At 35.5% G+C, this 72,089-nt stretch overlaps 3 protein-coding genes, 2 long non-coding RNA genes and 1 other non-coding gene across 8 annotated transcripts; 2 read left to right on the top strand and 4 right to left on the bottom strand.

Annotated features, from left to right (window-relative positions):
- Nucleotides 1-14,230: 14,230 nt before the first annotated feature.
- LOC114916657 (uncharacterized) lies at nucleotides 14,231-19,385 on the bottom strand. 2 transcript variants are annotated; one of them, XR_014429825.1, is made up of 5 exons: nucleotides 17,827-19,385; nucleotides 17,381-17,530; nucleotides 16,188-16,459; nucleotides 15,729-16,103; nucleotides 14,231-15,472 (listed from the first exon to the last, which is right to left on the bottom strand). It is a non-coding gene; the product is annotated as an uncharacterized LOC114916657 (long non-coding RNA). The 2 variants fall into 2 exon arrangements; XR_014429824.1 differs by having other exon boundaries at nucleotides 14,234-16,103; nucleotides 17,827-18,663.
- Nucleotides 19,386-28,045: 8,660 nt separating this feature from the next.
- On the top strand, nucleotides 28,046-28,117 carry TRNAD-GUC (transfer RNA aspartic acid (anticodon GUC)). The gene has a single exon. It is a non-coding gene; the product is annotated as a tRNA-Asp (tRNA).
- Nucleotides 28,118-28,170: 53 nt separating this feature from the next.
- Nucleotides 28,171-32,145, top strand: PEX10 (peroxin 10). 2 transcript variants are annotated; one of them, XM_020383650.3, is made up of 11 exons: nucleotides 28,171-28,439; nucleotides 28,538-28,569; nucleotides 28,661-28,750; nucleotides 29,165-29,259; nucleotides 29,384-29,585; nucleotides 29,885-29,954; nucleotides 30,039-30,117; nucleotides 30,544-30,677; nucleotides 30,813-30,904; nucleotides 31,705-31,796; nucleotides 31,876-32,145. In XM_020383650.3, exons 1-11 carry the CDS (start codon nucleotides 28,244-28,246, stop codon nucleotides 31,976-31,978), a joined length of 1,185 nt encoding a protein of 394 aa, XP_020239239.1. In that variant the 5' UTR covers nucleotides 28,171-28,243; the 3' UTR covers nucleotides 31,979-32,145. The 2 variants fall into 2 exon arrangements, with proteins under 2 accessions (XP_020239239.1, XP_020239233.1); XM_020383644.3 differs by having other exon boundaries at nucleotides 28,172-28,439; nucleotides 31,702-31,796.
- Nucleotides 32,146-33,396: 1,251 nt separating this feature from the next.
- Nucleotides 33,397-34,360, bottom strand: LOC145952125 (uncharacterized). Its single transcript, XM_083064355.1, has 4 exons — nucleotides 34,287-34,360; nucleotides 33,902-34,189; nucleotides 33,790-33,841; nucleotides 33,397-33,681 (listed from the first exon to the last, which is right to left on the bottom strand). Exons 1-4 carry the CDS (start codon nucleotides 34,358-34,360, stop codon nucleotides 33,397-33,399), a joined length of 699 nt encoding a protein of 232 aa, XP_082920481.1.
- Nucleotides 34,361-34,513: 153 nt separating this feature from the next.
- Nucleotides 34,514-36,103, bottom strand: LOC114915167 (uncharacterized). Its single transcript, XM_083064354.1, has 3 exons — nucleotides 35,884-36,103; nucleotides 35,605-35,769; nucleotides 34,514-35,544 (listed from the first exon to the last, which is right to left on the bottom strand). The coding sequence occupies exons 1-3, from the start codon at nucleotides 36,101-36,103 to the stop codon at nucleotides 34,514-34,516; spliced, it is 1,416 nt and encodes a 471-aa protein (XP_082920480.1).
- Nucleotides 36,104-55,409: 19,306 nt separating this feature from the next.
- LOC114915750 (uncharacterized) lies at nucleotides 55,410-56,989 on the bottom strand. Its single transcript, XR_014429794.1, has 2 exons — nucleotides 56,523-56,989; nucleotides 55,410-56,409 (listed from the first exon to the last, which is right to left on the bottom strand). It is a non-coding gene; the product is annotated as an uncharacterized LOC114915750 (long non-coding RNA).
- Between the last annotated feature and the right edge of the window lie 15,100 nt (nucleotides 56,990-72,089).

Genomic DNA, 72,089 nt, shown 5'->3' with positions numbered 1-72,089 from the left:
CTGACAGTAACAGATGTTCGAGATCGAAAAAAAAAATTGTTTCGAGTAAAAAAATGATATGCTTGAAGAAGTAGAGAAGTTATCGAAGATTTCTTAGGGTTACACCGAGGTGGTTATTAAAGTGCGGATCAAGGAAATAAAACACGTGGGAAGAACGGTTAGAGGAAGTTACTTTCTAAGCCACGTATTTTACGTAGTGGATAGTGGTTACGAGCCCACGACACATGCATACGAAAGATAACTACTCTCGAGAGTCTCTATAAATAGAAGAAGCATAGCCTTTCACAAAGGTCGGAAAACTCATACTTGAACTGAACTCTCAAGCACTCACCGCCTGCGCATATGGCTTTCGTGCAAGGAATCGTTTTTGGGTATGACTACTTCTCGACCACTTTTCTTTTCTCTTTTTAGGATTAGGATTAGTGTAGTCTTCTTTGTTTCCTTTAATCACGTAGTTTTAGATTGCTGGTAGTGTAATACTTGAACATTATGCAAAGTGAACCATGATCTGTGTTGCAAATATATCCATTGTTCATTCTGTTCATCTGAGTATTTATGTACATGAAAATTATTACTTGTTAATTATTGATGAATACTTGGAAACAATTAATCATTGAAGCTTTCTGCTCCATCTCTCGTTCTGCATTTCATTTTGTAAAAACACGTCAAATACCTAAATTGAAACACTTCTCGTGTGCTAGTTCGAATAAAAAGAATCTGTAAATCTAATTCCACCGTAAACACTCATATATGGATCAGTTTTTTTAAAAAACTAAACCGAACCGATCCACTTTGTAAAATGGATCGGATAACTGAACCGGTTTTATATAGTGGTTCGGTTCGGATTTTTTTTCAAAATGAATCAGATTTTTCAATATGAATCAGATCGGTTATGGATCAGTTCGGATCAATTTGAATTTTTTGCACACCCCTATTCACAAGGAAAAATGGGTGGTGAAAACTTTTATTTCGATTCCATAGAACATGCATGTATCATAGCATTTTTCGTTGTTCAACAACCAAAATTTTGGCATAATATTTCCTGAACCTTTGACATTCCAAAGAGAAAAAACATTTATAAAATAATCAACAAAACAACCACCACATTAATATACACAAGTCACAGGAAAAAAAACAATAAGAGGTTAATTAAAACCACCACCAATCAATATAATCTCATAGTTTTCACTATTCTTGGCGATACACAAGTGCAATTCCTACCTATTAGTCTCCCTAAGGGTCTGATTACTAGGGAAGAAAGATATATATAAAAAAAAATATAGTGAAAATAAATAGGTAAGTAAAAATATGTAATAAATAAAATAAAAATATAATTAATTGATTTAAGAAAAAACAGGAGAAAATATTTTATATATATATATATAAATATATATTTATAGACAAATATTAGGTATTAAAATATTATGTTAGTTGACTCTAGGAGAGTTTGAATCCACACACCTTATCACTCTATAACTCTTATGTAACGTTTGGTTGTGGAACAGGATAAAACAAAACGGAATGGAATGAAACAGAACAATAATATATTTATAATGTGTTTGGTAAAAACAAAATAAAACGGAACATGTGTTCTATTCTACGTTTGGTGCTGGTTGAACAGAACATAACATTATGTTTAATTACATATATATCCCTATCCCGTTTAATGTTTGGCTGAATATAAAAAAATAAATATAACAGAATAGAATATTTTTCACATTTGCTATTTTATGACTATTGTTATATAAAAAAATTTTACTTGTAAAGTTTCAAATAATGACATTGTTCTCATGTTCAAAAATAAAATAAAACATCAAGTTTCAATATCGTAGGAAATAAAACAAAGTACCATAAATAAAAATAAAACCTTGTAGTGTTGTATGCTTCAAACCATAAGCACCCTATGAACAAATTTTGCTCGATCCTCTCCTTGCATCTAGAAATAGTCTTGTAAGTGTAGGACATTTTGCAATCCTAATAGTTGCTTCAATTCAACTAGCACAAGTTAAGTTCAACTTTTTAAGTTCACCCGAAACCAATTCATGTTCATGTTGGGGATGTGCAAAGCTTTGAGCCACCATTGTATGTTATAACAACATTGATTTGATTTAAATGGGTCCAACATTCTCTTTATTAACAAACGATAGTAATTTAAATGATCAGTAATTTATATGATGCAAATAGCAAAGAAAAAAATTCCAATGATGCAAATAGCACAACAAAAGAGAACAAAAAACCTGCTTTGTCCTTGTATGTAGTGGGAGCAACAAACAGTGCAAGGGAAAAAGAGCAGCAAACAATGCCGGACGAAAAATGATTACGATAAGGGTTTTGTTTTTTAGTTGGGTGTATGGTAAAAGAGTTATAAAGATAAGGAGTGATAATTTTGTGATTAAAAAATATTTAATAAAATTTCTTGTCTCATTCCAATTGGTTCCACCTTTTTTTAGGAAACAAAAGTGTTCCACTATTTTAATCATGTGTCCTGTTCTATTCTCCCTTTTAATTTCATTAAACAGGAAACATAACTTATATATCCCATCTTGTCCCATTCTAACATATAGGAAAAAATACTATATATATATATATATATATATATATATATATATTTTATTATAGACAAATATTAGGTATTAAAATATTATATTAGTTGACTCCACACCACCTTATCACTCTACCTCTTAAGCTCCTCCCCCAAATCATCTTATAACTCTAAAATAATACGATGTGTTTGATAAGTTGAAAAGAAAAAAATAAAAAATAAAGTATATAAAAATAGAGAAGATAAAAATAAATAAAAAGAAAAAAAATAAGAAAAAAAATAAGAAAAAAATAATTAATTTTTTCATTTTAAATAATTTTAGTTTAGAAAGACAAAATATATATTATAACAAGATACAAGAGCAAAAGCACAAGATGTGCAATTTCCTCTCTTTAGATCCAACAACCAAAATCATAATAAATTAAAGAACCCGACCCTTCAAATGGTTACATTCATATCAATGGCCATTATGCCTATATCGCCACGCCCAACACACAAATACCACTACGTTTTTACATCCCTAAAACATTCGGGCAAAGTGATGGAACAAGCTCCATTCTTAGGTGGGTAAACTTCTAATTTGGTCTTTAGAAAATGGGATATGTGACTAATAAATTTTTTTAAAAAATTTATGACATTAAGTGTAACGACCCGCCATGGTCTCTACACTTAGTGGAATCGCACTACTACTAGTAAACTAAGAGAAATATTAAGTTGGATAACTCATACATACAGGTATAGATAAGAATAAAAATAACTAAATTTCATAAATACAAAATAGAACGCCATATATGTACATTCATCCCAAAAATAATATTCCCTAGTGCCGGTCAAGCACAAACAAAATCGTTACCCAAAATGATAACTCTAACACAAGGATCAAACTCCCCGTCTCGCAACGGTCACCTCAACTCCAAGCTAGCCCTGACCTGCTCCCATACCAAGTATGATCATTGCAGTCCCACCACATGGAATCAGAAGGGTAAGCTAGAGTTCAAAACCAATCATACAAGTACAGAATAAAATCTATACTACACATCATCCAACTATCAATAATGTTCATAGAGTTAAACCACACACTTTATCCAATACTACTCATGCATAAAATACAATCCACAAATCATGAAGTCAAACACCACACTTCATCATATTAATAATCATGCAATAAATGCATCTCATGACAGATATCAATGCATATCAATCATCTAATGTGTCATCACGCATACACCTAGGAGATCTCCCTAACAATAGAGCTGTATAAGTGACATCCCATCCTACCGAAACCACCCCAACCATTTTCACGCCCAATGCGCCCGCTCGGCCACAGCTAAACAGGATATAATCCTCACTCGGGTTTTACTCGGATGATGTTACTTACACAATTGGAAGTCCAGATCCACCGTCAGGTATAACACAGCTGGGTACAGGCTTACCACGACCTTGGCATGCATAACCAAGTCAATTGTGGAGTTCGCCCACCGACTATCCGCAAGGATCCACGCACCTTCCCGAGTAACTGGTTAAGGGAATAACCCTCAACCTCATACCCCGCTCCAACACTAGCTAAGGACTTAGAGGAGACTCACCCAACCCAGTGGCCTACCTGAGCACCACTCTCCCAAATCCAGTGGTCTCCCTAAGCACCACTCTCATATATTAGTGGCTTATCCAAGCACCACTCTCAAGAGACTCTATGTGAGTTCTTCTAGTTCAAAAATATTTTTCCTCTTCTCAAGTCCTAGGCTAGACTCATGCCATAAGGCATCACATGTAATTATGCATCATACATCATACATGTTCTGCCCACCATTATGATCAATAATCATACACATGTCATAAGACATCACATGCAATAATGCATCATACATCATACATGGTCTACCCACCATTATGATCAATAATCATACACATATGAACATATACTCATGCCATATCATATTCAAACATTCATACGTATCATCACAAAACATACATATGAATCACACCTCACCATATATCATATATCATACATACATGATCTAAAACTTCAACTTTAAACATGAATTAGCATCATTTCATTCATAAACATATTCACGCCCGGTGCAGCCTGAGCTCGCCTAGCCTAATACTAACCTGAGAGTCCTAAAACTCATCCACACCCGGCACTTTCAACTCACGCTCGGTGTCCTTGAGACAGAGACTCCTAAGAGTCTCCACGCCTGACGCAACCAAATCACGCCTGACCCAACATCCAACCCGAGAGCCCTAAGCTCTTCCACGCCTGGTGCGCTCAACCTGCGCCTAGCCTAATCCCACTCAGAGAGTTCAAAAACTCTCACCCAACCACATGCAAACACAAAAACACAATGCATAGGCTCCATACGACTCAAAATAAACTTAAATCTCACATGCATCCAACCTAAGCATCAAAATCATCAAAATCCTCTTTTTTCTCAAAACCCTAAAAATGAGATTTTCTTCAATCCATCTATGGATTCTCAACATTCATGCATCAATTGAGTTTCTAAACTCACATGCAACCTAAACAATAAACATTCTAACTTCCCTCACCTGAAGATTGGCTCAAAATAGTCAATAACTGAAAAGAAGTAGAATTCTCTTCCGAAGCTCAACCCGGAACTTCAATCCTCCCAAAGCAAGCTTTCTAGTCTAAATTTCAAGAAAAGACAGAAGACATTAGTGCTCTATAGGAGAAAAAGAATCATACAAAGAAATTTAGGAGAGAAAAGAGCTCACAAACCCAGAGTCCTTCTCTCTAAAACTTCACTTTATCCTCAAGTGGAAACCCCTATTTATAGAAGTTCCGGAGTGGCCAGAACGGCCTGTTCCGAATCCAGAACAGCCCATTCTGCACCCCTTCCCCATGTGCAAAAATCACATGCAGAATGGCCCGTTCTGAAATCAGAACGGCCCATTCTCGGACTCATCTAGAACGGCCTGTTTTGGGGTTTAGAACGGCCCGTTCTCCCTCCAGAACGGCCCGTTCTCAACTACAATTTTCAAGTCAATTTAGTAGTATGGAACGGCCCGTTCCAGTTTGGGAACGACCCGTTCTGGGCTACTAAATCACCCATATTGGGCTTTTGGGCCTTCTGAAACAACTTACTACGTTACATTAAGATCCCTAAATTTTAATTTTGCTATGCATGTTAGTGATTCTATTATACCTGGTTTCTAATTCTATTTGTTTTTTTCAATAATCAACAGTTCAGTATTAGATTAATATCTATTCTCTCTTCCAATTGACATGCAATAGTTACAAATTAAGTAGATTTATATAAACACGTTGCAATATCTTTAGAGTGGAGAGATGTGTATGTGTAGAAACCCTCAATGCACAATAGTGATAGACAAGTGAAAAACCAATGAAAAATCCAATTACACAAAATCCTACAAAATCCAACAACAACCTTCCATTTTAATCAAATCACCCATGACTAGAATATTTAAACATGAAAAAATGTTTAGTGTTGATTGAAAAGTACCAAAATCTTATAGGTTGATCCATATTAGATGATTATTGTCAAGTGGGTCACCAATTTATTTAGCTCACGTTGACTTTAATAAAAAAAAAACCCAAAATGCTAATTATATTAGCATTAATTGTAGTGACTCTTAGTATGTGAGATCAACCTTTTAGAAGAAGGAAAATTCAGAGAGAAGTGTGTGCATCTATGTCCTTTGTGTCTCTTCGTAAAATAGAGAGAAGAGAAAAAATTCCATGAGAAAGAATGGAGCAATCAAATTTGGAGAAGAAATATCTAGTACATTTCTATGTATTTTCTTTCTTTTCTATTGTTGGTTAGATACTCATTTGAAAGTTTTCTTCTATTGTTATCCACCATATTGGTTGTGAGTTATTTTCAGTGATCTTTGATGGTTTCAGAAAGACTTGTGGTGTACCCATTAATTATTAGTAGAATTTTTACTAGACTAGGTGCGGTGAATGTTTATTTCACATTAAGGATTTTCTTATGTTAAAATTTGGTGTTAGTTGATTTATACTTTTCGATTTTGTGCATCTTGCAAAAATTATCTTATTACTTTCAGAGCCTATTATTATTTATACAGGAAAAAAGGAGATTGAGTTTTACTTATGCTTAATTATTATTATTTGTTATCTTTCCCAACAATTATAAGAGAGAATAACCAACTAAGAGAGAGAATAGATGTCAATTTTACACTTAATTACTAATTGTTTAAGAAATTAATAGTCAATAACTGAATATAACCATAGAATTAACTTGCATAATAAAGTTAAAATTTAGTTTCCCAAATGTTAATTTTTTTTTAAAACCTATCGATTACCTCTATCATTTTTCAATGACCAAATTGGAGGTTTACTTTGTGTAAAACACAAAACATTCTAGCAATACAAGCAATTTTAATTGATTATGAAAAACACTAAAACTTTAAAAAAAATTCAACTTGTTAAAATAATAACTTACAGAAGGAAAAAAAATTCTTGCTATGTATTTTTTCTAACTCACCAAATTAAAGATTAATCTCAATCGTAATATTGTGATTATTATTAGACAGTTTTCCATGTTATATAAATAATTCTCATGAATCATGATGTATGAGTGTAGGTACCTAACAACTATAGCAACTTATTAGATTTACTTTCTCTTCCATCCTACTTTTACTTATTTTTCTTTTTTTCCCCTTATTTCTCCTCGTATTATTTATTACATCTAGTACCTTTTTTGTTTTCCGTTACTTTTTTTTTTTCTTTTTCTAAATCTCTCTTGACTTCTTTTCGTTAAAATAGGATTTACTTTAAGCATTTGTTTTGTCAAATTGCCTCACTCTAATAAGTGCAGCTCAAACGATTGAAACGAGAAAGATCTACGTATTAACTTTTTAAAATATATACATATTTGGTAGACACTTTTTGGGACAAAATCTAAACGTGAAGATACATATAGAACAAGAGAGAAATAATAAATATGATAAAAACAAATAGACAGAAAAAGTGTCAAATGTATAATGATAATAATATAATATTGCAATGTCTATAATCCATAATTTTTTTTAACTTATCAATTGTACGCACATAAAAATGCAAAAAAAAAATCAACTTAAATTGACGTGAATGTGAGATACTCATTTCATTTATCTAAGTTGTTGAAGTTCAAATCATAACCATTGAAAATACAGAAAACTCTGGTTGGAATGAAATGTCTAGAATCAACCTATTCAATACCTGTCAAACATATGAAGAGGTAAGTCTTTGTATTAGCCATAGATATTTCATGGCATGAAAAAAAATATAAAAGTGAAAAACGAATTCAGTGAAAAAACTGCCAGAGAAGAGCATTCATATTATAAACAAAAAGTAATTTGTTTTTCATGTGCGGTATACAAGTGAGTTGTTGCATTACTTCCATGCAAAAAAGCGAAAATTTCTTCATAAACGTAATCCCACGACGATATATATAAATAGCAACTTGTATTTGATGACCATCGTAATCAAATAAAGAGGATATGAGAATCCGAGGACAATGTCACAGTACACCACCTTAAAAGCAGGAAAAAATGCAAGGTAGAAACACATCAAGATTTGGATAACATTAGTTTATATGAGTAAAGATATAAAAGTACAAATATTTTATTGATAAGCTAGACAACGACTTAGTTGATCACAGCTTAGGATAGAAAATAAAAAGTTGGGCCATTAACTTTTCTTTTATGGCAAAAGTTTGGGCCATTAGTGAAAGCGATGTGTAAAAAAGGTCTTTAGAACTTGGGCAGTTCCCAATATAATTATTGACTTAATTCAAACCATAAGAGATTTTCGACCCCACATAACTAATGCCAAAGAAATGATGGTGTTTCAAAGTTACTTGAACATGGTGGCGTCTTGGAGTTAATTTGCGATTGAGTGATAAATTGAGTTATTAGTTTTATCACTTATAATAATAATGTTATTCGAATATGATTATGTATAGGAAAAGATACATTAATATAAAAAAAAATGTTGTCAAAAGGGGATGTTTATGAAAATAAAAAACTTTAATTGAAATTTTTTTAGTTAATCTTCTTTCTTCCAGAAGAAAGAGGCAAGACAGAGGGCTTCTACGCATATGGCAAGCAGCCGACAATTTTGATATGAAATAAAAGCTGTAATATGGAAATAATAAAATTTTAAAATATGAAATCTTTGACCTTTAATTTTTTAAAATTAATAAAATTGATTTTATGTTTGAGAAAGATATTATTAAATGATTTATTTTATTGTTTAAATAAATAAGCTCTTTTAATATTTTTAAACTAATTCTAAAAAGATGTCATTTTAAAAATATAAAAATATAAGCATTAAGATAGTTTTGATGAATATAACTTTTGTTTGTAACATTGTGAATTTTAAAAATTATTGTTGATCTTATTTTATTATTTTATTACGTGTTGTTATGATTAATTTATGTTTGGTGTTGAGAAACTATAGAATTCATGAATTTTTTTTAATGAGTTTTTAGGTAATTGAGGATTTTTCTCTGGATAGAAGCACAATTTGATTTTGAGTGGAGGTAGTATATAAGATTTATGTTTAAAATTGAGTTTCATAAATTTAGTTCTTAAAAAAACTTAGAAATATAATAGAGAGAGAAACTTTGAAGCTCTAATCATTTTCTTCTACTTTTCAGGCCTCCCTAGTGCATAGAGATAATAGTTGGTTGTTGATTCGAAGCACGTGGTTGAAAATCAAAGTTTTGGAGAGTCTTACGAAGTGGAGCCGCCTTCTTCTTCCTCTTTTGCTTCGAGTTGAGATAAGAGAAACTAGAACTGAAATATTTATTGAGTTGGTTATTGTATGTTGTTGAATTACATCTAAATTGTTAAGTGTGTTGCTAAATTTCTTACATGTTGGATGTTTTTGGGTCTCTTGAACATGTGGGAAGATTTAGATGATTGTTGATTAAATCTTGGTTGCATGTTGTTGGTTTTGTTGGAAATGTGTTAAGAATGATGAGTATATACAAAATCTTGTGTTGCATGTTGTGGATTTTCTTGAATTTTAGGTGCAATGAGCCAATTTGAGTATATACAAAATCTTGTGTTGCATGTAGGATCAAGTCACTTGGACTACTCACGTGTTTTGTAAGAGATCTTCTAGTTGAAATATGTGACAACGTATATAATTGTTGTGTTGGTTGAGTTGTATTGTTCATATGCGATGTTGACTTATTACAAGATGTGTTGTTATCTTGCAAATTGAGGTGTGATATTATGTTGTTCAAGTTGAACACATGTTATATTGTGTTCAAAGTTGTAGGTTGATATTGTGTCATAGTATGTTGGGTTGTTATGTTGATAGTATAATTGTTTTTACTTTTATACTGATTATGTTGATTCTTTGAATTCTAGGTTACCCTTGCATGTTTCCATATGATTAGACTACGATAATCATACTTGATTTGGAAGCATAACAGGAATAGGTTATTGATGGAACTTATTTTGATGTTGACAGATGATATCCATGAACTGAATGTATGATGATATTAGGTAGTAGTTATATATATATATATATATATATATATATATATATATATATATATATATATATATATTATGACTAGTATATCCATGAACTGAATGTATGATGATATTAGGTAGTAGTTATATATATTATGACTAGTATGTGAGACCCGCAACTCTTTTTCTCTTCTCAGTTCCCCATCCACTCTCATTTCCTTTTCATTCTCACTATCTCTTTCCCACTCTCATTGCTCAAGTGGTAGATTCTCATTCCCCTGGTTGTTGTAGGTGCTGACTAGAAGCTAGCTAGTGCGCCGGGTGGACTTCTCTCTTCTCCGTTGATCTTCTTCTTCTCCTTCTCTTCCCGGAAGCTCGGAAATTCTTCTCCTCCGAGGTAAGTGAAGCTATATTCTTGCTGATTGTTTGGAAGAGAGTTTAGAAACTCAAAAGCTGTTTGTTTCTTGGAGAATGAGGTTCGGATTTGAGTGTTGCTTGTTTTCGGGGTTTTGGGAAAATGGTGAAAATTTGGAGTTTTTAGATGTTGATGGTTGCATGTTGATAAAGTAATGATTTTTGAGTTGTTTGATGATAATGTGGTTCATTGAATGGATTGCATGTGCTTTAGCGGGTTGATTTTGCAGGTTTTGGGGGAAATTTTCGAAGTTTGAGGGTTGTTGTGTGATAGTGCGCCGGGCATAGTTATTGGCACCGGACGTGTGTTCATCAGAGAGTTCCATTGATCAAGCACACCGGGCGCAAGGCAAGTTGCATCGAGCGAGCTTGGGAATGGAAGCCCCTGGATGGCTCACGCCGAGCATGGAAGAACCGCACTGGGCGTGATATCAGATAGTGACTTAACATTTTGGGGTACTGGCATGGCGCCAGGCATGATTCGATCTCGCCGGGCATTGAGACTCCATGGGAGTCTTTGCCAGGGGTGGCGCCAGGCACAATTAGTACGCCGGGCGTGAGACCTTGGCGAGGTCTCTACCTTACTCACGCCGAGCGCGGGTTTAGTACGCTGGGCTTGTGAGACTCATGAGAGTCTGTACCTTCTATTTCGCTGGGCGCAATTGGTATTGCGTCGGGCGCGTAAGAGCTTTGGAGCTCTCTGGTTGGTCTAGGTCGGACGCAATCTTATTGTGCCGGGCGCGAAGGTGTTTTGTTTATATAATTATGCTGATTAATGTTGTTAATGTCGTATGATGTTTAAGCTATATGATGTAACGTTGAGTTGTGCTGTATGATGCTTATGTTGATTTATGTTGTTGAGCCGAGCTGAGTTGTATGTTGTCTAAGTTGTTAATGCTATTATGTTGTGTTGTGCTGAATGTTGATCTTGAGTTGTTGTAGGCCGTAAGGCTGAGCTGTTGTAGGCCGTAAGATTGAGCTGTTGTAGGCCGTAAGGCTTAGCTGTTAAATCACTAAGAATAGAGGAGATCTCCTAGATGAAATGCGTGACAACGCATAAGCTGTTTGATGTTGATTTTGCTAACATGTAGATGTATGCTGTTATGTGTTGTGTGTCAACATTGTTGAATTTGATGAAGTGCTGATAAGTTGAAGCTGTTTATAACTCCTATATATATATATATATGATGATTCTTTTCATTAGCTTACCCTTGTCTGTTTTCATGTGGATTGGATTGCAATGATCATACTGTGTATGAGAGCAGAGCAGGGATAGGCTGGAGTATAGTAGTAGGTCTGCAGTTGGCAGATGAGCGGATGTTTTTGTTGTTTTTAGCTACCTAGTGTAGTTAGGCTGATGTTTTTTGTATATTGACTTGTTGAGCCCCATGTTAGACCTATGTGTATATATGTTTTTATTTATATGCATACTCTATTCTGTGTGATGTTATTGTTGTGCGACGGCTAGGCGGGTCGTTACATAGTATATCCATGAACTGAATGTATTTATTTTCGTTGCTAGTTGTAAATTCTGTAAAGTGTACAAAATATGGTAAGTCCTTACATTGTTAATAAAAATTAAATAGATAGCATAAATAGAATAATATAATATATTGTTAATATTTTTTTATCACTAAGAATTATAATGATGATAATAAAATTTGCACTTAAAATCTTACATATATTATTTCAAATTTCATCACTAAGCAGAGTATAATGATTAATTATTAACATTTGATTTATTGATAATATATATTAATTTTCTATAACAATATAATTTTTTTTATGAATATAACATTTTTTAGGGCATAAAGAATTTAATTAAAACCAATTAAATTTGATTACTTTAATTCTTTTTTTTTAGTTTAGCTAAATCAAACCAACAAAATTTGATTATATTTATTTTTAATACTTTTTTATATATATTCTTTTCTACCATACCATTATTATTATAGGAAAAATTTGATCATTTTGAATTTATGCATTTTGATATAATGAAAATGATGTTGCCTTTGTAAACTAGGAATAAGATAAAATAAATATATTGCTAGTACCTTTTTCATTAAATCAATATCGAAAAGAATTGCTTTATCATTCCTTCTTCTCAACCAAATAACAAACGAATTACTTTTTCTCTATCAAAATCTTTCTCCTCCCCTCTTCTCAACCAAACAAAATTTTTACCTCTCCTCTTCCTTTATCATTCCTTTTATTAAAATCCCTCTCCATTAAAATATAACAAAACTAACTTATTTTCACTTTTACATAATTATATAGATAGATGATAAATAAAATTTTCAAAAGTAAAATGTGAACCCTAGTCACCGCTATAATATTATTATTTTGTCCCTTAATTTTTAAAATAATTTATTTCTCATGTTTTTTATTTAATTTTTATTTTTTTCTCTACTTGTTCATAAATTTGTTTCTTTTTTATTTTTAAATTTTCATACTCTCTAAATAATTATTTAAAATCATTCATACCTTCTAATTATTAACTACTTATACATATTTAATTTTGAATTTTAATTTTTTTTTAAACTAAAGCACGGATTATTTATTTTATACTTATGATGATTCATAATAATAATGAGGGGTAAAAGTATTTTATTTGAGTGCTTTGTGTTAGTTCTGTCATTATCGGGAAAACCATAATAGCATACATAATTTGTGGTTTGAAAAAGCAGAATGCAAAACAGGAATTCTAGCTAATGCGCACAAAAAGCAAACAAGAGTGACAACTTACAAGATATACTATTGCAAATAAGTTTCTTTTCCTATCAATGTTGGGATCATATTAAAATGTAAATGAGTTTCTAAAATTTAAACAATCCGCAAAAATAAAAAATAAAAAACTGGCATACAAGATGGATCTCGTTTGAAAACTCTACAGTTTTTGTGATTTTTTTTCATAAATTTGTTTAGTTATTTGATTTAATTTATTTTTAACTCATTATGCTTAAATATACTTATTATGCATTTGAAATGTATACTAATTATTATAGATAACAAATTGGACAAAAATTTTAAGTTATCAAAATTATATAGAGATTTGAGTTATAATTGTTTAATTTAATTTCGATACTAAACTAATAATTGAAATAAATTTAAAATTATTTAGATGTACAATCAAAATAGTAACGAAGAATTTAAATTTATATAATGAGAACGGTCATAAATTGATTTCATTACTAGCTATATCTTCTTGTAAATCATTTTAAATTTTTTTTCAATATTAAAAATTATATAGTTAATTTAACACTCCACAATTATATTTAAACCGTAATTCTTTAGAAAATAAATTCTAGGTTATTTAAGAAAAATCTCAATTCCTTAATAATTTTTGTTAAACAACTCACATTAAGGTTGGGGACAAAAATTGACTGATAAGACTTATCTTATTCCTAATAATAATTGTTATCAATATTTTACCTAAATAATAATTTTAAAAAGGTTTTTCGACCTCAATTAAAATTATAAAATTATGATGGCAAGGTTGATCAAGTCACAACAAATATTAATTATAAAGTAAAATGATTTATTAAATAAAGACTTTTTATATAATGAAAATAGAGATTTACATGAGTATACTAGTTATCACATTCCAACAATAGAGACTTAACTACTCATGACTAATGATTACACAATATAAAAAAAAATCTTTGAGTGGTTTGTGATTATAGAAATGCTCTCTCACAGAACTCTCTTTAATCTTTCTAAATTATGTTCTTAAAAGTTAAGATACAAAGACCCTATAAAATCCCAAAAATTTTAATATTTTAATTACTTTCATTCATGTACTCTCAATCAGAGCGCCCATGGGGTTCACTTAAACAAGCCTATTCAATCCTTCCAGAGGCATCTTTGACTTATCTCACTTAAAGCACCTATCTTGGTCGCTCTACGAAAATTCTTCCACGCTCAAAACGAGTAGTTTATTCGCTTAAGCGAGGTAGCTTCATTTTCTAGGAGTACTATTTGAATTGTCTCGTTCAAAATAAGGTTTTGATTACTTTGAGCGAATTTTGACTCACTTAGAGTGAGCACTGCACTCACTTAAGCAAGTTAACATCCTCTCTCAAGTGTAGTCTTTGACTTGCCTAACTTGAAGAGAGCTATTGGTCGCTTTGAGCAGATTTGGCTCGCTCAAAACTCATCCTATTGGTCTTGGAGTGGTGTTGATGAGTCCTAGATTTCAAGTTACATTTTTCCTATCACATCTCAACCAAAAAAATATATTAAAAATGCTTAATATTAAACAATTACATCCTAAAATAAAATTAACTCTTAACTAAGTGTTTTGTTACCAAAAACAAGATTTTGAAGCATAAGATATATTTAATAATTACCTAAATTGAATAAAAATTATATACATATTTAAAAATGGGACAGACATGTTATATCCTAAAACAAGCCAAAAGGGATTTCAACCATTTTAACTCACATGTAGTACCGGCCATAGATCTATACTTGGCCTCCACAGAAGATCTAGAAACAATTGGCTCTTTTTTTTTTTTGTTTTCCAAGAGACAGGAGAAGAACCTAATAAAACAAAGTAACCCATCAATGATTTTCGAGTCAAAAGGAAACTTGCCCAATCACTATGAGAGAAGGCATAGAGTTGAAAATTACTATCCCCGTGCAGCAAAATACCCTACCCAAGACAACCTTTTAAATACCGCAAAACTCTCAAAGTTGCATCCCAATGTTCAACACGAAGATCACCCATGAACTGAGCTAATATATGTACAGAGTAACACAATTCAGGTCGCGTAATCATCAAGTGGATTAAGCGCCCAACAAGCCGTCAATATTTCTCTAGATCATCAAAGAGGACACCATTGATGGTGGTTTTGTTCCATGGGTGTAGAAACCGGGCGTGCACCAAGTAAACCAGCTTCACTTATAATGTCAAGAACATATTTACGTCGCGAAAGAAACAAACCATCCTTACCACGTGCTACTTCAATGCCAAGAAAATACTTGAGAATTCCCAAATCTTTCATATGAAATCTCTCACTGAGTTGTTCCTTGAATTTTCTAATTGCCAAAGAAGAAAAACCAGTAATGATAAGGTCATCAACATATACAAGGACATGTAAAGAAACATCACCTTTGGAATAATTAAACAATGAGTAATCAACACAAGATTACTGAAAAACAATTTCCATCAAAGCAATTGAGAGCTTAGCAAACCAATTTCGAGGCACCTGTCGGAGTCCATATAATGACTTACGTAATCGACACACCTTACTTGAAAAAGTAAATTAAAACCAGGAGGGAGTTGAATATAGACCTCCTCGACAAGATCGCCATGGAGAAAGGCATTATGCACAACCATCTGGTAGCTCCCATTTTCTTGCTATGGCTATAGCAAAAAATGTGCAAACCATGACCATTTTAGCTACAGGAGAAAATGTTTTATTAAAGTCAAGTCCGGCAACGTGTTGATTCCCGCACACCACTAGGCGCCCCTTTAATCATTTAATTGTACCATCAGATTGGTACTTGACTTTATAGAATCACTTATAATTGATCGTTTTCTTCCCAGGTGGAAGTTCCTCCAAAGTCCAAGTCCCATTTCTCTTAAGTGCATTGATTTCATCTTGCATAGCTTTGCGCTAACCAAGATCCTTAACAGCTTCTTTAAAAGAGTTGGGTTTATTAGTTCCTGTAGTAATTGCTGTCAAAAAATGGGTGTGTCTCATAGAAAACTTATCACAGTTTACATAATAAGCAATGGGAAAAGGAGTACCTGAGGAATTTGATGGAGCAGGTGATGTGACAGGTTTTGTAACATGAATGGTGTTGGTAATGAAACCTTTGATTTTACTAAAGGGTTTCTTTATTCGATGACCGCGACCAGTTTGAAGCAAAATAGTATCTTTAGTAAGTACAACATGTCCAATATCGGAAGTGGCACCAAGTAGTTGGACAACATCCAAGTCGTCACTCGCAGGTGGCAGGACGTGTTGTACAACCTCGCTATCGATTGCTTTTGTCATACTCGAGGGTGCTGCAATCCCCCTTGCAAAGGAAGTATCCTCAAAATAAGTCACAGTGTCATAGTACTTTTTATTTTCAAATACAACATCAGTGGTATGCAAGTAGGTTTCATTGGAATAAAGAAACTGATGTTCATAAAAAACAACATCTCGAGATATAAAGAATACTCTTTCCTCTAAGTCATACAAATGCCATCCCTTTTTACCAAATGGATACCCCACAAACATGGATTGACGAGAGCGAGTGCCAAACTTATCCTTCACATGAGGTTGATTCTTGGCAAAACAAAGACAAATGAATACATGAAGGACATCATACTTAGTAGATGAACCAAAGAGAATTTTGTATATGGTGTTTTGTCATTGAGAAATGGAGTAGGGGTTCAGTTGATAACATAAGCAATCGTCATTGTACTCTTCCTTCAAAAAGAAAGAGGAAGATTAGCTTGAAAAAGTAGTGCCCAAGCCATATTAAGAATATGTCGATGTTTGTATTCTACCCTACCATTTTGTTGTGGAGTGTTAACACAAGAAGTTTGATGAATAATACCATTATTAGCATAAAATCGATGAAGGCATGTAAATTCCTTTCCATTGTCACTTTGAAGAATTTTAACATGCTTATTAAATTGAGTTTGAACCATTCTACAAAAATCCTTAATAAGTTGAGGGACCTCAAATTTGACAGTCATCAAATAAACCCATATAGCTCAAGAACAATCATTAACAATAGTTAAAAAATATATTGAGCACCACAACTAGCGGGCAAAGTATACGCACCCCATATATCACAGTGAATTAAATCGAAAACATTTGTTGTTCTACTAATACTCGAAGAAAATATGCTTCTAGTTTGTTTGGATTTTAAGCAAATGTCACAAGGTTCATGGATAACATTAACATCCTTATTTCCATTATTGTTATCAGGTAACAGAAAATATACTTTCTGAGAAGGGTGTCCCAATCGTTAATGCCATAACTCTCATTTATCTCTCACAATTGCTTGATAAGCTTGAAGTTGTCGCAAAGGCCAAAACCAATAAATCTCGTTCCATTGCTCACCCACAGCAATCAGAGTCATCAAAGCACGACCCTGTATGATGCGAAGCTCATCAATAAAAGTGACAAAATAAGAGAGATCAGCTAGCAAGTGAGACATTGACAACAAATTACAAGTAAGATCTGGAACATATAATAAATTATGTAGCACCATATATATGTTTGTTCAAAGTTATCATTCCTTCCTTAGTGGCAATGATTTGTTTACCATTAGCCAATCTAATAGAAGTAGGAGAAACATCAAATAATTGACTAAATAATCTAGCATTACCAGTCATGTAATTCGAGCATCCAGTATCGAGATTCAGTCCACAGTGGAATCAAACTTACCACTCAACTTTTCAATTGAAGAAGATTTCCCTTTTGAAGTGTTGAGAATGTGTACAAGCATAGCCCATTGATCATCCAAGAGACTAGGAATGCCACGACGATCTGAATCTTGGATGGGTGCTTGAGCAAAAGGCTTCAAGGTTGTTGCAGCATGTGCTACCTGTCCGTGGCCTCCTTTGCCACCACAATGCAGCGTAGCATTATAGTTTTCACCATGTAACACAATGGGGCAGATTATGATGTGTGGTCCATCAGAGGGATGGAGGGAGAATGGTGATGTGGAGTCAAGAGATTTGGGGGTTGGGGCATCACCTATGACGAGATGACAAGAATCAGAGCTTATGGTGGAAAATTGAAGGTTTCAATCACTGAAGAATGATTGAAAAAAAAATGATCGTCGTCTCCTATATTAGAGTTGCTCTTGATACCATATATAGATATGCACGCATACGTAGAACAATAGTTTTATAATTGATTCTTTGTTATTTGAATTTGGTCATTGCGATGAATATATACAAAGCTTTTCTATTATATTCATAAATAACAGTGTTAATGTAAGAAACAAATAAACTAATATATGAAATCAAGGAGATAATTAATCTTGATATATTGTAGCCTAAAAAATATTTATAAAGTAATTACAAGGATATATTTCATTAATTACCAAGATATTCCACTAATAACAATTATCAATAATATGAAAAAAGAGGCACTCCATGTCTTTCTATTTTTAAATAAATTAAAATAAATAAATAAAAATGAATCACGTAGTGGGTAGTTATGCAAGTAGTTAATTAAAGAGGATAAAAAATTAGGAAAAAAAAACACATTGAAAAAGAAAAAAATAATTTAGATTTATGAGTAAAATAAAAGTGTAAAATTGTCTATATAAATTGGAGACCAGAATAATAATTAAAAATAGTATCCTTTATATAAGATATAAAATTCTTAATAAAATGTGATTAATATTTATACAAAGATCCTTTTAATTAAAACATAAATATGTGAATTATTTTTTAATTCAATCTTATATCATGTAATGTTATTTAAAATAATTATTATGAAGTTATCACGTGAAATGTAGTATGAAATACTAATGCAAGTATAAACTATTGTTTCCACGCAGTATAGTGTGTGATGAGAGGATCTAATTCGTCCAGTTGGATAAAGTAGGAAATTTCAATCACTAACCAAAAAAATAAAATAAAATTGACGATTGACATTACGTACATAAATATAACAATTGATGTATTAAAAGTAACTAATAATTTCTTCAAAAATCAATTTCTATTATTTACTTTATTTTTATTCACTTTAGAAAAGTTAAATCATGATGAGTTATTATTAAATCATGATAAGAGAGTATTATTATATATTCACCAGAACAGTAACTTAGTAATTAATGAATTTAATAATCTTTATAAATTCAATAATAAGCAGCAATTTATATAAATATTAAATCCAATTAAAACAATTAAAAGATTACTAAAATTGATTTACACGAGTGATTATGTTTTATGTTCTTTAACTGAATTCTTACATAAAAAGTTTAAATTTCAATTTAAGGTATGAAACATTATGTTCGATGGAAAATACTCACCTTAATAATAATAATATTTTTTTTTATTAATATCATGATTATAAAAATAAAAAAAAAAAACTAGGATTTAAACAACCGATGAAAAACTCCAACAAGATGTTTGGACTTGATAGAAAAAAATGCTTGTAATTCACTAGATTTGGTTATATTATATATTTCAAAATTATTAAAACAAGATCTTTGTACTATTGTTTTTCTGTCCTCATGGATCACTAACTGTTAATCCCATTAACTTCTATGAGCAAGTGGATTTCTTGCCAAACTCGATTGGAGGATGGGTGGGTGAGCCCTCTTATAAACATATAGTGAAATGTTGTCACACTTCACCTTCGCATCATCTCATTATCTTATAATGCTACCTTAGTCCAATTGATAAGGATCAGGTTTCTATCTCATTCAAACATGAGTTCGAATCTTACTAACGATGTGAAAATATTATTTGGTATGAAGTTTGTAAATATGTACCTCTTTAAATACTATTTAAATAATATAACTAGTAGTGAAAAATTACACAATAGATTCATGAGAATTTAGATTTGATTCCCATTATTATTAGTACTAATAAATATATAAATGTTCTTTAGTATTAAAGTTTGTTTTGATTTTTGCAAAGTATGAAACTTGACTAACCTAAATTTTTAATTTAAAAAAAGAAGATATTTTATGATGCAAATAGACTTGCTCTATATATTTAAAAATCTATTTTATAAATGGAAATTTTCCAAATGCTTCAAATGAATGTTCACCCTTTTTATTTGTTTTGAAACTTTAACATGTCTTATCCATACCCAACCTCATCAGCTCCACCAAACTGAGTTCTCATAAGTGCTTTGTGGCATTATTAAGAATTATACTTTATTCAAAAGAACACACTGAACTACAAAAGATATCGTCTGGGTGCTGCCCATTTCCACACACCCACAGACTTCAAATTTTAATGAAATCTTTTACAACGTTATGTGTCGATAAAAGAACAATTTAATTTGAAGCATTAATTAAGATTATATTATTCGTGTAAAATGCTAAAATTTAATCTCGGCAAGATTTTGGAAACAACTTTTCAGAAATTTTCATCACTATTTTGTGTCATCATGTACTCTCGACAACGATGGTTAGGCATAGCTGGGCCAATTTTCTCATTTCATGCGTTCAGATTATTGACTTACGATGTTACCTTGAAGCATGTTTTAGATCCCAATCACATCATTTAGATTTGTTAATGTGTTTCGATTGAAAACCCAACTTTTACGTATATATAGTTTGGTTCGTAAGTTAAAGCGTGATTTTTTTGTCTTGCAATTTGTCAATAGTCACACTCAGAATAACACGAGCAACTATACATATGCACCTCACCTACTGTTTCATGCTATGATTGGTTTTTCTTTACATAATGATAGGTAGTACTTTTAATATTCTCCACTTTTCTCCCTTTTTTTTTCTCCTTTTCTCTCATCCTCATTTTCTTTCTTTATTTCTGCAATAACTTTAGCTGTGTCAGACTAAGGGGACATTTCAAATGGATAGAAATTCTTGACATGAACATCAAGTTTCACCAATTCATATTAAAGAAACATATCGTGCCAGCAAGTCAATAGCAGTTGAGATTGGTGCAAAATAGCCAATTCCCTCATTCACACCGATACTTTGTGGATTTGAAGCACTTCATGCTTCTGTTAATATAACTATGAGAAATATATCTGTAAGTAGTGGGTGAAGCATTTCATGCTTATGTAAATATAACTGTAAGTAGTGGCTGACGTGAGTAATGAGTAATAGAAATAACTATTTAATAAAAAAATTATGTAAAAATAAGAGAATAGATAAAAAAAAAAATAGAAGTAATAAATATCTCATTTATCTATTATTAATGAGGTTGAGATATTAAAAATAAAATAAAATTGAGATTAAGTAATAAATGTTGATCCAATTAGTATTGTTGGTTCTTGAATCTCAAGATTTTGAGTTTTGTCTTAGATTTGACAAAAATATTAACTTTTAAATTTTTAATAATAAAAAAATATAATTATCTACTAAATATAGAGACTTAGATAATTAATGAAAGAGATATTTTCTTTATATACGAGTATAAATTATAAATAAATAAATATTAAAAAAGGAGTACAAGTGCTAGAACCAAATAGCTACAACTTTTTGCTAAAATTCCGAGTTTAAAAAAGGAGTACAAACTACAAAGATAGCATTGCTACTATTTTATACTAAAATTTTGAGAATGGTAGAGGCAGGTAGGTTAAGTGAAGTTCAGTCTGTTTAGATAAATTTTTTTTAAAAATATCTTCAGATAAAATAAGAAAAAAATGGATAAATTAAAATTAACTTATATATAATATAATTTTTGCCTTTAAAAATCCTTTATTTGACTTTTATTTTTTTTTAGAGAATTATAATGATTTCTGCGGCTTTTTTTTATTATTTTAATTTTCAATGGCACATCTACGTCTATTTAGAAACTAACTAATGCGTGGTTCAATGATTTGATAAAATAAAAAATAAAAATGTATGAATAATTGTAGATTGAGATGACATAATTCAAAGATTGGTCATGATGGCATAAAGATTATTTTTTAATACTAAGGTGACGGCATGAGAAAAGAAACATTTTTGTTTTGTGCTAAAATCTTAGAATGCGTAAGAGAGTTTTGTGTCGCATCGGAAGGGTTAGCAAGTTCATAGATCTTGTAGGATATTATTTAGGTTCGTTAAGATATGGAAGCATAAATAAATAAATAAAAATGTTGGATGTGACGAGGTTGAAATAGCCACAGGGTATCTAGCTGTTGAAATTTGCACACACATGTATGTTAGTTCGGTGGATGTTTCTGACTAACTATAAGTATAACCTCATGAGGTTTGGCAAAGTCTTTTGTTTTTCCCCAGTTTCATTTATAATCAAATTATCATGATTTGACATGTTTATTTATTATGTTTTTTTTAAGGTTTCATTTACTCTATTTTAAAATTTAGTCTCTTTTTAAATTCTACTTCTGTCACCTGTTTTTGTACAGATAAGTTAAAAATTTAAATGGGCCCATTAGATAAACTTAAATATTAAATATATTATTGATACTAATTATATATGTTAAATATAAATATTATATTTTAAACAAGTCCACGTATATGTTTATTATTTTTTTTAAAGTTTAAAGTTTAACCATTTAAGTTAAAAAAGGGTTTCTAAAAACTTTCATTTTAACCTTTTTAATAAATGGATCAGGTCAAGTTAAGTTCTAAATTAATCAAGTCAATTAACCTATTTCTATCTCTAATTACATAGAAGCTTAAATTTTAAGTTGGATAGATGAGATATTATATACCATCTTAAAATAAAAGTGACTTTTGGACAATTTACTTAAAATAAAAAAATATTTTTAATTTTTATATTTTCATATTTTTAAAAATATTTTAATATTTTATTTTGTATCACAATATATATTATTTATCATGAATCTAAAATATATTTTATATGTTTAAACTTATTTATTTATTACAAATTTCAATCATAATAAAATATATAATAAAAAATGTTTTTATAAATTTTAGTTACATAAAATAAATAATTAACTTATATAGTATACAAACTAAAATGCTAGTTATATATGTAATATAAATATTAATTTTAAATAAATATATAATTATAATATATTTTAAATAATAAATAAGTTCATCTATCAAGTTTATTAAACTTTTTAAAAGCCTAACGCCTATATTTTTAAGATAAACTCTTAAAGAATTTTGAGTTTGACTTTTTTAAATATAAATTAGGTCAAGTTGTAATTGTTATTTGTTATTTGATTTATTTTCACTCTAGTTACAATAAAGCTTAAGCTTAACTTTGATAAATAAGATATTGTGCAACTTTCCTAAGGTCACTTTTATTTATAATAAAAAGTATTTCTAAAAAAAATTTAATATATTTTTTAAGAAGTAAATAAGAGTTATTTTTTTAACAAAAAGCACAAAACTATTTTTTAAAAGTATAGCTTAGAAAAATACATTAAAAATATAAAAAAAAAATTATTAAAAACCATTTTTAAGAAGAAAAAAATTAAACAAACAAATCTTTTATCGATACAATAAAATAAAAAGACTTTGGCTTTTGAAGAATAATAGAACGACACATGTTTTTTTTACTAGACTTTGTTTTATTATTATTTTTAATCTATAAACATGATTTATATAATATTCTAAAATTACCAATCAGTTGGTTGGTGCAGTGATAGCATGGGGCTGCACTTGGTAGGGAGGTCTGCGGATCGATCCCCACAACGGCGATTGGGAGGGGCTTAAATACCGTAATCCTTGGACCCGTCCCGAATCCGGATTAGTCGGCCCATTGTGGTTCGGATACCGGGTGGTTATACCAAAAAAATATAATATTCTAAAATTAATAATTAAATATTAATCTAGTATTTAATGATTAGAAAACATTTTATTAGCTCAAACACTTACTGATATTATTTTTCTATATTTAAATATAAAAAATAGTCTTAACTTTTTTAAGGTATAAATACATATATGAATCTTAATTATCAAGTTATATGATTTTAATTTTACTTGACTTATTTGAGCCCATGTATTTTTTATGCGTATACTCATGCTTACGCAGGGTGTCATAATCCATGTTTCATAAGCCATTTTGATTCCATTATAAAAAATAAAATATAAAAAGGCATTGTTATACACCATGTATTTTTATTTTCTTTAATTGGGGTTTTGATAGTGCGAGTTTCTTATTTTCAAAAGTGTGATGATTCATTTTTTCAAGTCTTTGGCTCAATCAAAGATGGTGCCAGAAAATAATGGTAGTGGCTGCTCTTCTCGATCCATTCCTGTTTTGACACGTTACAACAAAGGAATTCATCGTCAACTTGTCTCATCTATTCGTTATTATGTCAAATTATATTTATTCTAACATCCACAATTACAGTATCATAACTAAATTATTATTTTTTATTTCAATAAATTAAGAATATATCTCATACTCTTTACTCTTAACTTATTACTCTCAATAAAAACTCAACATAATTTTCTTAATAAAGTTTCATGTTTAAATATTGTAATATGTAATTGAGATGAAAACGAATTGTCAATAATCAAATCAATAGATATAAATACTCAAAATATTAACAATTCTTAAAAAAAGAAAAACTATATTGGTCGGAGTCAAATAACATCTCCATTTAATGACCAATAATATTAATCTGAGTCCTTTTCCCATATATTCTTATCCATCTATTCTTTCTCCCAATGCAATGATGAATTCAGTCAATTTAGAAGCTTGTCACTTGTCATAGATATTTAAAATGGATATATTATTTCGATCAATCTTAACTTCAACTTTTGAAAAAAAAAAAATAATATTCACTGTTGTGCGTTCAACATATATTATTGGTGTCAAATTGTTAAAGTGATTGATTTGTCACTTAACAAATGCTTTTTAGTTTGCTGACATACATTAAAGAATTGGGTTAAGAATTATTGAGCCTCGTACAATAATCACACTTATAATTAGCAATGAAAAAAAAAAACTGGTAACGCATATATTTATAGATAAAAATCCGTTATAAATTTTATATAAATAATTAAATAAATACTTATTTAATAATAAAATTGGTGAGGATATATAGATATTTATACTTTAAAAATATTAAAACTATTTTTAATTAAATATAATATAGTTTAATTTAATTTATTTTTATACTAAATATATGTCTCATAATTATTTATTTTATTATAGATATTCTTTTAAAATTATTTAATTTTAATTTTATTTTATTTCTTATATTTTTATTTAAAAATTTATATTTTTTCAAATATTTACGAATATTCATAAATACTAACAAATATACAAAAAATTTTATGGATACCGACATCAAATAGATACTATTCATTTTTCCCATTATCATCTCTACTTATAATTAACGAGAATAAAAATCATGTTGACAATCTTTTGTTCATATTAATGTTCCCAATTAAACTTTTTTTAATATACATAATTTTTTTATTAAATTTTTTTTTATCTGAATTAAATAAAATTATTATAAATAATAAAATTATCTTTTTAAATATTTAATATAATTATATATATAAAATTCAAACTTAAAACTATTAATTAAGCTGAAGCAATTCTATACCACTTATTTCAAGTGTTTATCGGTCTCCAAGTTAAATGATTGAAGAGTTTGGGTGAGTACATTTTGTAGGTAATAAAATGAGTTAATCACTTATACACTATTTGTATAAAGTTTTTTTTACACTGCCAACTAATTATATCTTTTAATTGTGTCATGTCATTATAAACACATTTACTTTTAACAGTGACATGACATAATTAAAAGATATAATTACAGCAGGTGATTAACTCTAATAAAATTAGCATATCATATTAATATTTATTTTGTGTTGTCACATTGCTCTTTATTTTTCAACTACAACACTATCTGTTGTAGTTCTCTTATTGGCTATTTTATGTAGGGTTTTCCATGCGATATGGTCACCATGAGTTTGCTTTGCTAGGCAATGAAATTGCAACGAAATTATGTCTTATTTGTTTTGTCACTTTGCTTATGTTTTGATTCTTGAAAATGTATATAGGTGTATTATTGGCTTCTTTTCATTCTTTATATATATATTTTTTTTCCTGAAAAATGTTGGCAATCGTTGAGGGACGTGTCCCAATTTAAACGTCTAACTTTAGGGTCATGTGAACGTGCATTTCCTTTAAGCAGATTTCAGATAGTAGTACATGCAACTAAGATCTAACCAGATGAAGTTCATTTCTCGTGGTTATTATTGTCATGGACTTAAACACAGGTTAAGTAAATATCTTTCGAGCAAAAATGTCGACACCAAGTTTTCAAATGTTCAAAATCACGGGTTCAATTTTCATGTCATCATTTCAATTTTTTGTACCTCTTGATTTGAGTGATGGTTGGAGCTTTGAAAATGAAGGTTAAATTGAGGTGTGTGCCAAAGAATAAGTTTTCAAATCATAACTTGGGTTCATTCAATATATTAAGATGTTTTGTACCATTTATTACATGATTTGTTTTATGAGTTTATTTGGATAATTTTCTTCATAAATATTTTTAGTAGAGAAAAATAAAAAGAGAAAATAAACAATTTTTTTATAAGTTGAAATTAATTCATGTATAAGTTTATTTGCAAAATTTCTTTTTTTAACTCATGTATAAATTAATTTTAATTTATGAAAAAACTATTAACTTCTCACATAACGTGAATTTGAATTTTCCCTTTAAGAAATAATCTTAGTTATCTCTAATATTTAAACATTTTTTTTTACCTCATTTCATTTCATTCTATCATTCCCTTTTATCTCGACATTTTTATTTATTTAAACATATTAGATATCAAAATACAACTTTATTTGTTAATACTTTAAATACAGAATTAATTCAATAATGAATGAAATTATAAAATATAAACTAGGTTGAACACTTCTTACAAAATTCAGAAAATAAAATAAAAAATAGCGCTAATTTTTTAATTGGGCCTCTACCTTGTCTTTTGGGATCCCAAGTATCAACACTAAACATAATTAATAATGTGTGTTTGATTCACACAAAATTTATGATACCGGATAAAACAAAAAAAAATTGTGTTTAATTTATAAAAGATTATTTGTTAAAAAAAAAATGGCAGAAGGAGAAGGTAAAATATATTGTTATTACTCAACAAATTATGATACAACATTTTTTTATGTATAAAAATGCCCATCATTATATTATTGTACCAATGTCATCTATCTTATTGTCGTGTAACACCATAGTCGTCACCTAGAACCATTGCCTCCATAACTCATTACTACGCTACCATCATTATGTCATTTTCATTAATATTATTATTATTATTATTATTATTATTATTTTTATAATTATACCATTTTTACAATAATTGCTCTTATTAAAATAATAATAATAATTTTTTGATAATTAATATTAAAAAATATTATAATAAATTTAACATTATTTTATTTATATTATCTAATGCTCACTAAACAATATACAAAACAAAAAATTGTCTAATAATATGAATATTTCTCTTATCTTATTCTCTTTATCTTGTATTTTTAACATGTATCAAATGCAGTCCAAATGAACAAGTTCTAAATCTTCACATAGGAATATAGGATCATGTATATTTTTAAATCTTTGATGAATGAGAATTGAATTTTACAATTTGCGCAGAAAACCCTTATGCAGGTCTTCTTCTCTTTCCATGATATTTTCCACATAAATATATTGTTAGAGGTTAAAATAAGTTTTAATGGCATCACTTGATGCAGAGGACCTTTGCCTTCTAAACATAAAACATAGAGTAATTCAAAAATTAATCATGAAAGATATGTGTTGAGTTCCAACCCAGAAGATTGATGTCTGGTTAGAAACATTTACTGCCAATATTTAACAATACAACAAAGAAGGCCTTAGAGGAGGCCCTCTAGAAGTCCAAATGGACTGAAGGCCCAAACATCAATCCATTATGAAAGCCCATATAGCAATTTCAACATCCACAGTTTTGAGCTGAGTATTTATTGTGTTTAGGGGTTAATTAGTACAAAAATTAGTCGAATATCAACAAGTCGTTGTAGTATAGTGGTGAGTATTCCCGCCTGTCACGCGGGTGACCCGGGTTCGATCCCCGGCAACGGCGTCGTATTAATTGTTTTTTTATTTTTAAATATTTTTTTGGTGTTTCGCTTTTGTTGAAAAGTTTTTACAAAACAACGAACGGAAGATAAGAACACTAAAACAGGGTTAGAAAAAAAAAAAAAAAGGCATGGGGTGGGGTCACCTCGGAATGCATGGCTCAGATTCCGGCGACGGCGCGGAGGCCGGTCCGAGCACCGCCGCCACGGAGCCGCAGCGGTTCCCTCCGGCGGCGCAGCCGGAAATGATGCGAGCCGCCGAGAAGGACGAGCAATACGCCTCTTTCGTTTACGAAGCCTGTCGCGACGCCTTTCGCCACCTCTTCGGTTCTTCTCTCTCTCTCTCGCTCTCTTCTTTCTTTTTTTCGGTTGATATAACGCTTCCGATTTGGAGTGAAGTTTTGTTGTCTTAACTCTCGGCGCAGGTACCAGAGTTGCGGTGGCTTACCAAAACGAGGTAACCTCTCTGTCGTTTAGAAGAAGTAGGTTTGTGTTTTCAGTTTGAAGATGAAGTGAGTGACCGCGTTTTCGTGTTGATTCCGTCGTAGACGAAACTTTTGGGGCAGATGCTTTACTACGTTCTCACCACTGGCTCGGGACAGCAAACCCTAGGAGAGGAATACTGCGATATCACTCAGGTTTCGTACTCCAAATTTTGAAATTCTGTCGTGGACTCGTTATGTAGAATTTGCGTTGAAACTGTGATACTTGATATTGCGAAAAATTGCGGACAAATATGAATGATCGATGTGGTGGTTGTGACATTGCTACCTCAACTGCAGTTGTGGACCTCTTTTTAAAGCCTTCATACTGTTGAATTCTTGAAAATTGTGGACAAATATGAATGATGTGATCACAATTGTGGTTGTGGATTTCCCAAATATCTTGGCGTTTCGGTCTCAATCGTGGTTGTGGACTGTTTTTTAAAAACCTTGATACTGTTGTATTTTGGAATTGGAGGTTTGAGTTTTGTGTTGCTGGATTTTTGTACCTGATTTGATGATCCCCCTATTGTTCTGATATCGGATGAATGTTGTTGATTGGTTTATTAGGTTGCTGGGCCTTATGGACTTCCTCCAACCCCTGCTAGACGTGCTCTTTTCATTGTATATCAGACGGCTATTCCATATATCGCGGAACGAATCAGGTTGATTATTGCCTGTTTTGTTCAAGGTTTTTTAGTTTTCTTGGTCCTTCATGTTGATCCAGTTATCAATTTGATTGTGCTGTGTCTGTCAAATTTTCTGATGATTTGATTGTTAATTCCACAGTTCTAGAATTGCTTCACGAGGCATTGTCCTTGCTGACTTGGAGTCTGCTGAGGGTTTTGGTGAAAATGGACACGGGAGCCTTAGTTCTCAGATTTCAGGCACCAGTCCTTCATCCTTGTCGGGACAATCTGTTACTACTATGTCAAGGTTGAAGGGGAAACTGAGTGCATTTTGGTTGCATTTGGTTCAGAGATGGCCTACGGTATATTAATTCATCCCTACAGATATTTTGCTCATTTAACACGGATTCTGATGTCAATATATTATCCTCTTAGAACGCTTGATAGTTGTTATTACAACCATATACTGTTGGTTGTTCTTTTTAAATTATCAGGGAGTTTACAAGTTAGGTTATAGTTGGTCACTCCTTCTATGGGACACAGCTTTTGTCTCATCCCTTCTGTGGATGTTTTTTAAACAATCTGACTGCTTTTAATTGACTTAATGAAATGCAATTATTTGTTTTTTCTGCTGAATCTATTTTTGATGCCCCACTACCAGATGCTCCCTTTTGTGCGCGAGTTGTTGCAGTTGGTTCTTCGTGCTAACCTCATGTTATTCTACTTTGAAGGTATTGTTTACTTGATGGGTTCATGGTAGTTGTGAAATGTGTAAAGACAAGTTTTCTAAATCTTGCCGTTGTTTCACTTTGCAGGCCTCTATTATCATATATCCAAGCGTGCTGCAGGCATTCGATATGTATTTATTGGAAAAGCATCAAATCAAAGACCCAGGTAATGCCCTTTGAAATTTTAAGATTTGACAAAATGTTTGGGGAATTTGGGAATTTTTCCTCTCTAATTTGCCTCACATGACATCGTATGATCGTAACAGTTATTGATTCCCACTGTTATTTTTTTAATTTAATTTTAATTTTGTCTGTGTTTTGATGTACTAAATGTACTAAACCTGGGTTAGGCTTCCCCCTGTAATTGTTTTCTAAATGGTCTTTCACGCAAATGATAGTTTGTGTTGTTATTCCCTTAGTTTCCTTTCTCATGAAGCATAATGTGACCTTTTATAGTTGGATATTACCTTTGTTTATTTCCACCAACCTAAATTTCCCTATCATTTCTTATCAGTCATTTTAGAAACCATGTTTCTTCTCTTGAGATTTTAGATTTACAGCAAATGTTCTCTGCGATTTTGCTTCTTTGCAGATACCAAATACTAGGAGTATTTCTGTTGATTCAGCTTTGTATAATAGCTTCTGAAGGGCTGCGTCGAAGAAATTTTACTTCAATTGCTGGTTCAGTTCATCAAGCATCCTTCGCAACCCATCATGGATCAACAGGTTAGTGATGATTATTTATTCAGTTATTTTTCATTTTCTTAATTTATATATACCAATGTGCTTTGGACATTTTTTATTTTTCTGCCTCTTCTGTTTGTTTTTTTCATAACTGGATTCCTCTGTCATGTATTACAGGACATGGTTTGCCTGTTCTGAATGAAGAGGGTACTCTGGCTACTCCAGATATTGACAAAGGAAGTTGGGCCTCTGATTCTTCATCTTCTGAGGTTCAATTCTCTCATCAGATTATCCTCCCCCCGCCCAATACCCCTTTTTTAATTGGAAATATTTCAGTGCTTGCTTGTTGCTCCGAGTGAGCTTAAATTAACGGTTACAAGGTGTATAATAAGTTAGTTGGAAATTTTTGGTTCTGCAGTGGGATAGAACAGACATGATTTTTGACTTGCTTACGTGGTTAGGCATAAAACCGAAAGGATAACTTTTGAAATCTCAGGTTTAACGAGTAGTGAAAAGTATTAAATGAAAAAGTAAATTTTTTTTTTTGTTTAGATTTGAGAACACAATTCATTTAATACTTAATTTTTGAAGTACTGTAATGAGCAGCATTTAATGAAAAGTACTAAATGTTCCTTAATCAGTGACTTAGCAAAAGCCTATAAAGGTTGAAATAACAAAACAAAGTGTATGGTTTGATTATGTAATATGTTTCAACTTGTTTTGTTCATTAGCGAATTAGAATTTGTATAATCTGGATTTTGTTATTTCAATGCTTGTGTTTCCCTCAACTTGTATTGTATGGGTCCTAATGTAGACTATCAGTGCTTTGGTTATGATCCAAATCGTTCACACTATGGACGATTTACCTTTGGTTGAATGTTGTTGATTAAAAAAAACCCCCTAATTATGTTCACTGACAAATGGCAAGGTCTAAAGAGCTTCACAGTAAACCTATTGTTTATCGAGAACAATTAAATAAAAAGCCTCAAGAGAATTAAGCACTTCCGTCATGTCATCTCAACACGATCATGAAGTGTGTTTTGATGAATCCTTTTTGTATTTGCAGCAGTATCATGCAACTAGTGGGGTTAGCAAATGCACACTTTGCCTGAGTAATCGTCAACACCCAACTGCTACATCCTGTGGCCATGTATTCTGCTGGTATTGTCTCGGTGCATTCTTACTGCTTACCATCGCTTCTTTCTGTGTCTCATTTTCGTGTTTGCTGTGATCCATGTAGGAATTGTATCACAGAATGGTGCAATGAAAAGCCAGAGTGCCCTCTTTGCCGCACCCCCATAACACACTCGAGTCTTGTTTGTGTATATCATTCGGACTTCTAGAATCTGCTCCCCGTCTGCTCCAATCTTTATGTACATGTGTAGAATATGATAGCATCAAAGGCAATATTTTCTTCATCTTTGATCTTACTAGGATTCTCTGAATATTTGAGCAATTCAATTTTGTATTAGGATTTCAATAATCAATTTGATTACACTATTATCTTCAAGTTCCATCTCTTTTCTTAAAAACCATTATTTTAATTTTGATTTGAGCACAATTATGAGTTGAAGGTGATCAATCCTTTGATTTTTCTCTCCACATCGGATGGTGTATTGAGATTTATGCAAAAAAGCCTGGTTCTTGCTTGTCTTCTGTTTTAGAAACAAAAGTATTGGCATAGGTAAACTATTGTGCCAACTAGCTGATTGGAGCATTAACTAAAAAACTGCTTCGCACCTGCTGGAGCTGCCTAATGGATTACATCTGTTTAACTTTAACAAGATATTTCTTATTCTTCTGTACCTAGTGTGGTTTATGGCAATATTTTTAATATTGGACTGGTAACTAAACAGGCAAAGTGTTGGTTCACGATTTATTGATTGAATAGTGGTTAGATTGGTTGAACTGGAAGTGATTAAATTCATAATTTATAATATTATGTGTACGGGGAACCTTCTACTATTAAGATTATCCTGTCTTAATCAATGTTAATAATAAGGGTCCACGTGAATCCTAACTAGAACATAAAACCTAGATTACTAGGCTTTGGATTCTAAAGGTCCATCAAGCTCACGTATGTTACTATAAATACGATATTGATGTGACAAGAAAAGGTAGATATGATTATTTAATACTACAATATTTATTGCTCTGGATCGAGTACTGATTTGAGCGTCGGAGTGTTTTTGCAGGTACCCTCCCCCCTTTTTCGGGATAAGGATTCGGGAAGTTATCTCCTTAGCTTGGAAGAAGATTAAGTGTCAGAGAGCATCAACGTAATAATGTTTCCTAGCAGGAACATTTTGGCGCCCATCATGGGGCCGATACCTACACGCAAGGTTGTCAATCTCGAGAGTTTACGTAATCTCGTGGAGGCTCCGTAAACTCGTATCGTAAACTCGTCTCGTAAACTCGTAAGAGATTACTCAATAATAAATAAATAAATAAATAAATAAAAATAACATAATAATTGAACATTTTAACTCCCAAATAGTAAATTACATTAATAATAAATGTTCTTAACACAAATTTAAGATCAAAAGTTCACACAAATGACAAAACACAAGTTCTTAAAAATAGACAAATAAAAAACTAAGACATCACATGAGTAATATCTTCAAATATCCATGTCTAATCCTCTAATAATATTATCTCCAACTCCAAGGTCTTCATCATCATTTCCATCATCACCATCAACATTTTCCTCAGATGAATGTTCACTAAGATCATCATCAAAAACCAATTTGTCAAGATGAAATTAATCCAAAGTTGGATTACTTGAGCTTGAACCTCCACCATCCAATTGCACATTAACACCATCACCTCCACCTTCACCTTCACCTTGAGGTTGCTTAACATTCTCTTCACCATCATCAACATTGTCTCTTTCTTCAACTATCCATTCATCATCTGATTGAATATCATCAAATGGAAGAGTAATTGCTTTTCTTATTACTTTACTTTTTAACTTCAAGTTGTACATGACATACACTAAGTCATTCATCTTTTTTTGATGCAAGCGGTTTCTCCTTTTTGTATGAACCTAAAAAATAATATACAAAAATATTATGATCAATTGATCATTTAATTTAAGTCTAAAACTAAAGAAATAAAATTGAAAAACCATAAAAAGGTCATGAACTTCAATTACCATTTCAAATGAGCTCCAATTACGCTTACATCCAGAAGAACTACAAGTCAAGCTTAAAACACGAATGGCAAACCTTTTCAATTCTGGACAATGATCCCCAAACATCTCTCACCATTCTGCAGGAAGCATTTCCTTCCTGCATTCCTTTGCATCATCTAAGCCAAAAACCCCTCTAGCATAATGAAACTCAAGAAACTGCATATTAATTTTTTTTCTTGTTGCAGGATCCTTTACCAATCTTTTCATACAATCTAACAACCCATGCTTCACCTCATGATCATCATTTCTAAAATTAGCTTCATAATGTAATTGAGGATTAAGATAATACCCAGCAGCATGCAAAGGCCTATGAAGTTGACTATCCCACCTGTTATCAATAATTTCCCATATAGGTTCATAGCTACACAAATACCAAATGTAGTATATTAGAAATAAATCAAATAACTACACATAAATAACCTAATTAAATTAAATGAAACAAACTTTAGAATTCTTACCTTTTTTTTACATTATTAAAGTTGCTCTGAATTCTTTCTTTTGCACAATCCATCTCCTCATATATAAAACCCATGGCGGGTTTTATATCAGAATCCACCAATCGAAGGACTACCATAAGAGGGGCAGCAGCTTTGAGACAAATGGTTACATTCTTCCAATATCGACTATCTAAAATTGTATTTTCAATATTTCTTCCCTCTTGTGAAGTTCCAAACTTACTTTCCTTCTACTCTTCAGAGCTAAACATGGTCATCAATGATGGTTTCATTTCATGGAGACAAGACAAAGTCAAATAAGCTGTTGCAAATCTAGTCATGCCAGGCCTAATCAAATCTCTTCCTTTTGTAAACTTTTTTAGCATGCTAATGAGCATGCTTCTACCATATATGTAGGTAGTGATCCTCCTCCCCTTCTTTATAGTAGTTTGATGAACCTTCAGGTGTTTCTCAAAATCCTCAAATATCAAATCAATGCAATGGGCAGCACATGGGGTCCAATACAAGTTTTGTCGAGTCCTCATCAACAATTCTCCTGCTGCCTTGTAATTTGCAGCATTATCAGTAACCACTTGCACTACATTTTCTTCTCCAACATATGTCACTACATCATCGAACATCTTAAAAACTTTGTCAGTAGTTTTTGAGATATCAGAAGTATCCAATGAATATAAAAATACAGTCCCTTTTGGACTATTCACCAAAAAATTACAAATAGATCTCCTTTTTCTGTCTGTCCACCCATCAAACATAATTGAGCAGCCAGTTCTCTTCCACTCCTCCTTATATTCTTCAAGTAATACATCGGTGTTCTGGACTGATTGTTTCAAGAGCTTCTCTCTAATATCATGGTAGGATAGAGGTTTATAGCCAATCCCATATTTTCCAATCATCTCACACATTTTTGCAAATGCTGGATTCTTAATAACATTGAATGGAATGGCACTTGTGTAAAAAAATTCAGCAACTTGAGCATCAACTTCTTCTTTATATCCCTTTTTCATCATTTGATTTATAGTTGCTTGAACTCCTCCTCCACTACCAGTAAGAACTTTTCCTTTTCCTTTGGACCACAACTTCCTTTGATTATTTGTCTCCAAGGCCACCCCCTGACTTTGTTGTTCCTCAACTTCTTCTTCATCAATACTATTCAATCTTCTTTTCTTCAATGATGCCTCTTTAGCCTCCACAACAACTTTTAACATAAGTAACTTAATTTCTTCGGGCACTGAAGCACAAGGCTCTGAATCTTCTCTAGTCCCTGCAAGATGATGCTTGAATCTAGAAATTCCTCAACTCACAATCTTTGAGCAATAATTACATTTCACTTTTCTTGCATTGCCCTGAACATCTGTCCCATGCTTCCACCCAATATCTGACTTGTTTCCAGGGGCATTTTTATTTCTAGCAACAGAAGAGGCTGCTGATCCACTACCAGTACCAGTAGAATTTGATCCACTCCTAGACATGATTATAGTAGAAATTACTATAGACAAAATCAGAAATGATAGTTGGACGGAGTTGCAATCAGAAGCAAGTTAACAATGATTCAATGAATCACAAAAAAAAAAGTAAAAATGTAAAATTTAAAAACCCTAACCTGGGTCGCACAAAAGTGATTTGCGCACAGAGAAGAAAAAGAGCAAAGGTGGAGATGCAGAGGAGAAGGAGGCGCAAAGAGGAGAGGAGGCGCGCACAGAGGTGTCGCGCGCGCGAAGGAGTCGCGCGGACCAGGTGATGCGCTCGCGGAGGAGTTGCGCGGAGAGGAGAGGAGACGCGCCGGAGGTGTCGCGCGGAGAGGAGAGGTGATGAAGGACCATCCTTGGTACTTCACTTCATGTGAGACCCATCGCATGGTTCATGGCTATGACCAATTTGAGTAGTATAGAATTTATATCTTTATTCCAATTTTACCCTTGTATTTTGGGGTATTTTAGTCATAGGATTTATTTTCTTTGTATTTTCCATTTTACCCTTGTATTATGGGGTGCTTTAGATGATTAGGGTTTTAATTTTTGGGCTAGGGTGTTACATGAGGAGGTGACGCATTTTTGGTGAGCATTGGACCTATTTTTGGTGTTAGAAAGGCTTAGGCTCAAGTGGAGGGCAAAGGTTGCATGGACTTATCATGCACCTAGAAATAGCCAATCTAACCCCTTAGATTCCATCCTTGGCCACCAAGTAGCATCTAGGGTTCATTTGGCATTTCATTTGGAGTGCATTTGCCTTGTGAATTTCGGCCATGCATTGCTCCAAATGCAACCCTAGATGCCTCCCCTCCTATAAATACCCAACACCCCACCACTTGTAAATACTTTGGATTATATGATATTGAGTGAGCCTTTTGTGCCTCAAAATCCATCCTTAGTCATTAGGTAGTTTCGGCTAACCTCCTCCTATCTCCACCCTTGGAGAATAGGAAACCTAGAGTGGCCTCCACCTACACTTGGAGTGAGCCAACTTGAGCAACCATACACCAACCCCTCTAAACACTTCCGCCCAAACAACCTCCTACTCACGCCTATCTTCATTCCTTCACCACAACCCTCCCTTTGTCTACCCTTTGGTGAGCTTAGATCAAGGGCAAGGTCTCCTCCCTTCACACTCTACATCAATCATGGAAGGAGGAAGCCATCAAGTGGTATCAAGAGCCAAGGTTCATCAAGGGTAAAATCTAGTCCTTCTTGTCTTCTTGTGTGTCTTTTCTATTCGGTCATTTCTCTTCTCATTGTTTTCTTTGTGTGGCCGAATAGTTTTTGGGTTCACACCTTGTTCCTTGTGAGCCTTCCTTGCCATTTTTTTTAGGTTCCATTGTTAGGTTATTGCCATGCTTTTCTAAATTTTTGGTTGAGTCTCATATGAACATGCCATGAACATGCTTTTTGATTTTTGAATCCACCTAAAGTTTTGTCATTTTTTGTTTCCTATATTTTGTCTACATAAATTCCATGTATGTACCAAACACTTTGCATGATTACATGAACAAAAAAAAAATTCCATATTGCATGACATAGTGGGCGTGACATATAGCTTTCTTTTTAGGAGTCATTCATGCATGCTACCTAGTCCTAGCATGTTCTATGTGATTTATGATTTCCATGTGTAAACATTTCCTTGCACATGCATAACCGCCCACTCTCCTTGCATTCTCACTTGATTTGGTCATCTTTCTATGCCTAAAGAAACCCTAAAAGAATCTAAGAGGTGTGCTGAAAAATTTTGTGCAAACAACTTGTACTAGATAGTACAAATCTTTTTCCACTCAAAAGATACCTTACACACCTCTAAAATCACGCCACTTGTCTTCATCTCTTCTTCTAAAATTTGACCTAAATTTACCACCTACAAGTGCAAATCCTAAGCAACAATGGGCTGAACATTAAAGAAAAGAAATTGGACCAAGAAGCATAAAAGAAATTGACGTGAAAAATAGAACAAAAGAAGAAAAAGTATCAAAAAAAATTGGACCAAAAAGGACTTGTTGCTAGACTTGTGGACTTGGACCCTTTACCTAAGCATTTGGAGTTGGACTTGTGACATTTTTGGACCATTGTTGAGACCTTAATATTGGCTGGACCGAATCACTAAAAGACTTAATCAAGTGAGCATAAACACTAATCCACTCTAGTGCCTTTCTAGGATTAATCTTTTGTGTGCTTCCTTTTTTTTGATTGAGTTTTAATTTTTAGTTTGTCTTTCTTTGGCCTCTTTTGTTTTGTCTCCATCAATTCTCCTTGAGTTTAGCCTCCTAATTGTGCTTTTTCAGTTTTATTTCTTGGACTCTTGCTCTTTGGGTTGGTTTCACTTTACTTGTAGGTGAAGAACTTCTCTAGCAAACTATCACACCCTTTGGTGGATTTGAGTGGAGGGGTGAACCGAATCCAAACCTAGCCTTTGGAGGGATTTACACCACACCAAAAGGAGTGATCAAACACTTGGAGAGGACTAACAAGTTTGCTCTTTGTGAAGGAACCCAAGTGGAGGAGTTTGAAGACCTAATTTTTGTTTTTTTCATAATTTTTACTTGTTTTCTTTGCTTTCGGCCTCTTGTGTTTTGGGCCTTGGTTTCTTTCCTTTGGTTTGTAATTTGGCCATTCCTAAACCTCTTCAATTTGGTTTTAGTTCGTGTAGTTGAAGGTGATTTGAAAACCTTCACCTAGGACCTCGACTAGAATATGATTTAAGTGCTTTTCTTTTGCATGTTTTATAGTTTTTGGTAGTATAATTGCTTAGGCTTTTATCTTGGTCTCCAAATCCGTTTAGAAGGCTTGCTTTTGCCTACTAGGGGTAACGTGCACACACACTTTATTATTGTGCCAAATTGTTTTGTAAGAAAAGTAGAAAAGGCTTAGTGATTTTTACTTGATAGGGCTTGGTTATTAAGTGATTCTTTGTAGTCCACCTCCCCTTGAAAGTTCACTTTGTACACTTAGGCCTTTTCCTACCTATCTTGCACCTTGAAAACCCTTTTTGTGAAAACCTTTTTATCACTCACTCTTTGTGAAAACCATTTCAAACCCTTTTTTGAAAACAACTTTGTGAAAACCTTTTTGGATCAAAGATGAGTGATCATTCTAGTGTCCATGATCATAATTCTTGTAGTACTAGGTCTAGTGTTAGGGATGAACTTAGGCAACTCAAAGAGTACCTAAGAAAAAAAGAAGAGGAAAATATAAAAAGAGAGGAAGAATTAAGAAAAAAAGAAAAAGAGTTTGAAAGAAATAATGAAGAAATAAAAAGATTGCTTGAAAGACTAGTTGTGGGAGGAGAGGCTAGTGGTTCAAGACCAAGAGCCACTTCTCCTCAACCCTCAAGAGGTAAGGGGCATGTGCATTCAAGTTTTCATGAGGAGGAAGGGCATCATACCCAACCTCCAAGTGATATCTTCTTTAGTAGTCATCGCAATGATGATTACTATCAAAGACCCCCAAGGTATCATAGAAATAGGGAGTCTTCCAATAGGGAACCTAACATCACTCTTCCCCCATTTCATGGCAAAGATAATGTTGAAAGTTATTTAGATTGGGAAATGAAAGTTGAACAACTTTTCTCTTGCCATGGAATAAGTGAAGATAGGAAGGTTTCTTTAGCAACCCTTAGCTTCCAAGGGCATGCTATGTATTGGTGGACCTCCTTAGAAAAAGAAAGGAGAATAAATCATGAGCCCCCAATCCAATATTGGAATGAGCTCCGTAGTGCCTTAAGAAGGAGGCATATTCCTCCATACTATGACTGAGAGCTTATGGACAAGCTACAAAGATTGAAACAAGGGTCCTCTAGTGTGGAAGAATATAGGCAATCTATGGAGCTGCTAATGATGAGGGCTGGGGTTAGGGAGGAAGAGAGGACCACAATCTCTAGATTTCAAAGTGGTCTTAATCTTGAGATAAGAGACAAAGTTGAACTTCTACCTTATAGGGATTTGAATGAACTTGTTCAACTTTGCTCAAGAGTGGAGCATCAACTTACAAGAAAACCTTTTCAAAAAGACTCCACTCCCTCTTATTCCAAGAGTTTTAAGAAGGAGGGCCACTCTTCCCTACCTTATCCCAAAGAAGAAAAAGAAAAAGAAAAAGAAAATTCCTCTTTTAAAGCACCTTCCAAAGAGTCTAAGTCAAGTGAAATCAAGTGCTTTAAGTGTCTTGGAAGAGGACATATTGCTTCTCAATGTCCTACAAAGAAAACCATGGTTTTAAAAGCCCAAGATCACTATAGTAGCCTTGATGAAGCTACTTCATCTTCCTCTAGTAGTGAAGAAGAAGCCATAGACTCCGAGGAAGAAATTTTGCCTTGTGAAGGGGACTTACTATTGGTTAGAAGGCTTCTTAACAATCAACCTAGTGACATTGAACAATCTCAAAGAGAGAACTTGTTTCAAACAAAATGTAAAATTCTAGAAAATACTTGTTCTCTCATTGTAGATAGTGGGTCAACTTCAAATTGTTGTAGTACTAGATTGGTTGATAAGTTAGCCTTGACTACAAAACCTCATCCTAAACCTTATAGAATGCAATGGATCAATGAGGAGAGAGGTGTTGTAGTTAACCAACAAGTAAGCATACCAATCTCTATTGGCAACTATAAAGAAGATGTTTTGTGTGACATAGTGCCATTAGAGGTTAGTCATGTCTTGCTTGGGAGGCCATGGCAATTTGACAAGCACATAATCCATGATGGCCTCACCAATAAAATAAGTTTCCAACACTTAGGTAAGAAGTTTGTGTGGTGTCCTCTATCACCCTCTCAAGTGAATGAGGACCAACTCAAACTAAAGGCTAAGAAAGATGATGAAGAGAAAAACAAAAACAAAAACAAAAAGAAAAGAAAAGAAAAAAAGAATTTTTCCTTTGAAGACAAAGGGCTAGGTTCAAAAGAACCTTAACCCTTGTGCCATCCTCCTTCTTTTGGTGCCAAAGAAAGATGGCAATGGAGGATGAGCACCTTTTTAAAAGCCATCATTGCATAAAAGGCACCCAATCCCTAAGATAGATGATTTGGTGAATGAATGGCATGGGGCCAATAATTTAAATGATGATGCCTCTTTGGCTCTCTCCTTTCCCTAGCACTTTCATTCAACAAATTGTGTGCTTAAGGATTGCATCGCTAAAGTTTTAGTACTTTTTACTTCCCTAATTGTGGTTTCACATCTTTTGAAGGATCAATGGAATGGAAGAGCTTAAAGATTTGAAGTCAAATCCTTCTCAAGAAGGAGGGTATGATGGAGGACCATCGTTGGTACTTCACTTCATGTGAGACCCATCACATGGTTCATGGCTATGGCCAATTTGAGTAGTATAGAGTTTATTGCTTTATTCCAATTTTACCCTTGTATTTTGGGGTATTTTAGTCATAGGATTTATTTTCTTTGTATTTCCCATTTTACCCTTGTATTATGGGGTGCTTTAGATGATTAGGGTTTTAATTTTTGGGCTAGGGTGTTACATGAGGAGGTGACACATTTTTGGTGAGCATTGGACCTATTTTTGGTGTTAGAAAGGCTTAGGCCCAAGTGGAGGGCAAAGGTTGCATGGACTTATCATGCACCTAGAAATAGCCAATCTAACCCCTTAGATTCCATCCTTGGCCACCAAGTAGCATCTAGGGTTCATTTGGCATTTCATTTGGAGTGCATTTGCCTTGTGAATTTCGGCCATGCATTGCTCCAAATGCAACCCTAGATGCCTCCCCTCCTATAAATACCCAACACCCCACCACTTGTAAATACTTTGGATTATATGATATTGAGTGAGCCTTTTGTGCCTCAAAATCCATCCTTAGTCATTAGGTAGTTTCGGCTAACCTCCTCCTATCTCCACCCTTGGAGAATAGGAAACCTAGAGTGGCCTCCACCTACACTTGGAGTGAGCCAACTTGAGCAACCATACACCAACCCCTCTAAACACTTCCGCCCAAACAACCTCCTACTCACGCCTATCTTCATTCCTTCACCGCAACCCTCCCTTTGTCTACCCTTTGGTGAGCTTAGATCAAGGGCAAGGTCTCCTCCCTTCACACTCTACATCAATCATGGAAGGAGGAAGCCATCAAGAGGAGGCGCGCGCGGAGGTGTCGCGCAGAGGAGTCGTGCGAAGGAGGTGAGGCGCGCGGAGGAGTCACTCGAAGGAGGTGAGGCGTGTGTTGATGAGTCGCGCGGAGGAGGAGAGGCGCGTGCGGAGGAAAGGAGGAGCCGTGGAAGAGGCGCTGCGGAGGAAGAGATGATCTGAAGTGGAGAGGAGAGTGGGAGACAAGACTAAAGTGCCCTAACACACAAAACACAAAACGTGCGTTTTGTGTAAGTGAAAAAAAATGGTGATCTCTTAATAACGGAGGTAGTCTCGCGAGTTTACACGAGTTCACCGAGATTGCTCCGAGTTCACTAAAAAACGAGTTTACCTCCGAGTTGTACAGGTAAGCTCTGGTAAACTCGTAAACTCGTACGAGTTTACGAGTTATCACTAGAGATTGACAACCATGCCTACACGGTTTCAACCCCCTGAGTCAAGATAGTAGCAACTAGAAGCCAACATGAGAATACGACTATCAACAACTTGGGAATGCCCCAAGAGCCAAGGCAACCAAGGAATCATACCGAAGGAGAAGGGATGGAAGAATCCTACAAAGACCGTTCTCAACTGGCTAACCGATCCTCGGCAATAGAACAATTAAGAGCTGCAATGATGGAACTTAGGAGACTCCGGGAAAAGGACGCTCATGAACTATCCGTACTAAAGAAAGAAAATGCCGAGCTTAGAAGTGACAATAGATCGTGGCAGCCTACTCAAGGTACTCCCATCACTGGGTTCTCTCAAGACCAAGGCAAATCTTCAAGGTGGTATAGAGAGCCTAAGCTCTCAAACTAGCCCACTGTAGTTGCGACGATCACATTAGATCAACAAAGACAGCAAGGAAGAACACCTTTCGCCCCAGAAATAATAAACGCCCGCCTACCAGATAATTGGAAAAGTCTAGCTTTGGATTGGTACGACGGAACAACTGACCCAGATGAACACCTTGATGCCTTCATCACCACCCAAGTTGGCCTGTACACCGAGGAGGACGCTATATGGTGTAAAGTATTCCCTACGTCTTTGAAAGAATCGACACTAAGAGCAACTCCAATGGGAGTTGCTTGTCCTATGAAGCAACTCAAGCCCCGGTTTCTTGCCATTGGAGGACTCTGACGTGGCAACATGAGTTGCTTGAAGAAGAGAGAGAGTTGCTTCCTCAAGCAACCGTTCCTTACCAGATTTCAAGCAGATCCTATTGAACCTATTTGGGAACGTTTCAAAAATAATAATGATAAAAATTAATTTCGTATAATACCTATGTATTTACTATTGCTTTATTTTATTTTTAATATCTACTTATTGTGTATTTTTTCTTGTAATTTATTTTCTTTCATTGTAGTGCAATTATCCTTTTTAATAAAAATTTAAAATTGGTTCATAAATGATTAGAAAAAAAATTCTAAATTTGAATTTCTTAAAGTTTCTTACCATTGAAATAAATTTGTGTTTGAGTTTCTTAATACTGACATGGCACACTAATGATCACTTTTTTCATTTTTCAATGCATGAAACAACTCAAATGAGTTGCTTCCATTGGAGATGCCCTAAGCTAGTTCACCAAGCTCCCCCAGGGTCGATTGACTCCTTCATGGCTTTGTCGGCACGCTTCAACATCCAATTCGCCACAAGTCGACCACATAGGCACACCTCTATAGCCCTGATCAACATTCGCCAAGAAAAGAAACAAGCTTTAAGGGCTTTCATGGACCGATTTGGGAAGACAACACTGGCCATCCGAGACTTGGACCTAGCAATAGCCATGCACCTTCTTACCACGGCACTATGACTCGGACCTTTTGTGAACAATATATGTAAAAAACCACTGCTTGATCTGGATGACCTACGATAAAGAGCCCCTAAGTACATGCAGATAGAGGAATTGGCCGAGTTTTGAAACCAGACACGACCCGAACAAGTTCATACCAGAAAGGAAGTAGAAAAAGAACATTCTGGTAGAGTCTGCATGAATGATACGGGGGACCGAGAAAAGGCAACGTGGGGCCTGAGATATACGCATTACACCCCACTCAATGCCAGTCGAGCAAGGGTTTTGGAGCAAGCTCTAGCCATAAAAATCTTAACAGTGCCACGGCGTGCCATGACTCCTCCTAGAGCAGATAAGACAAAGACTTGTCAATTCTACTGAAATAGAGGGCACACCACTGAAGAGTGCACAACTCCCCGAGATCGCATTGAAAACCTTGTGAAAATAGATCACCTCCAAAGTTTTGTGCAAATCCCGAGAAGGCATAAGCAAGACAGCCAACCAACCCCGAGAACTTAGTAGTGGGATAGGCAGGAGAGGCGAACCACAAATTACAGGCAGAAAGAACGAACTAAGTCTCACGAGTGCCAAGCCAATCGTTGCGTCGACGAGCCTCCAAGAAGAATAATCAACACCATAGCTGGAGGATTTGCTGGGGGAGAAGGAACCTCTTCAGCCCGACAAAAACACCTACGAGCCATCAAATCCATGAACGCGATATGCCAAGTAGATTTGGTCCCCATGCCACCCATTACATTCACCAATAGGGACTTTCAAGGGGTTGATCTAATACAAGATGACCCAATGGTAATCAACGTAGAGATCAACAATTACTTAGTAAGAAAAATGTTGATTGACCAAGGAAGCTTAGTAGATATTCTATATTGGAAGACGTTCGAACAACTCGGGATTCCCGAGTAGGAACTAATACCATACCATGAGCCTGTTTTCGGGTTCTCAAGAGAAAGAGTGGACACCAGAAGGACTATTGAGCTTTATACGTACTTCAGTACAATGCGAGAAGGACGACGCATCAAGGTACGATACGTGGTGGTGCATGCAAATACCTTCTATAACATCCTACTTGGACGACCCTCACTTAACAAGTTGCGCGCAATTGTGTCCACACCTCATATAGCTATGAAGTTTTTGTTAGAATCTGGAGAGGTGGTCACACTGCACGCCGATCAGAAAATAACTCGCAAGTGCTATTATGCAAGTATGAGATTGCAACCATTGCCTAGGCCTTCAAAGGACATCAACGTCATAGGGGCGCCTCATCAAACAGGCGGAGCCAAGGATCTGGAGCTTGATCCACGGTTGAATGACGATCAAAGGGTCGAACCAACCGAGATGACCGTCCTTTTCCAGATAGGGGGAGACAAAGAACATGTCACCTACTTAGGTTCTCAGTTGACATAAGACGAACAAGAAACCATTAAGGAAGTTTTGACCCAAAACACTGACTGGCTAATGTAGTAATGGTAAAAAGGCAAATGGTAAATGGCAAATGTGTACTGATTATATCGACTTGAACAAAGCCTGCCCAAAAGATGCATACCCTTTTGCTGAAAATTGACACCTTGGTAGATGGAGTAGCAGGGCATCGTGTACTTAGTTTCCTCGACGCCTATTTGGGGTATAATCAAATTCTCATGTACCCCCAGATGAAGACAAAATTGCCTTCATCATAGAGTCAACAATTTTTTGCTATAGGGTCATGCCCTTTGGCCTTAAAAATGCGGGAGCCACCTATCAACGACTGATGGACAAGATCTTCAGAAAATAAATCGAAACTTGTTTAGAAGTGTATGTGGATGACATGGTGGTAAAATCAAGCTCTATCCATGTACATGTAGATAATCTAAAAGAAGTATTCGTCGAGGTGAGGAGATATTGCATGCGCTTAAACCCTGCTAAGTGTACCTTTGGAACTGCCGGGGGAAAATTCCTAGGGTTCATGCTTTCTGAAAGGGGAATTCAAGCCAACCTTGACCAATGCCAAGCCATTATCGATATGAGAAGCCCGCACAATGTGAAAGAAGTGCAAAGATTGTCAGGGCGCATAGCATCATTAGCTCATTTTTTTTGCCACGAGTGGTTGATAAATCTTGACCATTCATGTAATTACTCGGGAAAATGAACAAATTTGAATGGATCGATGAGTGCGAATCAGCTTTCAAAGAAATTAAGAATTATCAAAACCTGACCCAAGCCTAAATCTTATCATCTACCTGTCCATCTTAGATGCAACAGTTAGTGCGACATTGGTGCAAAAAAAGGATGAACAGATGCAGTGTATTTTGTTAGTCGAGCTCTTCATAAGGTAGAAACGAGACACCAACTTTTGGAGAAGACAACATTTGCCCTAGTGCAAACAGCTTAACGGCTTTGTCACTATTTCCAAGTAACAAAATAATAGTACGAATAGGTAGCCCGATAGCGAAAATCCTCCGTAAACCTGAAATGGCAGGAAGAATGGTTGGCTGGTCAGTAGATTTATCCCAATTTGACATAAGCTTCGAAGCAAGGGGGCCAATCAAGGCTCAAAGGGTATTCGATTTGCTTAATGAGTTCCACCCCGAAGGACCACCACCAACTCCAACATGGACACTGCATGTAGATGGCTCTTCGAACCAGCAAGGTAGCAGGGCGAGAATCATCCTTGAAGGCCTCGATAAAATCATGATAGAACAATCGTTGAGATTTGGTTTCAAAATCTCCAATAACCAAGTTGAATATGAGACCTTGCTTGCTGGGTTACGCTTGGCTAAGGAACTCGAGATCGCTAAAATTCTTTGCTGAAGTGACTCTGATGGAAGTTGTTGAAGAAAGGTTGATGTTCTTCAAAACTCCACCATCCAATCCCTTTCTTCTCTTAAGGTTGACACGCCAATGAAGGATAAAGCACCTTGAAGAAGCTTTAATGGTGAAGAAGCACAAAGGAGTGCTCGGTTACTCCTTGAAGAAGTAGAAGAAGATTGCTCCAAGGCACAAAGGTGGAAACCTTTGTGAAGGAACTAGGGAGAAAGTGCTCTCCACGGTTTTGAGAGGCTTTGGAAGAGAGAATTTTGAGAGAAAATTCTGATTTCATATATCCAAAGTGAGGGAAAATGAGAGAATTACAAATATATAGAAGGAGGTAGCTTAGGGAGCAAGCTAACCTTAACCATGGTTCAAGGGAACCATGGTTTGGTTGCTTTGACCGGCCACCCTAGTTTAGGAGGCTTGTGGAGCAAGCTACTCACTTAGTTTGCTTGGAAAGCAAGCTAAATGAGAAGCTTGTAGCACAAGCTTCCCAAGCTTGAAGGAAAGGAGAAGCAATTCGGCCAAGTGAAGAACCAACGCAAGCTAGGCGGCCTTTAGACTATTTTGCTCACTAATCCGTTTCAAAAAATGTTTGATTTGATTTAGTTAGGTTCACCCAAAAATGATGAGACCTAGCTAAATCAAATCCTTGAAAAAAAACAAGTCTAATATGTAAAATTTTGCCTAGGCCCAATTCTGGCCCAATTACTAGTCACACCATCAAGCATTGCTAATTGTCACCCTACTTCTACTACTAAAAAAAATAGAAAAAGAGTGACCTTCAATAAGGTTAAATGGAGTCAAAGTCTCCAAGTAACCTATCCTAGAAACAATATACAATGGTCTATAATAAGAAAATAGAGTGCCGAAAAAATACAAAGGCTAAAAATGACCTATACAATGAAAATTATGTACAAGTTATATACAATAGAACTATGCCTTCTCTTCATGATAGAGTGGTCCAAATGAAGAGTATCTTGGGCTTAGAAAGTCCACTAGTCTTCAAGTTGTCCAGTCCTTCCTGAATGCTCCTAGCGATACCTCTAGTGATTGTGTCCTTGATCCATGGTCCATCAAATTCGCAAATCGTCACTAAACAACTCAATGGAGCTTTTCAAGTCAAAGACCTTACACTACTCCAGTACTACCACGCTTTCCTTCGGGAAAATATGAACTTTGAAGAAGTCCTGGTGCAGCACATCCCCCGAGAGCAAAACGCGAGAGCCGACCAATTGGCTAAATTAGCAAGTAGCATAAAAACTAGTGAGTTAAAAAGTGTCATCCAGCAGGAGATACTAGAACCAAGTATCACAAGGCATGAATGCTTACAAGTAAAAATGGTCCCATAGAATTGGATGACCGACATCATAACTTATCTCATAGCGAGAAACTTACCGGAAGACCCTAATGAAGCACGAAAAGTACGGGTAAAGGTAGCCCGCTACACTTTGATATCAGGGGACTTGTACAAAAGAGAGATATTAACTCCCTTACTGATATGCCTCAATCCTAAACAAGCTCATTATGTCCTACGAGAAGTTCATGAAAGCATATGCAGAACACACGTTGGTGGACGGACTATGGCAGCAAAGGTACTAAGAGCTGGGTACTATTGGCCTACTGTGCCTATAAACTGCACCGATTTCATCTAGAGATGTCAATCGTGTCAACAACATGGGCCCCTAATATATCAGCCAGCGAACTACACTTTATCACAACACCTTGGCCTTTTACCATATGGGGCATGGATATTTTAGGGCCATTCCCCTTAACTAAAGGACAGTGAAATTTCTCTTGGTTGTAGTGGATCATTTAGCCTCCATTATAGCTAACAATGTGCGAAAATTTCATTGGAAAAACATCACTTGCTTTGGCATTCCCTATGCATTAATCACAGACAATGGGTTACAGTTCACATATCGACGCTTTAATGAATTCTTAGAAGGATTGCATATCAAAGATAGGATGACTTCCGTGGAACATCCCTGATGCAATTGAGGTCGCAATGGGACAACGAAAATAAAGTAAAAAATATGAAGTCGCCACCAATATTTACTTTTATGGAAAAATATTAGAAAAATCATAGAGTAGAAAATGGTCTACAAAAACTAGATTTTTGAGTTCGGGAGTCGATTACGTGTAAAGAAGGTATTAACACCTCACAACGTTCGTCCTAAGACATTACCTGCAATTAATTAAACAAATTACTTATAATTTATAAAATATTTATCTCACCCTAGATTAATCGAAATTAACTATAACAATCAAATGTATTTTATCTAACTAGTGCATTTATTTTATAAGAAATGAAAATTATTATATAAAAAAGATAATATTATTTTTTGGGCTTGACAAGATTTATTTCTTGCTCCTACGTATCTCTATATGCAGTGGAGAATCAAAGTCACGTAGTTCTTTGTAGAAAATACTTGTGTGTTGATATTTTTTAATTTAAATTTTATTTTTATTAAATATAGGATTAATTCTTGAACTGTCTTAGCTCATTAACCCTAAAATTTAAAATTGACTGAGGTGTACACCAAAGTCTACTCAATAAAATATTTAATTTTAATTTTAATTATTGTTATAGATATTATTATTACTATGATATATACTTAAAAGGATTTTTTCGTTGGATATTTCTATTTTGGAGAAAAAAATTTAAAGATATTGAGTTGTCACAACTTGTATCTTAAATTTAAAGGTTAAAATGATGTCACATCTAATTAACAATTTCTCCAATAAAATCTTCGATATAATGACTTCAAATATTTTTATTGAATACTGTGATAATACTTTTTGATGTTTAATTATATTTTGAATTTAAATAAGGATTTTAAGATAAATTGTCACAACTTGCACCTTTAAGCTCCAGAATTAAGAGAATGTTACATTCAAATGATTATTCTTTTTAAATGATAGATATTATTAATATAAATAATGATGAAGAAATCCCATAGTTATTAATATTGTTATATAATAGTAACTATTATTATTATTACTATTATTATAATTATAATTATTATTATTGTTATTATTATTATTATAATTATAATTATTATTATTCTTATAATAATAGTAACTATTACTATTATAAATGCCAAACCCAAACTTTCATATAATCTTAGATATCACTTCAATTCAGCTAAGGAAAATTCAGAAATGCTAAACTCTTTAACAATGACATATACCAAATGCCTCATTGCGATTTTATCCTTTAAATTGGCATTTGGCTGAATGACTCTAGCATTAGAATTTTTACTAACAACCAAAATTGACTATTGGCAAATAACAATCTCATGAAGCACCTTGCTCCAGAACTACACAAGTCGGAACCATGCAGGGAATCAATGCCAACACAGATGGAATTATCCAGAATCAATTCAACCACAATCCACTCAAAAAGGTGGGGAAAAAAAAGGAGAGGATTCGATGCACTCAATTAAAAAACACAAGCAAAATGCTTCATGCTAACTAACAAGCAAACAACCAGAGCACATGAAAATAGCAAACCCTCCTTATAAAACAATAACAAATTACTCAACTAACCCTATAATTTAAAACAACATTTTTGCCCCCCAAATTGTTACTTCATTAGTAACCACACTACCAAGAATCACAAACCAAGATACAACTCCCAAGTTTCCTTCTATTTCCCACATAATCAAAAGAAAACTAAACCGTTCCACCCAAAACCAAAAATAGAGTACACATCACACATTACATAACTCATTAATATTATTTTTCCTGAAAATAAAACCCCTCAAATCGAGGATCTCAATTCCACCAAATTCCTAATTCACAAAAACAAGAAGCCCGAAAAGCGCATGAACAGTGCAGAGCACGTTAAAGAGAGAAACGGGATAATCATACCACGTTGCACAAAATGGTGAGATTATTGAGAGGGAATTGAGAAAACGCATGCATCACACGGGCGAGGAGAAGAAGCACTACTACAAGATACACATTTTACATCGGTTCTTTAAAGTCATCTACATCGGTTCTAAAACCGATGTAGAATAGAGCGACGTAAAAAATGTATACATTTTTACATCGGTTCTGAAAAACCGATGTAGATTTAAGCATAAATTTACATCGGTTCTCTGGAGAACCGATGTAGATTTAAGCATAAATCTACATCGGTTCTCAAGAGAACCGATGTAAATTGCAGTTTTTTTTTTAAAAAAAATAATGCTTATTTTTGGATTATTTTTGATTACCTGTAATTAAATACAAATGTATGCTCATTACATTTCTTTGCTAATAGGAGATAAATTTATAGTATACAGAAAGCAAATAGGAGGTGTATTATAGTAACATCTCATACTCCCACCAGCAAGTCTTTCCCATATGGATAACAAAATTAATAGCTTACAAAATCATCATTGCTAAATTAGAGTGCACAGTTATGACAGTAATATTTTAGATAAATTTATGATGTTTAAAAAACAACAATTACAACTTAATGAAAATACAATGCTTCAACTGTGCGGGGGACACACAGGCACACAGTTTACTTCATGTAAGATACAATGCAACATGCTACCAAGAAAAGAAATTACTACTCCTACCACATTAATGCTTCTTCACCTCATTTTTATGCCTGTCCACTAGTATGCAAAGCTGTCCTCCCATTTTGTGAATCTTGAGCAGATGGATCAGCTCCAGCTGCAAGAAATATCTGCACCAGTTCTCTCCCCTCTATATAAGCAAATTACAAATAGATAAGCAGTGGCTGAGATAGTTCTGCAGTCATAAATAATCAAGGAAGTCCAAAATTATGACGAACATAAATTTATATCAACCAAGACAACATGATATTACAAATTATAATATACATACTTATGTATAAATTTTAATGAAACAAATAAATATAAACGTACCCTTTTAGAGGCTAGCTCAAGAGCAATTCTCGCTCTTGCTATAACTCCAAATTGTCCTAAGCCTCCAGGAATGCTGTCATAACAAATGATGCCCTGTTCAGAAAAAAAAAATATTTAAGAGTAGAAAAACATTAGAATAATTTACTAACTTCCATGAGATAAAACATGGAATGTATTAATTAATTGTAAATTTTGTTTAGGGAAACAGATATGAGTGATTTTAATTTTTACCCAATATGGAATTCCATAGAGCTTGAGCAAAATTTGAATCATACTGTAAAGTAGTAAAATAAATTTGAATCATAAATACTTCAATTGAATAACCAGATTTGCAGCACAAGCGCTCAACTCACAAGGGTCTCCCCTTGTAAGGAGTGATCTCCTTCAATCCACAGGAAAAAAAACTACTATAATAATCAACCCCCATCCGAACATAATGTACACACAAACATGACACAACTGTCCAACACAATTAATACAAATAACTGCCAAATAAACCACATTAATAAATGTCAGATAAACCGCACGTAGCTGTTCAGCACATATATAAATAACTGATGGAGCCTATTTCTTATAACTCATATCATATACTTGAGGCCTTCCATCGGTCTATCCAGTTTGAAACTTTAAGCCATGACTGAGGATTTAAAATGAATTATTAAATTTAAACAAAAGGATCAATGTATGAAAAGCTCAGCCAATGTTAAGTAACCAAATATCACTTCTTGTTACTTACTAATCCTCTGGAGGCTAACAAAAAAAAAGTAGTTATTTGCCTACATGATTTTAGCATTCTTTTATATATTTCATTAAACTTCAAGTTCAAGCATACATCCAAGAAAAATATTTGTTAAACCCAGACATAATGATTGATAAAAAAATCAATACACATTAATTTTAGCCCCTGAAAGTGACAACTTGAGTTACTTGGTCCCAGACAAATTATTTCTTTGAGGGATGAAACTGAATACAGATTGACAATTGGGTAGGCTAAACATGTTAGTTGATAAATCATATCAATTCCGAACAAAATTGCTACATGGTTGCATGATTGCATGATTATGACAGTACACAACACACCACTATTACATATGGATCAACATTCAATTCACCGTCTAACAAAGTATATAAACTGATATTTGCCCACTAATCACCATAGTAATAGTAGTGGTCTGCAAATTATTGGTGTATAATCACAGTACACAACACACTTGTTAGGGCCAAGGAGATAAGAAAAATTTATTTCCTAGTAAGTTGTAAATCATTCTCAGCCAGCCAATACACAACCAATGAAGGGGTTCCCTCTTAAGCCCTCTATCATCATTTTGGACACACCCATGTAGCACTCCATCAACCATTTGAGACAGCACATACTTATAAAGACAGATACATGTCACTGACAATTAACATTTGCCGTTCAAAAAAAAAAAAAAATGCCACTAATATTATTTCACTAACTCCTCAGAAACAGGAGATTTAACCATACCAACACTAACTCACAACTTATTAAATGTAACAACAGTTGATAGCTGAAAGCCTTAAACCAAGGATTTATTAGTAAAAATGAATTTGAATTCTAGTTTGCACTTTGCAAGTGCTCGGGATAACTTTAGTTTGCACTTTGCAACATTTTGCCCCACCAAATTAAGTAATGCAGAACGCTAGTGTACCTCACTTTCAAAGCAGTCCAAAAAATTTAAACTAAACATCATCCAAGCCATGAACATAACTAAACTTAATCCACATTTTACAAATTATAAACAAGCAACACTCATCCAAACGCAAATATTTCATAAAACAACCAAAATCCAGCTAGCATAACAGTTATACCTTCTCCTGAGACTGAAAAACAGGTTGCTCGACTTCAACCGGAACCACAAAACCATGCACGGGCACATGGAAAGACACGTAATTCCCCCCAGCAGCAGCGGCAACAACTTCAACCGAAGCCTTCATCTCTAAAGTGGTAGTAAAGTACTCCGAAGACATAATCTAATTCAACTTCTCCTCAATGCAGCATCTAAAAATAGAAACCAGAAAAAGAAAACAACAATAACAAGTTAACAAACAACAACGAAACACAAAGCATCAAGCCCAATGGGCTGCTCGGACTTGGCGAGCCATAGCTTGGTGTGTTTCGTGCAGCGCTGGAGCGCGTTCTTGTGCGAGAAGCTGGAATCGGCGGGGCGTGAAACGAGAAGGGCGTGCAAGGCAGAGATCGAATCGAGGTTCTTCTCGCCGAGCAGATCGGTGGCGTCATCGGTGACGTAGTCGTAGGTCAAGCAGCAACTGCGCTCGTGCGTCTGGGTGAACATCATGGAGGGAAGTCGCTCTTGATGTCGAAGAGCGAGCCGAAGTAGAGCAGGTTGAGGAGGTCCTTGAGAACAGCGTTGTTCGAGTGCAGCGGCGGCTTACTGGAGTGAGATTTCTCGGCTAGGGTTTCGGTGCCATGGCGGGTGTGCGCGGCGGAGGCTTCAACGCTAGGTCTTACCAAAACTAAACAAGATGAATAGAATGTTTAGGGCTTCAACGTATGCGTCTGAGTATTACATCGGTTATTGAGTGAACCGATGTAGATGTATTTGTAATTATTTACAAAATTGCCACCGCGCATTCAAAACGACATCGGTTCCACAAAAACGATGTAAAATGCTTAATATTTACATCGGTTTCAGCTATAACCGATGTAAATATGCACTGTATTTGATTTTTACATCGTTTCTACCTAAACCGATGTAGAATTGACGATGTTGAATAGTCATTTTCTAGTAGTGAAGGAAACTACCAAGTGCAAACCCTCACTGCTTGGTGGTCTTTTCGCACTACAGGTTCTTCCTTTTTTTTCCGCCTCGCCAAAGGATGGGCCATGAGTTGTATATATGGTTCCCCCCATCACCCATGAACTCCTTCTTTTGTCTCTTTTCCTCCCATCCCAAGGAATTTTTTGTCAACCAGAAGGAGAATAGCCCCCATTAAGTGAGCATGAGGATCCTTGTGTGTCTGTTGCATTTGGAGTATCGCAAGTAGGCAACATAGGTAGCATAGACAACTTTTTCAGTTGCAAAACTAGGTTTGCACCACCTTGTACGAGAATGGGAGTAGCGTAGGGGCACAGGAGAAAGGCTTTGTTTCTTGAACTCAAAATGGTGCCTTCCAATTTTTTTTACTTGGTTTTTGTTTTTTTGACTCATTTATGTATTCCTTGATTCTCTTATTTCTTTCTATTTTGTTATTTTATTTTATATTATATTTTCAAAGGAAAAATTGTAATTAATCACTTTATTTTTATTTTAAATATACAAATCACAAAAGTATGTATATATATATACATACATATATATATATATATATACATTATTCATTTATTCTTGAATAATTGATTTGGAGATTTGAGAAAGAAATTATTAGAAAAATTGATGGAACAAAATTGGTGTTTACAACCCCTAAAGCAACGGACAGATTGAAGCTGCAAACAAAGTCATCCTAAAGGAGTTAAAAAGACGATTAGGACAAGCTAAGGGAAGTTGGCTAGTACACCTGCCAGAAATTTTGTGGGCATACAGGTGCACCCCCCAAACCTCCACCAAAGATACCTTTTTCCGGTTAACATATGGAACGAATGCCATAATACCTGTAGAAATTGGAGAGACTTCATTAAGGCAACAACAATTCAGGGAAGACAACAATGGAGAAGCATTAAACGTAACCTTAAGCTTGGTTGACAAAGTTAGGGATCGAGCCCTAATTAGTATGGAAGCATGTCGGACAAGACTGGCTAGGTGATTTAAAAGCAAGGTCAAGCAACGGGAATATCAGCTAGGTGATTTGGCTTGGAAAGTCATAAAAGAAGCAAGAAAGAATCGAGCATAAGGCAAGTTGGCTCCAAAAGAAGCAAGAAAGAATTGAACGAAAATACTCACCCAAATCTTACCCGTAGGCACTACAATGAATACTCACAAAACCAAACGCAAACGAAATGTGTATCTTATATATATATATATATATATATATATATATATATATAATAAATAAATAAAAAATGCGCATATATACAACTACTTAGCAATAACAACTTCAATTTGAACGAAGGAACACAAGGAAGTAATACAAAATAGATTCTCATTAAGTTTGACAGTCGCTTGGGTATTGACAAAATAAGAGCATTCAAAGCTCTAGTACACATAGATCAAGAAGGTTCAAAAAGTAAAACATTACACCCAACCCCACAAAACAAAAAGTCAACTTTTCCACCTAAGGCTTCTACAAAATGGCCAAGAGGAGGGAACCTGACCCATCTCACATACCAGAAACTATGTTGTCATCACCATTGCCATACTAGGTCTCCTCGTCATCCTGGAAGGTTGTGTCGGGATCTTCTCGGCTACCCGAACGAGCATGGGCAACATCATCTAGCTGAGCATCCTCTAGCATCTCAGTAAAATCCATATAAGTGCCCTTGTAGAAATCCTTAGTCAACTCGAAGGTGAAATCAGAAGGCACATGACAGAAATAGGTAGCTTGTCAGACAACATGCATGAAACCTGCCTCATGCTCTTGTACGATCTGATTTTCACACTCCTCGCTGTTAACTCCAAATTTTGTCTTCTTGTATAATTCAAAAAAATAATAATACATATGCTAAATCAAACAAAAAATGAACAAAAACAAAAAAGGAAAACAAAATCTTCCTCTACCTTCTTCGAATACCATCTACTGACCCCCAACTACTCTGCTACAATTGTTACAGAGTCACCTTACCACTGCAAACAAGCCACCATGCCTTGCAAACAAGCCACCATGCCCTGCAAAAAATCTCCAAAATTGCCTCTTAACCAGATTCACAAGCCATATCCCTGAATTCAGGGATTTTGGTAGAGAAAGATATCAGATTAAAAGAATCATACATCTATAAATAACACAACATAAAAGGAACGGTGGTTGGGAGAAAAGTTAAAAAAAAAAATCACCAAATGACTAACTAATAAGAGCAAGCGTGCGTGGAAGACAAAGGAATCCTGGCAAAGCGGAGAGGAAGATAAAAGGGCACCACAACTTTAGGTATCAATATTTTGTGTAGTTTGATCTCTTTGATGTTTTGAATCCTGAAATGATGATAGGTATGTAAGTAAATGGGTTTTCTATCTTCCGAACAATGAAAACCTAACCCTAATAGGAAAAGAAGTGATAATGAAATGAAAAGGTAAGTGAGTATTACCAGGGAACACGAGTGAATAAAACCACAAGGGCTGCCGTGTGCCACCGCGCGCCGTTGCTGGAGGCGATATATGCTTTCATCTTCTTCCTTAAGCTCTTGTCGTGCGCGGACGTGACAAACCCAAAGCATGAACTCTACCGCGCGTCGCCGTCGGAGACGACTTTCGATGGTGGACCTTCTTCTTGTTCGCGATCCGCTCCTCCATCACCATCTTCCTTCGCTTTCCACGGTGCCAATAGTCGACCCCACTCCGGTGCCGTTGTACCGTGTTAATCCTGTGCGGTTGAGGTTGGTCTAAGGAAGTCGCATATGGCTTGCGTAACCTCACTCATGTTTTTCTTTCTTACTTTTCTCTTGCATAAAACGTGGCTTAATACCATCATTTTCCTTATTCCTTTCCTTTTTCTTTTTCCTTTTTTCTTCGTTTTGGGCTCAACGTGGTGAGACCACCGCTTTCTTTCTTCCTGGTACCTATGTGGGCTAAGCCCCTTAAGAACCAAATATCCCTAAAATTATCTAATTAAATTTCTTATCTTCCTTTTTGCCAAGATTGTTTCATAACAGACATGACTAGCAAATGTTATTTTATTTGTTTTTATTTTACAACAAAGGATTAGATAACCAATTAAATAATTTATTTGCATACGTATATTAGGTCCTCGAGTCATTTTAATTAGGTAAGGTATTGATAATAGTGGTTATTATTATTATTATATCAATATTAATAATATTTCTTTTTTAAAATAAAAAAAAGAGACAAAAAAAGATTATTTAAATGGGTCATTTCATTAATCTTAGGTGATAGTTTTTATTTCTTGTTTTAACAAAAAATAATTTAATTGATTTTATTTAATAATAATAATAATAATAATAGTGATAATATTATGAGGCGTTTCCTTAATCTTAGAGGATAACATTTATTTATTGTTTAACAAAATTAGCTTAATTGATTTTATTTGATTAAGTTGTTTTTTAATATAAATGTGTTGGATGTTCATGTAATTTTAATTCATTTAAAAAAAAAGATTATTGGAACGCCACATTCTCTTAATTCTAGGACCTAAAGGTGCAAATTATGACAATTTATTGTCTTAAAGTTCTTCTTATTTAAATTTAAAATATAATTAAATATAAAAAATATATATTATCACAATTTTTTAATATAAATATTTGAGGTCATTATATCAAAGATTTTATTGGAAAAATAATTGATTAGATGTGATATTTTTTTTAACTTTTAAATTTAAGATACAAGTTGTGACAACTTGATATCTTTAATTTTTTTCCAAAATATAAAAAATATCTAACCAAAATATTTTAAAAATGCACCATAATAATAATAATATTGACAATAATAACGATATTTAAAAATAATTAAATATCTGGCTTTGGTGTACACCTCTGTCAGTTTTTATATTTTAGGATATATGAGTTGTGATAGTTCAAAAATCCTAACCTTTTATAAGAAAAATAATAAATAAATCAATAAAAAAATTCCAACACACAAATATTGTCTATCAAAGAACTATGTGACTCTAATTCTTCATTATACGTGGAGAAACGTAGGAGCAAGGAATCACTCCTATCGAGCCAAAAAATAAAAATAACAATATTATCTCATTTTTACATAATAATAAATAATTGTAGTATTCATTAAAATAAAATAAAAACATTTGTTAAAAAAATATTTGATTATTATCGGTAATTCATATTAATGTGGGGTGAGATAAATATTTTAAAAGTTATGATAAATTTGTTTAATTAATTAGAGGTAAATCGTCTTAGGACGAACATTTTAAGGTGTTAATACCTTCCTTGCACGTAATGGACTTCCGAACTCAAGAATTTGATTTTCGTAGACCATTTTCTATTTCATGGTTTTTTCAATTTTTTTTTCTTAAAATAAATATTGGTGGCGACTTCACATATTTAATTTATTTTTGTCATCCCGTGGCTACTTAGGTTGCTACACTTGCAAGATCCCTCAATGCTGCAATAACTTCTTCTTTGGCTTTGGCCTTATGACCCAAGGGCTCCTTCACCTCCTCGACCCTCATCCTCTTATCCTCTTTGGCGGCCACCACCTGTCCCTCCATGTCGGCCATAGCCTCCCTAAGCTTAGCAACCTTAGACTCAAGTCGAAGCTTTTCAGCTGAAGTCACGACATGAGCTTCGACGGAGTGTTGCAATGAACATCGGGTCTTATCCAAAGAGCTCTTCAAATTCCTTGCTTTAGATATTGGCTCCAAAGCTAACTTTCGGAGGATTGCCAATGCGCGCACTTGTAGTTCACAAGCCATGGCCCACTGAGTCGAGGGACTAGCAGAGTTAAGCATCCAATGACCCCCGTCAGACAACAAATCAGGAGCCATCACCCGAGAAGGTCGAACTTCTTGTGCCAAGAAGTGTCGAGCAATAAAGGCTGAAGGAATGGCAAGGTCCAAATGGGATCCTTCGGTTCATCGAATTTTGTGCAGCCTCAAACCATCATCACTCGGCCAGGAGGAATCATTGCCTTTTCTTTTCCCTTTGTTTTTTTCCTCTTGGCTGAGCCTCGAGTATGGGGATATCTCGAGGAGGGGAGCGCGCTTCAGCAACCACTGTGGCCCTTTCTGTGGCCACACCTTGATGGTCCTCCACAAGTGCATTGGCTGGGGCACGATTCCTAATAACCTGCCTATATGAAAGCCCTAACCCTTATGCGCCATAAAGCCTGTAAAACAACAATAACAATTAGGATAACATGTAGACATAAGTAGCAGAAAGTTAGCACGTACCATTTAAATCATAACGTGGTCGGGCAGACTTGGGTAATAAAACTAGAAATCTGGCCGATATCTCTTAGGGCAATGTGTTCAACATCGCTAGGGCCGTGGTCTCAAAAGGACTAAGCATATCTGTCAAGTATTCATCATATTTGTGGGGCACCTATGTCCAATAAAAGGGGAACAGGAGGGTTCCCTCCCGATCATAAAAGTAGTTCCTTCTAGCTATCAGGTCAATCATCACCTTCAAGAAGCCATATGTGAATCCTTTAAATGAAGACATAAATGGCTTGAATAAAGGCTGATCTACATGCCGTATGAGAGACACCCATTTCACAGTCTTGGTGGAAGGGTGGGTACAAAAAAAGTACAAAAATAGTTCAATGGTTGGCTCAATGTAGTGATGTTTACAAAAGACTAGGAATGCTTGCATTATCGCCCATCCATTCGGATGAAGCTGAGTTGGCGCCAAGTTTAAAAATTGGAGTACACCCATATGGAAGTCGTCAAAAGGAAGAGACACACCAAGATCCCTAAATACACACTCATACATATAAAAAAATCACCTTGGCCTCCTTTCTTTGCGAGGAAGACCCTATCGACCTCACCAGGGCCTTCGGCCCTACAACGACGAAGCATTATTGAGTAAGGGTCTGTATCCTCCCAACGAGTCAATCAACACCTCTTGAGTAAGCATTCAACGACAACCCTCTCATAAAAAATGGAGCAATAGGTCGTTCATATCCCGGAACATCATAGGGTGGGAACTTTTTCTTGTAAACTTGCAGATCCATCTAGGCATCAAGAAGCCCCAACCTAGAGGAGTCACCAATGCTCTCCGTAGCATTACTCATTGTGAGCCGCTTCAATGAACTCACAAATGCTTCAACTTCCCCATCATTGGCCGAACTCCTAGTACCGGATGAAGACCTCGTAGATAAGCCCAATTCCTCGACTATAGCCATATGTACCCCAAAAGACCTAACCACGCTACGCACACAGACGTACCTTAACAAAAGAAGAAGAGCGCAACGAGATGAAGATGATATCTCGGTATAGAGAACACGCGCGAAGAAAGGCAATTAAACCCCCAATATATATAGATACCCAAGAGGCAAAGAAAAGAGACTTATATGAATAAAATAAAGGCACAAATTCCCAAGGTTATGCAACTTCATGATAGCGGTGCAATTAATTGATAGACCATGGGCCAAGGGCCCAGTCACTAGAGCTATGGCTAGAAGAATCCAAGAAGAGTTGGACCTTGTGAAGACTAGTGGACTTGTCAAGCCCAAGGTATTCTTCACTTGGAATGCTCTATCATGAAGAGAAGGCCTAGTTCTACTTGTATATATTGTATAGTTTTTACATAGTCTCTTGTATAGGTTATTTTTGCCTTTGTATTTGTGAGACACTTTTCTTGCTTTTTCTAGTGTTTGTATATTGTTTTTAAGGTAGGCTACTTGGAGAGTTTAGCTCCATTTAACCTCCCTAGTTGATACATTCATTTTGTATTTTTTCAGTAGGGAAAAAAGGGTGGCATTTAGCAATGCTTGAGAGTGTGACTAGTAATTGGGCCATGTCGCCACTGGCCCAAACGGGCCTCGGCGGTCGCGAAGACGGTCGAGCTCGCTTTTATTTTAGTTTTGAAAATGTATTGGATTATTAGAACGACTTGTTCTCAAACTGAGACCTTGTCGATCTTATCCAATTTATTTATTAAATGTCTCACCAATCCATGTTAATCCCAAGCGGGACCCTCCATGGATTAGTGGTTTTCGTAGTAAAAGGGTTCGTGGAGTCGCCACCAATGTTTTACTCAAAACATTGGAAAAAGGGATAAGGCAATTGATTTTATAAATCAACTTTGGCCATTACAACCAGAGTTGGGTAAGGGAGTCGGTTACGTGTGGGGAAGGTGTTAGCACCCCACAACGTCCCTTTCGGGTTCCCTATGACAGATTATTTCTAAAATAACAGTGTAAAATTACTAGATTACCCCTATTTATTCTAAGCAATTATAAATTAACTATCTACATGATGACAGTTTAAATATGCACACAGAAAGCAGTAAAAGGAAGGATTTAAGAAGAAACCTTTGAAGCGTGCTTTTATATATTTCGTAAAACTGGGAAGCTTTTTGGCGTTCCCTCGCTCTACAAGCCCGCTCGCTCCTTCCTATAAAATTTTGACTACGGAAATCCGGAGGATTTCCCTTCGACTAGGTTTGATCCTCAAGCAAAATGGCTCGAGGCTCAAGAACTTCGTCGGATCAACTCTCCGAGTGATTTCTAGGGCAGAACACTGCTCAAAAACCCCAGAATACTCAAGGAGAGGGTTAAAACTATGTTGAAAAGTGTGGAATGACGTCCAATTGACGTCATATTTATAGGGAATAGGCGCAATACGGCCTACAGAAGCAATACGGCCGTATTGAAATTTTTGAACTTCAATACGGTCGTATTGAGTTCAATACGGCCGTATTGAAATTCAGAAATTTCAATGCGCCCGTATTGAGTTCACTGCGGCTGTATTGAAGCTTCAATACGGCCGTATTGATTTCAGTACGGCCGTATTGAAGTTTCAGAAACTTCAATACGCCGTATTGAGTTCACTGCGGCCGTATTGAAGCTTCAATACGGCCGTATTAAGTTCAGTACGGCCGTATTGGGCTTCATTCCCTCCACTTCCTTATTTTGGGCTATTCTAAGACCTCTAGACCTACAGAGAACCCTCCTAGGGCCTTCCAGGAGTCCTTCTGGCTGATCTTCCTTCAGTCTTCGAGAGTCTTCAAGCTTTATTTTCGACCCGGACAATTTTAGGGGTCTACAGCTGCCCCCCCTTTACTTAGTCGGACGGCCTTTTGGTGTACCAGCTGACAAGTAAAGGAGTTGACCCAATTGTCCGGGTGATGCGCCGACCTTCTGACTTGTAGCGTCTTCCGGTGGAAAATTGTCGAGTAGCCTCTCCAGGTTTTGCTTTGCTTGCTGCCCAAGCTGGAAGCTGTGAGTACCGCCTCTCCAGGCTTAGCTTCACTCTTTGTTCGAGCCGGAAGCTAAGTACCCTTGTGACAACGGTAGCAGTGTGAGTTTCGCCTCTCCAGGCTTAGTCTCGCTCTTTGTTCGAGCCGGAAACTAAGCACCTTTGTGACGACGGTGAGCAGTGTGAGTTTCGCCTCTCCAGGCTTAGTTTCGCTCTTTGTTCGAGCCGGAAACTAAGCACCTTTGTGACGACTGTGAGCAGTGTGAGTTTCGCCTCTCCAGGCTTTGCTTTGCTTGCTGCCCAAGCTGGAAGCTGTGAGTACCGCCTCTCCAGGCTTAGCTTCACTCTTTGTTCGAGCCGGAAGCTAAGTACCCTTGTGACAACGGTAAGCAGTGAGTACCCTCTTTCCAGAGATAGCTTCGCTCATTGCTCGAGCCGGAAGCTGCATACCTCCGTGTTTGTGACGACGGGGGTAGCGTGAATATCTCCTTTCCAGGGATTTGTGATGATTTTGTCTCCACAGTCCACGATGCTGCTTCGACGGTTGTTTTTTAATTTTTGTGCCACTGAGGGCTGGATAACGCAGGGATCCGTCTAGGGGATGTGCAGTTACTCATAGGTTCTTGTGTCCCAACTTTTCATTGCGTAGTTGGTGCCCACTGGGGAATTTCTGATTCCTTTGGGGTGCAGACACAAAGATGCTCTTTCTGATGTGAGCGGTGCCTTATGATTGGCTGACGTCCTTTCGACGTTGGTGGAGTATCCCGGTTATCCTTGTTCGGGTGTCTCTTTTGGTTTTCTGATTTTGCTGCCTCTGTGTAGGCTGTTATCCACTGGGGGATTTTGTCGTTGATTTTGATTAGCCTCTTCTGTTAGGCATATCACCTTGATGTTCAATGGTTGGCTGAGAGCCAGATTCCACTTGGGGAATGATTATTGATCTTTTTATGATTTTTCCTTTTGAAGGAGTGCCTCTTATGTAGGCGACTGGGGAATGGGGTTCAGTGTTCGGCTGAGTGCCGGATTCCGCTTGGGGAATATTTATTGATATTTTTTTGATTTTTCTCCTTTTGCAGGGATGCCTCTTGAGTAGGCGACTGGGGATTTGGGGATCTTATGTATCCCAGAGTATTTTTTAGGAAGCCTCTGCAGGCTTAGCCTTACTCAACGCCTGAGTTGGAGAGCTATCTTCCACTGAGGAAGTTTTAAGTCCTTTGACTTGGATATTCTTCTTGGGCGATCGTGTTTCCATTAGGGACTTTGACGATCTTGCTTGATAACTCTTGCTGGGGATTTTGAATCCAAGAGCATGAGTTGAGGTTCCCTCTGGGGAGTATTATTTCTGCGAGCCTCTCCAGGCTCAATAATTCTGTTTACTGAGGAGTATTGTTTCGGCAAGCCTCTCCAGGCTCAGTTATTCTGTACAAACTGTTTGTTGGATTTTCTGTATCCTTGCCTTTTTTCATTTTCGGATTTTTCTGTATTTTGCCTTTTCTTCTGATTTGGCTTTTTCTGTATTTTGCCTTTTTTATGTTTTTGGCTTTTGCTGTACAGAAATTAAAAGTGCTAAAGAAATTAAATTCAGTTATTATGAGAGAGTATTATTTCGGCAAGCCTCTCCAGGCTCAGTTATTTTGTAGGAGTATTATTTCGGCAAGCCTCTCCAGGCTCAATTATTCTGAAGGAGTATTATTTCGACAAGCCTCTCCAGGCTCAATTATTCTGTGGGAGTATTGTTTCGGCAAGCCTCTCCAGGCTCAATTATTCTGTACGAGTATTATTTCGGCAAGCCTCTCCAGGCTCAGTTATTCTGAGAGTATTCTTTCGGCAAGCCTCTCCAGGCTCAGTTATTCTGTATGACGCTGTTGATTTTCTGAATCTTTGCATTTTGTTTGCTGCTGTCATACACAAGCAATTTTTCTATTTTTCTATTTTATGTGGTTGCCTCATGACGAGGTCTTTGAAAATTTCTTTATGGCCAATACGGCCGCATCCATTTCAGTATGCCCGTATTGAATTGAAAATTTGTTCATAACCCTAATTTTGGTACGGGCGTACTGAACATGATACGGGCGTATTGTTTTTCTGAAGTTTATATTATTTTTTATTTTTTATTTTTTTTTGTTTTTTATTTTTTATTTTTTTTGTTTTTTTGTTTTTTCAATAAACAGAGAATAAGTGATCTTCCAGTACACCTATCATCTGTATGCATGTATGCGGTATGATGCACCTAATTCTATTTGATTCATTTTTCAAAAGAATTAAACGATGCGTTTCTCTATTTGAATTTTGCCATTCCTCCAGACGGGCTGTGCATTGCCGATTTCTGTAACCGAGGAATGATGCGTGTTATTTTGGTGTCATCAACCAAATGATCCTTCCCTTCCTTTAAAAGATATGTCAACCCTCCTATTGACCACTATATCTCCATGTTTCCACTAGATTATTCAAAAATCGTTGGGACAAGAGAGAAAAGAAGGAAAGGATATATTTTCAAAAGTTTGTGTTTTAGAGGGGATTATTTTATTTTGAAAAATGGATTTTGTAAGAATTGCTGGCCAATGGTAGGCTTAAGTGTTTAGGTTTGTTCGATTAAAAACTTATGAGGTTAAGCACATCTTTGTTATTAATGATTGTGCTTTGACAACTTGGATAGCTTTTCTTGAGCCCCTTGTTGAATTCAATTGATGGTACCATCATGGATTTATTTTGTTTTTCTTTTTTGACGGCCCTAACTTTTGCCTAAAACACCCATTTGTGGAGTTTTAGCGGGCTTTTGTTTTTGTTCATTATTTTGTAACCCTAATTTTTGCCTAGGTCACCCTTTTGTGGGATTCCTAGCGGGTCTTTTGCTCTTACTTTTACGCAGTCCCCTTTTTTGGGTTTCTTGCCGAGCTTATTATCTTTAGGATTTCTTTATCCATGATGGCACTTATTGAGGCCAAGAAAAGGTGCTCCAAGCTATCATGCACATTTCCACATAAAAAATGATGCGGGTTTATTGATTATTAAGACGATTTTAACCTCACTTATGTTTATTCAAACAGGGTTAAATAACGTGGTTTAGAATTTTATTGCGAGCAAGAAAAGAAGCAATAAGAAATAATGAAGAATGATTTTATTATAATCATAGTGGAAACATGTGCCCTATCGAGGCTCGGGGGTCGGGCTGTCCCCGAGGAGTAATCTCTAATAGTCATCAGGTTTACATATCCCTATCAGAAGGAGAAGAACACTTGATGACGACAACCGGCCTTGACGCTTGTGAACCAGCCTTCCTAAAGATCCGGCTTAAAGAACGTCGAGAAGGATCTTGATTCCTCTTCGTTCTTTGATCTTTATTAGGGTCATATCCTAACCCTTGTTTCCCCGGATTATCCTTGATAACGGGTAGCTCGGGAATAACTTGGGAGTCCTTGCCAAGTCCTTGTCACGGCAAGTATCCGTTCTCGGTGAGCATGGAGGCTACCTTCTTCATTTCTCGGGGAAACGTTTCAACATTGGCAATTTCCAATGCTTGGAAGGCGGTTTCTAAAGCTTCCTCTGCTGCATCCACATAAGGTATGTTGGATGGCTTGCTGATGAGTATGTCATCTTTAGCTTGTACGGTCACCAGTTTGTCACCCACTATGAACTTGACTTTCTGGTGGAGCGTAGAGGGAACAGCTTTCGCATCATGAATCCAAGGTCGGCCGAGGAGACAGCTGTACGCGGGAGTAATGTCCATCACTTGGAATTCGACATTGAAGATAGTGGGTCCGATTTGGATTGGAAGATTGACTTCTCCCACCACTTCTTTTTTAGAACCGTCGAAAGCTCAAACGATCATGTTGCTCGGGCGCATTTGGATTCCCTTGATTGCTATTTGCTCGAGCGTTCTTTTTTTGGCATTACGTTCAAGGAAGATCCATTATCCACCAAGACTTTAGCGACGTGATACTCCTTGCACTTTACAGAGATGTGCAAGGGCTTGTTGTGATTTGGTCCCCCAGCGGGGATTTCCTCATCGGTGAAAGTGAGGTGATCATTAGCCTTGATGTGACTAACAATCCCCTCAAACTTGTCTTGGGAGATAGTGTGCGACACATATGCCTCGTTCAAGACTTTCAACAGAGCTTGTCGATGCGGTTCGGAGCTTAGGATCAACGACAACAGTGTAATCTTTGCTGGCGTCTTATGAAGTTGATCCATGATGGAGTACTCGCTCTGTCGGATATACTTTAACAGCTCGTCTGTCTCCTCCTCGGATTCTTTATTTTCCTTGGTTTTCTCTTCTTTTTCTTTCCCTTTATTCTTGGGAACTTTATCATGAATTTCTTTGGGAGTGTAGATCCTGCCACTCCTAATCATGCCCCCAAGTCCAGCGATGTTGGAGATATCGCTGTCGGCAGAAGAGTGGATGTCGTATATCCACGGCACAGCCTTATTTGATTTGTAAGGGAAAGGCCTTGGAACTGTGATCCTTAATGGTGTCGGACCTTCCCCTTTATTCGTCTTGATTACCAACAACGGAGTTGATGTGCGCTCGCTTGGCGCGGTTGTTGGCTTACACTTAATAACAAATGGCGTGCGATCCATCTTGAACATACGCATCGATTATTTCTTTCTTTTTATTAATGTTTATTAATGGATTACTAGGAGAGATGTATGAATGACTCCTAGATCCCTCCATGACCTATATGCATGATATGAGATGATGACGTTGAATATGCATGCATTGTGTTTATTCAACTAAGCATTATCATGTTTTTAGGATGTCCCTAAGATGATGCATGATATTGCTTGGTTTGGATAAATAACCCTTTTTTCCTTTTTTTGGGTATTTTGTTTTTTGTATTTTTTTGGGTGAAAAGGGAAACTACCTATATGAATGTGATGAAGGTAGATGTTAACACCATGCAATGGAAGATTCTTATTCCTATTTATTCTTATTTTAAAAAGGAATGTTGTATGTTTAAAAGGTGCAATGTATGCTCAAACAATTTCACATAATCAATGCACAAACAATTCACTCATCCACGAACAGTCACGAGCGAATCACGAGGTAGGGGTATCCTGCAGAAAAGTGCATATTCAAGGTGGATCTAACTGTTCTCACCGGTCTGAGGCCCCCAAGGTGCCCCCATTATAGGGACCCAATTCCTCTCGTCGTAAGTCGATGGAAAGCTCCAACGCACTGTCGGACTTGAGTTCATGGTTATCACCTTGAGTGATGTTTTCCGACAACGGTCTACGGGCACCTATAGACCCATTCGACAACCGGCCGTACTAACATCCACTCCCTATGGTTAATCACTCATGCCCCCGGGTATAGAGGGAACTGTTGTGTGCAAAGGTTTGTGTACAGTTTGTATTTCAAACAATTGCGGAATTTAAACATACAACAGTTATTTAAAGCCATATAATAAATCATGTTATCATACAAGCAAGGGGTAACGAAGTAATTTTTAACTATTATTTGTTAAAAACAATCTGTCACTAAATGGGACTGACTCTCGAAGCTTCCCCAGTGGAGTCGCCATCTGTCGCCACTGGCCCAAACGGGCCTCGGCGGTCGCGAAGACGGTCGAGCTCGCTTTTATTTTAGTTTTGAAAATGTATTGGATTATTAGAACGACTTGTTCTCAAACTGAGACCTTGTCGATCTTATCCAATTTATTTATTAAATGTCTCACCAATCCATGTTAATCCCAAGCGGGACCCTCCATGGATTAGTGGTTTTCGTAGTAAAAGGGTTCGTGGAGTCGCCACCAATGTTTTACTCAAAACATTGGAAAAAGGGATAAGGCAATTGATTTTATAAATCAACTTTGGCCATTACAACCAGAGTTGGGTAAGGGAGTCGGTTACGTGTGGGGAAGGTGTTAGCACCCCACAACGTCCCTTTCGGGTTCCCTATGACAGATTATTTCTAAAATAACAGTGTAAAATTACTAGATTACCCCTATTTATTCTAAGCAATTATAAATTAACTATCTACATGATGACAGTTTAAATATGCACACAGAAAGCAGTAAAAGGAAGGATTTAAGAAGAAACCTTTGAAGCGTGCTTTTATATATTTCGTAAAACTGGGAAGCTTTTTGGCGTTCCCTCGCTCTACAAGCCCGCTCGCTCCTTCCTATAAAATTTTGACTACGGAAATCCGGAGGATTTCCCTTCGACTAGGTTTGATCCTCAAGCAAAATGGCTCGAGGCTCAAGAACTTCGTCGGATCAACTCTCCGAGTGATTTCTAGGGCAGAACACTGCTCAAAAACCCCAGAATACTCAAGGAGAGGGTTAAAACTATGTTGAAAAGTGTGGAATGACGTCCAATTGACGTCATATTTATAGGGAATAGGCGCAATACGGCCTACAGAAGCAATACGGCCGTATTGAAATTTTTGAACTTCAATACGGTCGTATTGAGTTCAATACGGCCGTATTGAAATTCAAAAATTTCAATGCGCCCGTATTGGGTTCACTGCGGCTGTATTGAAGCTTCAATACGGCCGTATTGATTTCAGTACGGCCGTATTGAAGTTTCAGAAACTTCAATACGCCGTATTGAGTTCACTGCGGCCGTATTGAAGCTTCAATACGGCCGTATTAAGTTCAGTACGGCCGTATTGGGCTTCATTCCCTCCACTTCCTTATTTTGGGCTATTCTAAGACCTCTAGACCTACAGAGAACCCTCCTAGGGCCTTCCAGGAGTCCTTCTGGCTGATCTTCCTTCAGTCTTCGAGAGTCTTCAAGCTTTATTTCCGACCCGGACAATTTTAGGGGTCTACAGGCCAGAACTGGGCCTAGGCAAAATTTTGCATATTGGATTCATTTTGCTCCTAATTTTTCATAGATTTGATTTAGCTAGGTCTCATCATCATATGATGAACCTAACTAAACCAAATCAAAGATTTTTGAATTAATTCATGGAGCAAATTGGACCCAAGGCCGCCTAGCCTTCTTCCTTTGTTCATGGCCGAAATTCACTTGTCTCCTCTTCAAGGATTGAAGCTTGTCTTGCAAGCTTCTAAACCTTAGTAGGTTAAGCTTACCTTACCATGGTTCTTAAGTGAACCATGGTCAATGTAGCTTCTCCTACAAGCTTGCTAAACCGTGGGAAGTTAAGCTTACCTTACCATGGTTCCTAGTGAACCATGGTTAAGGTTAGCTTCTCCTAGAAGCTACCTCTCCCTATATATTTGTAATTACCTCTCATGTACTCACTTTTGAAAAATTTGAGAAATAATCTTCAGATTTCTCTCTCACTAAAGAGTCTCCAAAATCGAAGAGAACTCACACTCTAAGGTTTCTCTCAAAGGTTCTTCTACCTTTGACTTGGTTCCTAAAGCTTCCTATGCAAGCTAAGGAAAATCGAACCACTTCAAGGCCTCTTCTCCATTGAAGAACACTTCTTGGAGCTTCAAAGAGTCTTTGGAAGATTTGCCTCAAGAGTAATCATGGTCCTAAGCATGGAACACTTGAAGAACATCAACCTTCTCCAAGCGACTTCCATCATTAATGCACCTTCACACCACCTTAGTACGAAAAATCCCAAATAACGAGGCACGAAGAAACCCTTTGACATTTGCAACACCCATGGGATCTTGAACACAAACCGACTCGGCCATCCAATCACACGAGTACTCAACCATGCATGAAGCGCAACACCTTTTCGGCCAAATGAAAATTCGAGTACTCATGCGAAACCCACCCATACACAAAAAGACACCTCGGCCACATGAGCAACCGAATACTCCTTCGAGAAGTAAGAAGCAACACCTCTTTGGCCAAATGAACATCCAAGTACTCATTTGAAACCCACCCACACACGAAAAGACACCTCCTCCACATGAGCAATTGAATAGTCCTTCGAGAAGAAGGAAGAGACTTGGAGAATTTCAATATATGCGGATATTCCTTTCTTTTTGCTTTATGCGAAGGAAAGATGAAGTTCAGATTGAAAACAAATGAAACAAAATAGTATATATATATATATATATATATATATATATATATATATATATATATATATATATATATATATATATATATATATATATATATATATATATATATATATATATATATATATGTTCTTACCGGAGATCGGTCGTGGGGGACGATCTTCTGGGCAAGATTGGTGAGCCTTCTTTGCTGGATACGTTCGCTGTTCCAAGGTGGGGGTGGTACCTACAAAAGAGACTCCGATGCTAAAGTTAAAGTTTGTGGGTGTATAGATCTCGTATAAGTAATGCACGTACCTTAGTGTGAATTAGGGTTTATCTGGGCCTTGGCCTTGAGATCAGTTATGACCTGTTCAGATAGTGAGCCTTTGTCTTGGCCAATGTCATGCGGTGCATATCCAATGTTAATCTTTGCTGTGATGCCGAGCTCGAGCTTGGCTTAGTGGTACAGATATTACACTAACCCCCCGAGCTCCGAAGACCATGGGTCGAAGAGTTAATACCGAGCTCGATGAAGGGTCATGACTCTTCGCGTACGCTCCTTTGACATGACGCCATGTGTCATAAGTGTCGCCTCGTTCCCCGAAACGCGTGGGCAGCGTGTTAATGGGAGGTGACGGTTACATAATGATGGGGCACACTCGTCATAATGGGCTCCATCAATGTGTCGTCAGTTTTGTCCTTTTGTGCCATGTGTCACTGCTGTTTTCAATTCTTCAAACCCCTTTTCCTTCTCCCCTTCGCCCCCTCTCACATTCACTTTACCTTTTCTTTCTTGGCTTCTCGTGCACGTCGACGCTTCCTCTGCATTCTTTCTTTCGTTGTCTCCGTTTGACTCTGTTGTCGTCATTTTCGGCAACCCGGTCACCGTTAAGGTCACTATCTAAGGAGGAGTACTAGGTACTTCTGATGGAAGAGCATGGGCTAAAGGCCCAACCACTAGAGCTATGGCCAGGAGATTACTTGAAGACTTGTCAGCTTCAGAGCTTAGTGGGCCCAATGGGCTTAGTGGGCCTAGGGTGCTTTTCACTTGGACTACACTTGATTAAACACCATGTTTTATTGCATATTCTAGAATAGAAAGTTACTTTGATTTTGTTCTTGTATTTTGACCATAGATTAGGGTTTGTGTATTTTGGGCTTGTAATTGGGCTTCATGGGCCTTGGGCTTTTGATACCCAATATTGGGCTCATTTTCTTTCTTGTAATTTTTCCTATTTCATTGTATTACTTTGTCCATTGTATTTAGGTCATTAGTCTAGGAATTAGGAGGAAAACTTATTAAATAGGATTAGGTTAAACTAGGTTTAATTTAGCTTGCATTTAAGTTACATTTGGAGTCACATGGATGGCGCCACCTTGGCTGCACATGTGTGACCTAAATGTAACCCTAAATTCAAGTTAAATTAAACCCTAAATGCACTTAGAAACTATGTGACCGGTGGCATGCATGTGGTGTGAGATTTGAATTCAAATTTTCAAATTTGAATTCAAATCTTGGCGCCACATGTGAACCTTTTACATTGGCCCCAAGTGTCCTCCTTAACCGGTTCTATAAAAGTTTCCCTCCACACTTCTTGTATTCACTTTGACATTTTATGAAATTTGAGAGCCTTGTGCCGAGTTTCTAATCAAAGTCACCGTGAGAGAAAGAGAGCTTCACCTTAGGAACCCTACTAGGTTTCCTCCTCTTTGAAGTGAGCTTTCCCTTGCCTCTTAAGCTTGGATACTTCCATCCAAGGCTTAGGCCTCTTCTCCATCAGAGATTCCTCCTCCATTCTTGCCTTCAATCCATTCGGATCCAAGCTTCTTGAAGAAGATCCGAGCTAGAGAGAATTTTAGGAGAAGCACTTCTTCCACTCCTCCTTACC

The sequence above is a fragment of the Cajanus cajan genome, chromosome 9, assembly GCF_000230855.2.
Source record: "Cajanus cajan strain Asha chromosome 9, NIPB_CcT2T_4, whole genome shotgun sequence".
NCBI classification, from domain to species: domain Eukaryota; kingdom Viridiplantae; phylum Streptophyta; class Magnoliopsida; order Fabales; family Fabaceae; genus Cajanus; species Cajanus cajan.
This window is presented reverse-complemented; position numbering and strand designations above follow the sequence as displayed.

Excerpts from the sequence above, each read along its gene's own strand:
- LOC145952125 (XM_083064355.1), bottom strand. The coding sequence starts at position 34,360 with ATGGGTTTTATATATGAGGAGATGGATTGTGCAAAAGAAAGAATTCAG. Across the intron at positions 34,190-34,286 it reads TTTAATAATGTAAAAAAAAG|CTATGAACCTATATGGGAAA; the intron begins GTAAGAATTCTA and ends GTATTTGTGTAG. Across the intron at positions 33,682-33,789 it reads ATTGGAGCTCATTTGAAATG|GTTCATACAAAAAGGAGAAA; the intron begins GTAATTGAAGTT and ends ATTATTTTTTAG.
- LOC114915167 (XM_083064354.1), bottom strand. The coding sequence starts at position 36,103 with ATGGTCCTTCATCACCTCTCCTCTCCGCGCGACACCTCCGGCGCGTCT. Across the intron at positions 35,770-35,883 it reads ATCACTTTTGTGCGACCCAG|TAATTTCTACTATAATCATG; the intron begins GTTAGGGTTTTT and ends TTTTGTCTATAG. Across the intron at positions 35,545-35,604 it reads CAATGCAAGAAAAGTGAAAT|GGACTAGAGAAGATTCAGAG; the intron begins GTAATTATTGCT and ends ATCATCTTGCAG.
- PEX10 (XM_020383644.3), top strand. The coding sequence starts at position 28,244 with ATGGGGTGGGGTCACCTCGGAATGCATGGCTCAGATTCCGGCGACGGC. Across the intron at positions 28,570-28,660 it reads CGGTGGCTTACCAAAACGAG|ACGAAACTTTTGGGGCAGAT; the intron begins GTAACCTCTCTG and ends ATTCCGTCGTAG. Across the intron at positions 28,751-29,164 it reads AATACTGCGATATCACTCAG|GTTGCTGGGCCTTATGGACT; the intron begins GTTTCGTACTCC and ends TTGGTTTATTAG.